Source organism: Saccostrea cucullata, unplaced genomic scaffold (assembly GCF_032062105.1).
Source record: "Saccostrea cucullata isolate Sc308-1 unplaced genomic scaffold, CSIRO_AGI_Scuc_v1 ctg1326, whole genome shotgun sequence".
Lineage (NCBI taxonomy): Eukaryota > Metazoa > Mollusca > Bivalvia > Ostreida > Ostreidae > Saccostrea > Saccostrea cuccullata.
Window position 1 is genome coordinate 318,097 of NW_026930693.1, and position 72,089 is coordinate 390,185.

The 72,089-nt window shown below is 32.3% G+C and overlaps 1 protein-coding gene across 2 annotated transcripts; it reads left to right on the forward strand.

The window, feature by feature from the left end:
• The first annotated feature begins 4,438 nt into the window (after positions 1-4,438).
• Positions 4,439-23,087, forward strand: LOC134229647 (solute carrier organic anion transporter family member 2A1-like). Of its 2 annotated transcripts, none has more exons than XM_062711415.1 (10): positions 4,439-4,503; positions 17,167-17,824; positions 18,831-18,917; positions 19,242-19,442; positions 19,767-19,931; positions 20,351-20,525; positions 20,887-21,037; positions 21,207-21,364; positions 21,545-21,609; positions 21,878-23,087. In XM_062711415.1, the coding sequence occupies exons 2-10, from the start codon at positions 17,185-17,187 to the stop codon at positions 22,204-22,206; spliced, it is 1,971 nt and encodes a 656-aa protein (XP_062567399.1). In that variant the 5' UTR covers positions 4,439-4,503; positions 17,167-17,184; the 3' UTR covers positions 22,207-23,087. The 2 variants fall into 2 exon arrangements, with proteins under 2 accessions (XP_062567399.1, XP_062567398.1); XM_062711414.1 differs by lacking the exon at positions 4,439-4,503 and adding an exon at positions 14,761-14,894.
• Positions 23,088-72,089: the final 49,002 nt, after the last annotated feature.

Sequence of the window (72,089 nt, forward strand, 5' to 3'; positions counted from 1 at the left end):
ATCAGTCATGAATAAAATACTAATTGAGGCGAACTTTGTGACCTTTCTCTGACCTTTGTATAACAAATCATTTATTGTTGCACATCTGAGAATAAACAAAAATATTACAAATTTCTGAAATGAAAAATTTTGCCTCTTTAATTTAATGAGACAATACAAATCTTGGGTATGATAATTAAGGAAACAGGAAATATATCAATCATATGATAAACATAATTATTCTCTTTAGACCTTAAAACATCAGAGGTGGGATCAAGTGCCATAAAGGAGTGAGCATCATCTGTAGAACCAACCCTTTGCTATTATTATTGGGAGAAAAACTGATAGAAATTAAAATATGTCATCAATTTAGTGTGTAAATAACAGAAGGCATTTGACTTAATGATAAATTATATATGCTGCCAAGGTCACTGTATTGTTCATAGAACTTACAAAATGATGACTGTTGATAATTTTGTTTTATCAACTTGTTTGTTTATAACTTCATTTTAGATATTGATATGCTAAAAGATGTACTCTTGCGTAAAAATAATTCTCTGTACAAATGAAGGAAATATCTTTGATAATACTGTAAAAACTCATCACATGTTACAGACAACTGACTGAAGCAGATTTGACGATATTCAGCGGACAACAAGTTGTTGATTGGTTGATTATATATATAATTATTTATTTGAATTTTTCAGTTTTGCGTTTCGCACACGGTTTACCACTAGATTTTCGACAGAAAAGCCTAAGAATAAGAAAAAAAAAGCAAAAATACATCCTGTTAATCTGGGCGTTTTTATTTAAAAAAAAACATTAAAAATATTTATTTTGAGATTACAGATTTTTTTCGTACTGAATTCTTTTGCGAACCTTCAGAAAAATAAAAAAAAAAATAAAGGAAAAAAGAAACGAAAAAAAAAAACTGTACAAAAAGGAGAATTTTAAATGTTTATGCATGCATTAAACCAAGAGATATACGCAGATATAATGCTTCTCCACGTACCAAAAATCTTTAAATAAATCTCAATGTACTACAAGGGACTTGATATTCACACCTTCTTGATGGAAGTGTTTAATGAATATTGAATAGACTCCACATTAACCTATACTGGAGGTAAGAATATTAAATTAACCACTTAACAAAGTGTGGTGATAAATGGTTGACACCTTTGGTTCTCAAATCAATCCCTATTTTCCCATTGTGACTGAACAAAGCACTTACAGGCATTTTCTTCAGACTCTTGCGTGAAGTAAAAAAATCTAAGCACCTACTTGACCATAACATTTCATCATTTAAAAAAAAAAGTTTTATAGTTCTCTGACGATATTTATAAAAATATAAAAAAAAATTAGTGAGACTGTACAGAGTAAGCCATGGTCAGGTAAACGGGTTATAATTGCTCTTTGCAGGGTAATCAGAGGATGGAAATATTAAAAAAAAAAATCACAGAATGGCTCATTATAAAGAGAGGATAAACATCTTCTTTAGACCAGTCACATCCGCCGCCAGCTGTTTGTCATAAGCGAGTAGTTGAAATAAGGGCAATGGAGTACAAATTAAAGAAATTGACAAACAATCGTCAGTAAACTTTACACCGAACGACAAAGTATACGCGTGCAAACAAGGTCAATGTATGAACTCAAAAAATGTAAATACGAGAATATTAATAAAATTGCACGATCAAAGTTTTTGTGAATAGTCTGTCTCGATAACGATTTTTTTTCATACGCAGAACATCTACTTTGCTATGGAATTAACAAGAAGACAAAAACTTACAGGGCATGTAATTATGGTTCATTGATACGTATACACAGGTGAGGAAAATAAATTATATAAAAATTGAAGTTATGAAATATTCTGTGAAGTTTATTTGTCTATAGTAATTTTTCTCTAGTTAAAAATCGGAGGTGAAATATACTGGTGTCCTTTATTTAGGGAATAACTGTCTTATTTTTCGATTTCGTGATGTGGTCAATGGATTTACTTGCGTGATAATTTGCATAAACACCGAAGGCGTTTATGCAAAAAATTATCACGATAGCCATTAGATTGATCATTGTCATAAAATTGAAAAATCTGACAGTTATTCCTTATATTTACATGCTTTGATTCCGCCGATCCACGTGCTCAAAGCCCTGCTTCTGTCTAGCTGTTTGTTCCGCCCTGCACGTGATTTTTTTAACCGCGCCTATCGATGAACCAGTACATTGATGAAGAAATAAAGTACATTAACTATCTGTAATTTTATCTCGGACAAAGACATTGGAAATGTAAATATTTCGACTTAAGTAAAATAAATCAAATAAAGAACATTAATTTTGAAACTTCTGTCAGTTTTATTAAAAAAATACATGAGCGTTTCTTTTTATATAGAAAACCATGTTTAACCGTTCTTAATAATTGTATTGACATGTTGAATTCTTTCGTAAACTGAAGGGTCGTGAAAGATTTCTAGAAATCTCACATATGTCATATTCTGAACATCTGAAGCCTGTCTTTCACCATCCCATTTATTCATGTGTAATGAATCATACTTTTTAAAATTAATATATGAGAACGTAAACTGCACGAAATCAACAGTAACTGTTATTTATCACAAAATATCATTCTGTGAAGAACGTAATTTGAATATGAATGTTGTTGCATTAAAAAATATCATCATCAAGTAACATCCATGTAACACAGTTGTGGATTTTCACTCAATAGCTGATTTCATCAGAATACATGGCTTTATTTAGATGGAATATTAGGCAATGTATAATGTACACAAACTCGACCTTTCCCACTGATAATTTTGTAAGGTATTCTCAATTTAAAATCTTAGTACAGTAAGATGTTGTTTCACAAAAAATCAACACACATTACCGAAAGTTCCTCGTGTAAAAATTGCTTTATATTTGGATATTTTACTTGAAAAGGATGTTAAGGCTTATCCCATAACCAGGCTCTATAATAAACATAACGAATTTAACTTTTCAATCGTCAACTTCCCTAACTTATGCAGCAATATACATGTACCTTAAGCATCATCATCTACCTACGGAGTTTATATATCTCAGTTGATTCGATACGCAAGAGCATGCTCTACGTATGAACAATTTCTAAAACGAGGTAAATCATTGATACACATGCTGATGAAACAAAAATATCAGCAGTCTCGTTTAAAGTCATGTTTCGTGAATTCTGTGGTCGATACAATGAACCTAATACAATTTATCATTGAGTCAAATGCTGACTGAGCTTTATCATACTTATTGTTATTCCTTTATTTACGCACTGAATTGACCATGGATTTTCCGTTATTTCCCAGCCATGACAAGAAGCATATGGCGGGTGTGGCTTTTCTTTCGTCAAATTTCCTGTTTTTTCGAATATCGAATTTTCGTTATCACCTGCAACTTGTGTTTATGATCATCAAACGTTTCGATACTCCGCGAGCAGGCTCCGAGTACGAGGCTACTCACGCAAAAGTTTACGCTAGAGGAAGTTCAGCAAACTTGTTAGTCCGTACTTAAGGAATAACTGTCTTATTTTTCGATTTCATTATATGATCAATCGATTGGCTTGCGTGATAATTTGCATACACGCCGAAGGTGTTTATGCATAAAATTATCACGCAAGCCAATCGATTGATAATCTTCATGAAATTGAAAAATAAGACAGTTATTCCTTATATTTACATGCTTTGATTCCGCCAATCCACGTGCTCCAAGCCCTGCTTCTGTCTAGCTGTTTGTCCCGCCCTGCACATGGTTTGTTTGGAACCGCGCCAATACATTGATGGAGAAATAAAGTACATTTACATTTGGTAATTTTATCTCGGACAAAGACATTGGAAATGTAAATATTAGCAAATGTAATCTATAGTAAAGGATTGATTTTGACTGATTTGTTTCAAACGAATTATTTGGTTTTTGTTTTAATTTGAGTACGGGATGTTCCGTCAACTTGATCTATAGATTAGGCTCAAGGTAGATGTGGCGGGTCATTAAAGGATGCTTACTCCAGCAAGACACCAGATCCCATCCCTGTAATATTCTAAGAGTCCCTGTTGATGCCCTGCTTACAGTTCTGTATTGATCATAGTTATGACCGGTCGGCAGGAGAAGCTTGCTCCTCCAATGCACCTGATCTCATCTCTGATGTTTTGGAGGTCCATGTTTGCTCTGCTTCTGTTCTTGATTGTTTTATGGATTTTTTTAAAATCTTGAATACTGTTCGTTATCTCCACGTTTCATTTTATTACTCTGTTTCAACGTTTGTATTATAGTGGACTTTTAATTTATATTTGAATGCTGTTCGTTTATCAATAGCCGTTCGTTATCTTCACCAGGGATTTACTTTACCATATTTTTTTTATTTATTGTCCTATTATTCAATCTTAGAAATCTCAAGGATGTATATCTAAATAAAGATAAAAATTGCCCGCATCAAACATGTCATTGTACCTCACAGTATACTATACACACAGAAACGTGTTGTCATAACCAGCACGCCGAGTCTCGGATTTCAAGGTTAGTAGCACGTGTAAGAAATTATATATCTGTTATAATACATTGTAAAATATATAAAAAATATAATATACATGTATAGGAATAATACTTTTCTTTCACAAAAGCGCAAGAGTTCATGTTAAGAAACAAGGTAACAGCCTTAGAATTTTTGTCGTAAAAATTAGTTACTAGATCTGGGATCCAAAGCGTTATTCTTCAAATTTAAAAAAAGCAAGCTATTCCAATTTTTTTCAAGAAACAATAAAATTTTAAGAAGAAAAGCTACAAAAATAAGACTTTAAGAAGAAAGCTACAAAAATAAGCTGTTTGGGAGATTTTTCCACAAATAAAAATTGTCAATATTTTTACATGAAGCATTAGAATTGAGGAATGAATGGAAAAAGATAACAAACTCGTGCTTAAACCATTTTCAAGCCGACAATTTCGATTGAGATTAACGGAGAGCTAAAATATACTGTACTTTTTGAGAAACGACGAAAAATACACGAAAGCCTTCATGTATCTGATCTGAAATAATGACAATAACGAGATTGTGTGTAAATATACACAATATAATAAGTTTTCTACATTCAAATTCAAATATTCACCAATTTTGAACTTCAATAATTTAACGTGTCTTTAACTTAACCGGGTAAAGTTTTATTTTTTAAATATTTTTGAAACCCTGAGAATTTTCAATTGTGTTATTTAGAGAAAATTAAGAACTATCTTTATTTAAGTAATAAAACAAATAGAAAGACCCTCTTAATTTTGTTACTCTGAACTTTAAAAAAAGCACCATAATTATATGGTTTTTATTAAGGAAACACTGAAAGCGTTTATGCATAAAATTATCACGCAAGCCAATCGATTGATCATCGTCATGAAATTGAAAAATAAGACATTTATTCCTTATATTTACATGCTTTGATTCCGCCAATCCACGTGCTCCAAGCCCTGCTTCTGTCTAGCTGTCTAGCTGTTTGTTCTTCCCTGCACGTGTTTTTTTTTGGAACCGCGCCAATACATTGAAGGGGAAATATTTACAGTGTCTTTGTCCGAGATAAAATTACAGATTGTAAATGTACTTTATTTCCCCATCATTGTTTTGGCGCGGTTCCAAAAAAACCACGTTCAGGGCGGAACAAACAGCTAGACAGAAGCAAAGCTTGGAGCACGTGGATTGGCGGAATCAAAGCATGTAAATATAAGGAATAACTGTCAGATTTTTTAATTTCATGACGATGATCAATCGATTGGCTTGCGTGATAATTTTATGCATAGACGCCTTCGGCGTTTATGCAAATTATCACGCAAGCCAATCGATTGATCACATCATGAAATCGAAAAATAAGACAGTTATTCCTTAAATAAAGTACATTTACAATTTGTAATTTTATCTCGGACAAAGACATTGGAAATGTAAATATTTAGGTTTACACCCTGGCTGATGTAATAATATCTTTTATTCTATTATTCCTCAAAATCCACGAACATATGTACATGTACTTTTATTTTTCAAAAGCGCAATACATGTATATGCAAAAAGTGGCATCCTTTATACATATAATTGATAACTAAATTTTGTTAAGGTCAGACAACACGTTCCTCAAATATCTGTTTTGTATCTATTGGTGTTATTTAAAAAATATTCATATTTGTTATTCTCTTCTGATTTCTACATTGTTTTCAAAATATTTTTAGATATAAGTACACCAAAAATTGTGATATAGGCCATTCAGAAGATTACCGATAAGGGTTTTATAAGAAATATGACCATATGGTATCGTGTCCAAATGCCTGGTAAGGTACCGAGTACCCTAATTTTTGTGAGGAAACTTGTTTAAGTACATATACTTTAATAACAAATTCTTAGGAAAAATTATATATTTTTGAGGAACGTGTCGTCTGACCTTAAAATAAGAAATCATCTTATCACATGTATTATTTTTTCTACATTCTGAATACGGGTATATCACATTTTACATCGTTTATATTTTATCATTATATATCTTATATACATCAAAAGTTTGTGACTATCAGTTTCCATCAACTTAACACAACCAAAGCAGTCTCACGATTAGATAATTCGTATGTGAAAGCTAAAGAACTATAATCTTTGTTTAAAAAATAAGTGTACTGAGAAAAATAGCAAAGAGGCCGCGTGGAATGTTAGTTTTCTGACTTGGATAAGCTGTACATTTTGGCCAAAGATAAACTTGGAGTAGATTGATAGAGACTGTACAATTTACAATCTGTAACAAAATCATGTTATCTAATATAACCATGTTAAAAAAGCTTGACAAGACAAGTATTATTTAATTAAACCGAGCCTAAAGGTACTCTAGCCGTGGTGAGAATTGAGTAGGCCTTGTAGCATTACGAGATACAGTTTAAGTAGGTCTTGTAGCATTACGTATAGATACAGTATCTGCAATGTAGTGGTAAGTGGAAGTAATGTACAGACATTTTTTCACAATCTAGGAATAAGAAATACGCTTTTCATCAAAACACTTTTGTACTTATTCAGACTATATTTAGAATGTACATGAAACAATATGGAGATAGCGAACAGTGTTCATGATCAAAAGTCCATAAAACAATACAAAAAGGAGCAGAGCAAACTCGGACCTCCAAAACATAAGAAATGGGATCAGGTGCCATGGATGAGTGAGCATCCCCTGCCGATTGGTCTTATACGCCGTGTGCTCCTTGTCTTGATCGGGAAATAAAAGAAATATATTAATAATTAAGCTGTAGTTGGATATGATTTTTATCCAACGAGTTGTGTGTTTTTACCCCCAAGCCTTGGCGAGGGCATAAAACAAACAATGAGTTGGATAAATATCATATCCAGCTACAAATCATGGGTACGAAAGCCCAGAAGGCTCATTCGAGATTCAAGTTTCGAAATACGAGATTCAAAATTCGAGTTTCGAGATTCAAGATCCAGATTAACCAATCAAAAGGCTCATTCGAGATTCGAGGTTCGAAATACGAGATTCGAAATTCGAGTTTCGAGATTCAAAATCCAGATTAACCAATCAAATGCGGGTTCAACATTTGATTACTCCCCTTTATTATGTTTTATCTATCAATAAATCGTTTAATATATTTATAACAAATGAGCCATATGATTAAATTACAACGCAAGAAAGAGTGTTATATATATTAGAAGGAAAGTTAAATAATCATTGGATTTTTTATCAGCAAGGTATACTTCAATTTATATTATGACTTCTTAAATATTAAATAGAATACATATATCAGAAATATATATATTTTTGTATTGTCTACTTTATATAAAGGGTTGTTGACATAATAATAAATTTATAAATAGTGACTAAAGATTAACAAAATCCCCACCCCTACCCGCCACACCTGCCAATTTTTCCCGAAACTGAAAATGTTACTTTAAAAACTTGAAAGGCAATGTAGCCTTGATAAATAAAAACTGAGTACATTTTAATCTTTGACCATAACGCTATGGTCATGCAGAGACTTAAATATAAAACCATAACGCTATAGTTCTGCAGCTAATTTAGACTAATCTACTGTTTGAAATCAGATAAAATGAATGCTGCATTTATTCCTATTTATATTTGCAATCTGTATTGTATATATATAATTGTTAATTAATTCAAGAAATCAAAGCCTTAGATGAAGATAAGTAATTGAAAACTTTATTTTTATATACTGAGTATTCCCTCTATTAGGAAAACGAACACGGTTTTTATTTATCAAGGCTATATTGCCTTTCAAGTTTTTAAAGTAACATTTTCAGTGTCGGGAAAAATTGGCAGGTGTGGCGGGTAGGGGTGAGGATTTTGTTAATCTTAAGTAACTATTTATAAATTTATTATTATATCAACAACCCTTTATATAAAGTAGACAATGCAAAAATATATATATTTCTGATATATGTATTCTATTTAATATTTAAGAAGTCATAATATAAATTGAAGTATATCTTGTTGATAAAAAATCCAATGATTATTTAACTTTCCTTCTAATAAATATATCACTCTTTCTTGCATTGTAATTTAATCAAATGACTCATTTGTTATAAATATATTAAACGATTTATTGATAGATAAAACATTATAAAGGGGAGTAATCAAATGTTGAACCCGCATTTGATTGGTTAAGGGGGATGTACGGCCACCTTTGGTGCAGTGAGAACAAAATGTAAACATTTCTTCAAATGGCTAAAATATATCATATTTTGATCAAATTTTAAGTCCTTATGATAAAGATACAATAAATATTCATAACTGAATGCATGTTGTGCATATATAATCTATACTTTTGCAGAAAAATGCTTTTGATATGCTCCTTAGAACTGCGCAGCTACAGAATTCAGCAGAGCCTTAAAAAATCCAAAAAAATATGCAAACTGTGCATCAATGTTCTCTCTACAACCATTTGTTGAGAAAATGTCTAAATTTTGCAATTTTAAATGATAATTTCAAGTTCAAAACAAGGTATCGTTGTCTTCAAAAAGAGTGTAAAGAACCATGAAAGTAGTTCATGGGTAGCAGCACGTGGTCTATTTTTAGCACAGAATTTTGTTTTCCAGACCTCTTCTTAATATGGAGGGACATAACAATCTTTAAATGTAGAAGAGAATTACAGTTGCAAAATATTTCAAATAGTATGAACACTTTTAAAAGAGGAAATGTGTTATAGTATGGCTTGAAGTAATATATTTAGTATTATTATCGAACAGTTGTTAAATAATGTACTTATTGATATCAAAGAAAAAAAATCTTAAACTCTTTGATTCCAGGTAAGGAAAAATGAGCACCATCAAAGTTAAGAAGTTTGCCACAGATAACTTATAATATATATCAAAATTTTAATTATCACCAATGAAACACAAAGAAATTAATCACATAAAATCGATATGAATGACCTTGATTTAGTACCTACTAGTACGAGGGGTGATCACAAAGTTCGCGAACTATCTCTATATCTACAAAACCACAATTCAGATTAGAAACAAATTTGGTGCACACATAACCAAACACAAGTTCTATAAAATAACATATGCTGAATAAAGTTTTGCTCATAATGACGTCATTATGCAGGTACTTGTGACGAAAAATGGTTGCCTCAGTAGAACTCGTTTAACAAACGACTAAAATATGTATGGTATATCTTAAAAATGCCTTTGAAGTAGCATAAAAGAATTTGTTCATAGTTTATTAAGACAAATGGCTTCCTACAAATTCAATCAATGATTGGATAGATCGTTTTAGTGAAGGAAGGCAGATGGTTAAATATGATACTTGTTATATTGCCCAGTGATATATTAGCAAGTTTGAAAAGGGATATGTGTTTTTAATTAAGCAATATCCTATCAAAGACCTCCAATTTACACTTTGAAAATCAAAGACCTCTAATTTACACTTTGAAAAATACTTGAATATTTCAACAATGATATACTGTAAATGTATTATATTTGGCGTGTACGATATTTGGCGGAAAATTGAATTATCAACAAGTTGGCGTAGATTTAATTTACATGTAGCACTTTTTGAATGTGCGTTACATAAACCTTTATACACAAAGCATTTAGCGATGTACTTGATTTAGCGGAGGCTGCTTTCCGCGAAAGGCGATAAAAAGAATACACAGCCAAATGTAATATACAATACTAATATATAATGTTACTTTTACAGTAACAATATAATAATATAATATAATATAATATAATATAATATAATAGTAATAATAATATATAATGTTACTTTTACAGTAACTATCAAATACCTAAGATATATCGTTTACTTTTTGATCCACCCTCGTATACTCTGTCAAATAAACATTTACAATTTTGATTTTAGCGGAGCAACATTTTAAAAGGAATGAAATCATTCAGAGTGGGTTAGGAGATTTAATGAATAAAAAAACTTTTTCTATTTGCCCTTTTTGTCAAAATTACAATTTTACAGAGTAAAGAAAAAAAAATCAACATTAATAAATATTTTATACCATCTTTAAAATGACGTTCGGTGGTCCTCCCAACTCAGGGAAAAATTATTGGGTCCGTATTTATAGGTGAGAAACATATTCGTTGACGGAAGAAAAAAAAACATGTAATGGGATGGCAAAAAAATTGAGTCGGGTCATTTCTAGGCAGTAGATCGGGAGAGAGGGCAACCAAATATTTTTATAGCAAATTGTCTTATAAGGATATTACATGTTCCATCATATACTTAGTAATGCAAATTTTTGAATCTTTGGCACTATTTTGAAAAACAAACATAGGATTTTTTCTAAATTTCAAAGAAACAGCTCAATATATTTTATCAAGCTTCGTATGTTCATTGAGCGAGAGCTTACAATGTTGTCAACATAATGAGACATGATACGTTTTTATGTCCAAACATTACTCCATACAATGTGTGGTTCATTGCAAACAATCTAGCTATTTATGTGAGGTGCCTGAAGGAAATCCTATAACTGCCTATTTTTTCTATCTAACTGCTAAACAAAATAGACACATGTACCAACTTTTCGAATGTAAGACATGTAATTACAATTTGTTTTTCATGCACCGCATATTGTTTAACATTTTCAAATTAAATGCTAAGCATCCTCCTTGCAGTGCCCCATTTGAAAATAACTTCTATCGCCACAGAAAAAAGACCCACCGTAATCACATATGTTTAGGACATGTTTTATCTTTTTTCTTGAGTTTTAAAGAAACCAACAAATCATCAAGACTTGTTCCATGAAAAATTAAATATAATCATTGTAATAAACGCATTTATCCACAGCAGATATATGCACATTCCAACCACGTGCTCAGTGGAATGATATTATCGAGGAAACTCGAGCTGTAAACAGAACAGTTTTTCCCGATTTGCTGAAGTGGGGTTAAAATAGCTTTTTTCAGTAATCAGACGATGCAATGCAACAAATAAAAGTAGTAAGTAATATAACCTAATGATAATTACTTAGTAATTTCTTGTCTTGATGTTATTATGGTCGCATTTATTCTAAAACCAATGTTATTCGTACTCTGTGTGACAGAGGAATGGCGGACGAAATAAACACATGGCCTCAGGAAGACACCCATATGGAAAATCAAATTTTCAAGAATTATGGATAATGACAAGAAAAAAGCGAAACAAATGGTTGTAGCCATATTATCAATGAATCAAACTAACACTATATTCAATGCATTTTTCATCTCGTGAATGCTGTAGCTGCGCAGTTCTAACATGATTAATTTCCTCCTAATTAAAACAAAATAAGCTTAATCATTAACTGATTTTGGTCTCTAACAGTAGGTAATTAGTGCATTGGCACTTTGAGTAACTTTGGGCTAGTTTAGTAGAGTATTAAGCGCATTCTTGGTATTTCTTATTTTACACCAACTAGAGCCAATATGGCTTGTACATCCCCCTTAATCCGGATTTTGAATCTCGAAACTCGAATTTCAAACCTCGTATTTCGAACCTCGAATCTCGAATGAGCCTTTTGATTGGTTAATCTGGATCTTGAATCTCGAAACTCGAATTTCGAATCTCGAATTTTGAATCTCGTATTTTGAAACTTGAATCTCGAATGAGCCTTCTGGGCTTTCGTACATGGGAGATCCTTTTTATTCCATATTTATTACTTCACAATCAATGTTTTACATAGTTTTTGTATATATATAGGACTCCACTTTATTTTACTTCTTGATGACTTTAAACTTTAAGTTTTCTATCATCAACTTCGCTTACTTATGCAGCAATATACCCTCATCACCTGCATACGGTGTGTATATATCTCAGTTGATTCGATACGCAAGAGCATGCTCTACATATGAGCAATTTCTAAAGCGATATAAATTGTTTACAAGCAAGTTGATGAAACAAAAATGTCAGCAGTTTCGTTTAAAGTCATCATTTCGTAAGTTCTATGGTCGATACAATGACCTTGTCAGCAAATACGATTTATCATTGGGTTAAGGTAGTACAAAACACCCCTGGATTCTATTTTTACTAATTTCTTAAAAAATACTGGAGAAAAAAAGAATAATATTACTACATTGACAACAATGAATGACCCCTGTAAGAAATATAACAAGTTTTGGCATGATTGCGTCATATTTTGTGAAAAAATCAGAGAATCCTATATGTTGGTCACTTGGGAGTTTACATTTTGGAATGTGTTTACGCTATCTAAGTGCAATAAACAAGCATGTAACAGTCTGATATAAAATGCAGTGTAGTAGAGGGCTGATATTTGGACACACATATAAGGAGTCTCTGTTCTTTGTTTACTATAAAGGTCAAGGTCATATCAAAAGTCAAAGGTCAAATATTGCGACGTCATCCACTGAATCTTTTATTTTTTTGCCTTTTAAATTTTTTCAATCGCCAAAATATCAGAAACTACCGATTCAATTTTCTTTATTATACCCCCGCTTGAAAAGTAGGGGGAGTATATAGTAATCGGTATTTCCGTCCGTCTGTCCGTCCGTCCGTCTGTTACGCTTTTTCTCTTATCCGCAACTCCTCTTATACTACTGAGTGAAATTTAATGAAACTTTCACAGAATCTTTATTACATATTGCCATTGTGCACCTCCTATTTTACTTTTTTATTTGATACATATTTTAGGTTTCCTATAGCAAAACATGGACATTGCCATTATATGTTTACCTATGACGTCACATATAGAAGCTTCTGGATAACATTTGATAGGACGAGTTATTCCTCTTTACACATTACCGTAAAACAATATATAGCAACACATGGACATTATGGGAGGCGGGGGGTATCATTTAGTGAGCTCATTGCTCACAGTACCTCTAGTTTTTATACATTTTATTCTGGGACCCATTTTAATCATTCTGTTAATTTTTTGCAAAAATTGAGTCATACATTTTTTCTTTAGAAAACTTTAATGTAGGATATTTACATGTGAATTTTCAATTTCGACGCTATGTATGTTCTATTTTTACTTAAAATTTTTCTCAAATGGTCCAGTATCAATATGACTTACTAAGTTAAAGTAACAAAAAGGTTATCTTTATCAAAATTATAACACAAACTTGCAATAGATCAACTGATAATTCTAAAATAAGGCTCATTCTCAAGTCGAGTTTCTGATTTCACAATCTTCTTACAGGGGTCTGATAGGCCATATTTCAGACAATGTGGGCAAAATCTGTGCGGATGAATTTCTTTCATATTATATATTAAGAGAGATTAAGTGTCTTAGAACAAAATATCAAAGTTTCAGAAAAATTGAATTTATTGTGTCCTATCTTAAATGCTGACTGACGTTTTTCATACTAATTGTTAGTCCGTTATCTATACACTGAATGGACATGATGGACGATCGACGGATTTTTCCGTTATTTCCCGATCATGATAAGGAGCACGCGTAGGGTGTGACCCGTCGACAGGAGATACTCACTTCCCCATGGCACCTGATCCCACCTGATGTTTCGGGGGTCCGTGTTTGCTCTACTCCTATTTTGTATTGTTTTATGGACTTTTGGTCTTGAATATTGTTCGTTATCTCCATATGTTTTCATTTTATAAAATGTTCATGGTTGTGCGCTATTCTACGCTCGCTCGGTTCTTGGAATGCCAAGTAAGGAACACTGTATATTAGGAAAATTTTGTGGAGAAAATGGATGATACACACATGGAATCTTCTGTGGATAACTTTGAATTAACATGTATATAATGTTTTTCTGAATCTTGAGAATATTTGTATATTGAAAATAAAAAGCTAGCGAGCAGAATCCTGTCTACGACACATGTGTTTGTGTTTGTTGATTATTTAGCTCTTAATTTATTATATTCGAACGAACAAAGTGGAGAAGAATATAAGTACTATTATCAATATGTGATGTGCTTAAACAGTGCTTTTCTCACTGTTAGCTGGTGTGCATTTATCTTTATGTGAAGACATGCGTTACAGTGACCTGGTAACTTGTATCTCCGTTCAGTCTATAGCCTTCCCGTTCCTGTTTTATAAACAGCCTAAATACGCAGGGGTTAGAAATTAGGTACAGTGATAAAAAGACGTATCATAATCATAAAAACAGATCAAAATAACATCCTTTGTCAACTAATTTCATAACAAGCTGAGACACCCATGGGTTATTGTAGGTTCATTCACATTTCATTACTACCTTTAAACAGCTGTTTAATACCTGTCCACAGGTAGGAGTCACGTGAATACAGGTGAGGACATTCAATGTTTGCAAACATTATTAAATTTATCTGAGTTTAAGAGAGTTTAAATGGTTAGATTTATTACCTGCGTGGAGAAAACGTGAGTCGTGGTCTTTTTCGTAACAGATTTTGTTTATATCGGAACAGCTGATTTTTTTTACGGAAAAAGTTAATGCATACATTTCAATGAGGAGGATATCTTAATATTACCATATACAGGTAAATCGATGCAATTTAATTTTCATTTGTGGTACGTAATCTAGTACACCTCATAGATTAAATGTACTTTTAACCCAGACGTGCTCAAAAATGAATTTAGTACCAAACTGTTCATTTCGAAAGCAGGCTAGGAAAGTAGGGGAGTGGGTGGGTGGGAGGGAGCCGGGGGTATTTTTACCGTCGATGAAAGGGGAGCTACTAGGTTAAATTTGTCTTAAAATTTCTTAATTTTATCAGAAAACGTAATGGTTTGAAATACAATTTAAGAAGACATAACTGAAGACGCGAAAACGCTATTTTGTTGGTTGCTTGTCATATAAGTTTCCTAAATATTGAAATCTAAAGCATTGGAAATCCAGAGGCTTCGAATTCCAGGCAGGCATTCCCCTCCCCCATTTGCTCTGCAGAGTTTTGTGGGCATACAACGTGTGGATTCGTGCAAAATCAAGGATGACTTAATTGTAGTAAATAGCTCACCTGACCAATGTGATCGAATTATGAAATATTTATAAGGTTTGCACGGTGAAATTAAGTTTGATGTAGTTAATATAATGTGTAGTCATAAACAACTAAGACTTGTCCTCTGTTTGTACAGTTTTACTTTAAATGTTGCCAATTTAACATTTTTATAAAAAATCAAAACAGACTTTGATCATAAACTTATTAATGTTTCTTTCCTTACTTTGAATTTATCCGCCATTTTGACATTCGAAATTCTCTGAAACTATCATGATACTAGATAAAATCTCGCGCAAGCGCAGAAAATTTTATTTATTGTTACCACTACCGACAGAAAGAATATTGTAGTTTCTACTGACAGTCTCATAATATGAGTGTAAAGATTTGAATCATCCGCCCCTTTTTATTTTGCATCATTTAATACCAATAAACGTATTCTATTGTTATAAACCGTGTCCATATTACAACATTATTTCAATGATACAAAATTCTCTCACAGAAAATTAACAGATAACATGCTGACCCCCACCCCCTCACCTTTTTTTTAAAAAAATGGCGGAATTGTTATAAAGTAAAGTGGATACTTAAATCAATAATGTCCGAGTGACATCACCCTTTAAAATATCATATAATTGGCATTATAAAATTCTAAAGATATAAAAGTATATCATTTAATATACTTGGAGTTCTCTATATGCATACTTTATATCTTTTCTTGCCAAAATTCACGGCAGTATCGAATAGTTAGGGCGTTTGTGTCTACTACAGAGATCTAATACCGGTATATCTTTCAAATATTTTCTCAAATACATATATCTTAAAGCTGCAGATCTGTAGCTCGCTGGGCTGACAATAAAAAAAAAAATGGAATGGATGACTGATCTGTCAACAGACATGTATTTACTGTAAACCAACTTTTATTCGCGTGCGAGAAATTTTCACGAAGTTCGCGAGAGTGTGGTAATCGCGAATATTTCATATCGCCGCGAACAAGTCCTTAAAGTGTCTTTGTCTATTAACAACAGAAAAAGGCTTGATCGCTTTTGTCAAAAAAATTAATCGTCGCGAACAAGTTTAATCTCGGTAAATAGCGAAATAAAGTCGTCGCGAATAAAAATTGGTTTACAGTATGTTAATGTATTTGGAGAGCTGCATGCAGTTCTGCTGCTTAGACAGCTTCCATTTATCGAATGAACTTCTGATGTATATTTTTTTGTCTTCTCTCCTAAGCGGATAATTAAAGACTCATAAAAAATCAACCCTCTTCCCACCTTGATCTTCCTTAAGATTATAGTACGTGTGAACTTCAGGAAAGAGATCCTTTTTCATCGAATAGAAGACTGTAGCCGCGTGTCTTTAAAGGGCGTTGAAACACTAATTTTCAGAAATACTTAAGGAATGAAGCTTATTTCAACTTATGTTATCCGATATAACTTAACTTGGGGCAGTTTACGCTTTATAAACCGCGAAGCGGTTTATAAATAAGCGTAAACTGCCCCAAGTTTTGTTATATCAGATAACATAAGTTGAAATAAGCTTCATTTCTTATAATTTAATTTCAAGGTAGACAATGAGACAATATTTCCTCCAGAAAAAGGCTTCAAAGTGAGCATTATTTTAAAAGTAACGTCAAGCGGAGTGATACGTTTTTGACGTAACTCATTGTGACGAAGGCAAGTTATGTTATACGAAATGGAAAAAACGTTTAACCAATCAAATGACGCGTTACAACTGAAATTAAATTATATGTATATAGTTATGCTAACTTATAAAATTTTTTTTTATCAATATCACCTCTTTCTATTTATTTCAGTACTTTGTTGCCGTTGCGATGTCTACAGATACTGATGAGCAGTGCGGGGTGGGCTGTTTCAGACCCACCTTCCTGCAGCGCTGCGCGAGGGTCGGGGTTTTTGTAGCCCTCTACAGCCCTGCCTCTCTCTGTACCTCAGCCATCTCTGTCTACATGTCTTCTCAAATCACCACCCTGGAGAAGCAGTTCGGCTTCACCAGCACACAAAGCGGCTTCCTCATGAGCTGTAACGACATCGGGTTTCTTCTGACGACGATCTTCGTCGCCCACCTTGCTAGAACAGTCCACATTCCTAGATCTCTTTTCATTTCCACCTTTTTATTCGGGATATCGGGGATCTTCTGTTCCCTGGCCTACTTCCTGGCACCTGACAATCAGGAAGAACAAACTATTGCTTCTTCCAATTCCTCCTCCGAGAAGACTGCTTTGTTTCAAAGTTTTCTCCATCAATTGTGCTCTCAGAGGAACAACACACCCTCAGAAAGCTGTGATCCCAAAATGGTTAAGATTGGAGCGCCGACAGAATTCACTACAGTGGCTATTGTTATTATTGCCGTGGGGATGATAGTGCAGGGGTTCGGGAAGGCCCCAAGACAGCCCTATATCATCACTTACATAGACGACAATGTACCCAAACGGAAGACCGCCTGTTTCATAGGTAAAGAGATTGTTATTACTCTGGTTTGTGTAAGACAAAATTTTCCAGACTTTCTATATCACTAATTCGTGGTCATTATATAAAAATGCTACATGATATGATTTTGAAAATGTTTAGATAAATAGATTCTAGTACTTCTGGCTCTAAGTGGATTTTATTTGCTCAATTTTTTTTTTCTACAAGGGTTTTTTTTTTTTTTAAATTCTTAGCCACGATGAAAGAGACTGTTATCATTGGCTCGGAAGAGTACTTTGCACTAAAATTGTAGTACAATGTATGTCTATAGAAGATATCTAGAACAAGATGTTCAAACGTCTTTATTGGGTACTGATGTCCTGAACTATTCTGATATCCAGGTAGTATTTAGAGAAACTATAAACAAATAAATTGAATTTTTTCAGCTTAAAACATTGCCTGGTTACAAGTAGGAAAGGGTACGAATTTTGAAAAATTATAGGCATGTGCATGCGGCATGTGGAATTATTTGGGTTTTGTTTTTAGCTATTTACACACACCTTTTGTGACTATAATCACGCTTGTTTGTTCGTTGTACTAATTTGGGAAGTTTTGTTGTCTTCAATCTGTAAATTAATTCGTATGTTTTTATGTTCTGTCGTACAGACACTTGTTTCTGCATTATAATTCAACATCTCCATCGACAAATCATACCACAAACTCTTACTCCGAGTTATAATGGAGTCCCCTTGTCCAATATATATATACCGGTACATGTAACACTTCATGGATTTTCCAGTCGACGATGAGAGTTTAAAAACTTTTTTTTGAAAATAAAATTAAGATATGCATGTCATGTGTTGTTCTGTAGATAAATTCCCTACACATTCTCTTTAAAAAAAGTGTAAATTACAGCAATTTTTTGGATGGGGTTGCTCTCTCTGTATATGTAATATTGAGTTAGATTCATCTTTCTCACACTATGGGTAAAAAATTATGACAGAAACAAGTACCAGTTTTCTGAGCTTATTAAGAGTTTCCTCTGTTTTAGGTATTATCATGGCGGTGGGAATCTTCGGACCCGGGCTGGGCTTTGGCCTCGGGGCTCTTTTTAGTCAAATGCATGTCACCCTGCAAGGTAAGAGTAAAATAATTTTTTTTTAAATGTTTAAAATTCGGTTTAACATTTACAAATTGATCTTTTTTTTACTAAGACGAATAATGCTGAAATTTTCATAAGTCGCATCGATTGATCATTATGTTTCTTCGGATTGATAAATACTTATACAAGTATACTACAAACAACAAAGGTCAATAACGAAAACACAAAAATATCTAAAAAAAAATATATATTCCTATTAATTGGCTGAAAATGAAAAGTTAAGCTATCATAGTAATAAGTTCCATTCTTGTTGTTTTGATACTCATCCTAACCATCATGGTTCGCTCTGTCGGTTTGTAGAGGTTCGGATCAGCGTCCGGGACCCCCGCTGGATTGGGGCGTGGTGGCTTGGCTTCATCGTATTCGGAGCGCTAGCTGTTATCGTGTCCATTCCTTTAATGTGTTTCCCGAAGAGGATGCCGGGAAGGAAAAAGGGGGCGTTATCAAAGAAAGCTGAGGCAGAGTCATCTTCAAATAATGGAATTAAGGAAGGCACCAAGGGTATAATGTACTTGAATTACAGATTTCTATTCTCCGCCATTATTGTATAATGTAGTTTTATATAGCTTACAGATTTTACATGAATTACTGATGGTCACCATAGCATTAGTTTTGTTTCTTCCAGATTCTTTTTTACCGAAGGAAACTCTTTGCTACCATAGCACAACGTACACTAAAATTTATTATTTCCAAATCATCATATGTTTTTTAAAAAATGTGACTGCGAGAATAAAGAATGATGTTGTTAAAGCGAGAAAACAACATGTATATGTTTGATTTTTTCATGTGATCATGTTGATATTTTGTATTTTTTTTATTATTCAGACCTGATACAGAAGATAATCCGGATTCTGTCTAACGCCCGGTTTACGCTGAATCTATTGGGCACGTGCCTGGTTCTATTTTTAGTCGGGGGCTTTATCGCCTTTACACCAAAATACTTGGAGACTCAGTTTTTTGTGCCAGCATACTACGCCAATGCTTTACTAGGTATGTACCAGAATACTTTTTTTTACAGAAATATTCACATTTAAAATAATAAGAAAAGTTGATTCAGATGTAATTTTTTTCTCGTTCTTGTACACATTCTAAACATCTGTTGAAAACTTTACACCAATGTCTTTCTTTTTTTTATGCACATATTTTTTTTTTATCTTACATTATACGGACCCGTAGGAGGGAATGGATACTATTTGAAAAGCCATATAATTTTTGAGAAGCAAAATATCTCATCACACATATACATGTACATGTGGCTCGTCTATAGAGCAGCACACATTTCCAGACTATATATATATTTGGGGTTGTCTCCCGTTTCCTATGAGCCTGTTATATATGTATAATCTCGCAAAAATTAAAATTTTGTGGACCTTAATGCTACTTGAGCTGTTTTCTCCCCTTTCTGTCAGGTGTGACGATCCTGGTGTCCACGAGTTGTGGGACGTTAGTGGGGGGTCTCCTTACCACCTATAAGAAGCTCCACCCCTACACATGTATCAAGCTGGTGGGCGCCATTAATCTCTTCTCCATCATCGTCCACGGTCTTGGATTCGTTCTGGGATGTCAGAACCCTACCATCGTTGGGTACTTGTATACCTCATTATCAAATTAATTCAATTATACACCATTACGCGATCTGTATACATACCTGACCAGGTACTTTGTAATTTTATATGCATGCATGTTTTTTTGTGCATGTGGCAACAAAATTATCTTCTGGGTAGTTGGGGATCAATTGGGCATTTCTTTATTTTTTTTAAATCGATTTCTGGAAAAAGCTAGTGTTTGACTTTACAGCAAAAGTTGTGGGAAAAGCATTTCAATAAAAAAAAATCCATATTAAAAATGATTATAACAGCATAGAACTATACTTAGAAACGGGGACGCATTCTACAAGACGTTATATTTTGTTTGATTAACTGATACAGAAATTATTATGTTGAAGGCTGGATAATTCAATGAGCAATTCCACTTGCTTGGACGCCTGTAACTGTGACAGTGCGGAATACCTTCCCGTCTGCGGTTCGGATAATAGGAATTACCTGACGCCCTGTCATGCCGGATGTGGACAGAGTATTCAAGGACCAGAGGGTTTTGTAGGTCTTTTCAAGAAAAAAAATCTACAAAGATTTCAACACAAAATCATATTAAATTTTATGCAAAATATTAATGTTTGAGTTTTTTTCGTTATGAAACTCATTTTATTCGGAAGAAAATCGAAAAAAAATATTTCAATGGGGAATGTTCTATCAACTATCATTTTAGACGTACTCCAACTGCACGTGTATCGAGGGGGGAGGGACGGCCACCCCCGGGCTGTGTAAGACGGATTGTGAGATGTTCTGGCCTTTCCTGATCGTCAACACCGTGTCCTCGTTAATCGTTTCCATCTGCATCGTCCCCAGTATTATGTTCAGTGTCAGGTTAGCTTATCTACCTACTAGCCTCTTTTGTGTGATACAATGTAGTCAGTCTGCTTAAAAAATAAGAAAATATCCAATATATGTCTTTAAATTTCACTCTCGAAAATAAAGATATGACATTGTTTTTTTTTCTTTTTTGTAAAATTTGAGAATAAAAGTTTTGTTCTTCACTGAATACAGGTGCGTGTCAGACGAAGATAAATCGGTGGCTGTTGGCGTATCCTCCCTCTTCCAGACAACTTTTGGTATGTACCTGTACCTCGTGACTAATTCGGCAAAAAGGAAATGTTGTGTGGCTAAAATAAGGCATATTTAGATAATCTTTGAGGACGTTGAAGTATAAATAATCAACAAATATCGTAGGTTATAAAAAGTAAAAGGAAAAAAACAGTGCGCTTCATTTATCATGAATTTTTATTCATTAAACGAGATGGTTCATCGAAAACTCTTTAAGAAGGAATACAAGCATATTTAATTTGTTTTATTTTTAAATTGTTCACCATTTATTTTAAGGCTGGATGATCGGACCGGTTATAACTGGTAAAATTATAGACACGTGCTGCAATCTCTGGAGCTCGAGTTGTTATGGAAAGGGCGCATGCGCATTATACGACATAGAGGACTTCCGCTTTAAAAAGTACTCTGTGGAAATCATCGCTAAATGTATAGTAGTTTTGTTTTATGGGGTTGTTATATGGATTTCTAGAAACAGAACGGACTGGAGTACAGACGATGAAGAGAAAAATGACCTCCCGGAGAAAGAGGAACTCATGGTCGGATCAGAGAAAACTAAACTGAAATTCGAGATTAGTGATCCGATCGTGAAAAACAGAAAATCTTAAGTCTTAGATAATTTAGCGTGTATAAAAAACCTTATCCAGCCATAACTCAAGATTTTTGGATTTCGTTGCAAAACCATGTACAAAAGGAAAAGGTACACAATCATTTTAGCGGTATTGTGCTAAGTTTACCAACGAGACTCGAGAAATGGCGGAACTAGCAGGGAAGAAGAAAATGGAATGATACAGATAAATGTTACACGAAGTCTCGTTTTATAGAAACAAGCTAATTCTGACTGCATATGAAATTATTACGTATATATATATATTTAAACAAAGAAGTATTTAGAAAGAGCAAGAAAGTTCTCTAAACTGTTATATGTAAATGAATATATATAACGTTTGTTTTAATTCTAAGCATTGGCTTATTCTGACCTGACAGAAAAATTTGAGTTGAGGAGTACATGTTGTACAGCCTTAGAGAAATTCCCAAGCAAGCCAAAAAAGGGAAGGGCTCCTTTAACTTATTTTGGAAGAGGAAAAATATAATAAACTTACTTTCCATATTCTGACAAATGGAATGATCTTTGTTTTCTTCTATAAGTATATCATGTATATGTCAGAAAAATAATTTGGGGCGGGGTAAAATGGGAGTTATACTGATTAAAGGGTTAAGAATGTTACACACAGGGAATAAAAAAAACTTATGTTTTAGCAAACATATTTTTCAATGATCATGACGAAAAATATATGTATATTTTATTAAAGTTTTACAAGTTTTACTGTGTCATATATAGAAACTTTGTATGATACTACATCAAGCACAGATTAGATATGTTCATGTACTCGTATTTTTCGTACTTGAAAGGAATTACTTTCACAGAAGTTATGCATAGGAAATTATTTTATAAAGTGTTCTTTTGATATACCAAAGACTATTTTTGTTGAACAAACAAGTGAATAAAAGTATAAAATAAATTGCTCTCTTTCAGTCTTTTTTCTAGATTTTCACACATGATATATGTTGTGAAATCCTGGACAGATTGAGTATTTTATCTTGGAGAAGAAATGACAAAAAGATTGATAAGCAGAGGTCTTGATTTCAGTAATACAGTATCACAGTTTAGATGAAATATATGGAGATAACGAACAGTATTCAAGATCAAAAGTCCATAAAACAATACAAAATAAGAGCAGAGCAAACAGGGACCTCCGAAACATCAAAAACATCAGGTGCCAAGGAGGAGTGAGCATCCTCTTCCAGCTGATCACATCCGCCGTGTGCTCTTTGTCGGGAAATAAGGGGATAATCCGTTGATAATGATCTAACAATTGGTATGAAAATGTCAGACAGCATTTGACCTAAATAATGATAAATTGTATTTGATGACAAGGTCATTGTATCGATTATAAATTTTTAAAAAATAATGACTTTATAGAAGATTGCTGAAATTCTTGTTTCATCAATTTGTTTGTCAATAATTTACCTCGTTTGAAAAATTGTTTATACGTAGAGCATGCTCTTACGTATCGAATTCACTAAGATATATAAACTCGGTATGCAGGCGATGGAGATATATATATATATATATATATATATATATATATATATATATATATATATATATATATATATATATATATATATATATATATATATATATATTGCTACATTTGTAAAGGGAAGTTGACGATTGATTTCAAAGTTAAAGTCATCACGTTTATCATAAAGCTTGGTGTAAGATTACCATTAGGCCAAAATAAAAAATAACTTTGTTTCCCCTAACGCGACCGACCCAATATTAAATCGCACCGACTGAAAAGATTTTTTTAAATAAGATGATTCAATTTTTTTTTTATTGTCAACCAAGTTCTATAAAATACAATTTCATCAAAATCAGTTTTTATCAGAACGGCCAACATTGTTCTACTGTGATTTTCAAGCATTTGATGGAAACAAAATAGCGCCCAGATGTGATTATAGAGAAGTAGTTCCTCATAAAACAACTGCATTGAACGTCTCAATTTTATGCCTTTAGCTAACTAGACTTCTTTACTCTTGAAACAATTTGATAATAAAATTTACCATGACTAATTAAGAGTGTTTGGGAGGTGTCTTGGTTTCTCCATGTGAGTAAATACAAGTAGATTTTCGAAAGGGACGGTAAACGAACAAACACATCTGTTGAATTTCAGGTACGTAATTCCTGGAAAGGTCTGCCTCATGAGCAGATGAGGAGCCCATGTAGTGAACATTACATTCAATTTCACTGCATTTTATTTAATTTGAGTTTTGATCTAATAAACCTTTCATCTATGTTCCTCTATTTACTATATGCCATTATGGAATCATAGGCACTGTTGTAAATATGTCTGCAGATTCATCCTAATAAATATTATTCAGTTGTACTTTTTCATGCCTTTATTTACGGGTTAAACTTTGTGACTATGACATTGTTTTATATAGCATTTTATTATTTGTAGATTCGGTTTGGTTCATTTAAATATTGTTTAAATACTCTTTCCAAATTAGTTTTGAAATCATAATTTAGCATCCCAAGACATCCAGTGTAATTTTCTTTAATTAGTCCCTTGAAGATTGGTTGTTTCTATGCTTTTAATCCCTTCGAGATTTGTTGAGACGACATTTGAAGATTTCCCCCATTGCTCCAAATTTAGACGTACTATACACTTTTTGCCATAAAGCAGTGGGGGTCTTTTTTTGAGCCAACGTAATCTGCGACACTGGACATATGTTTTTATGGTCCCTTTTGAAGGACAGTTTTCAACGTTCCTCATTGGTATTAGCCACTTATGTCTTAACACCAAGGCAAAATGTTCTAGAACCACTGCAAATCTCATGGCCCTCAAAAAAGTACATTGTAGGCTAATTGTAGGTTCGAAAAAATATACTCGGATGTCCAGTCTTTGCGTATTTGAGAATCTTCTCTTTTTATTCTATTTCTATAAATGTACTCTGGCGTGAGATATTTCATAAGTTCATCTTAATTACAGTTTGAATTAATTAATCATGAATTTTGCTTTTAAACGTCATATGTATGATAGCATTTTGTTCACAAATCACTTTCTTTGTACTTTTCTTATTTATAAATGTAATTTTCCATTAAATTTAAGAATGTATTTTGAAAGATGCTGTCAGAAAATAAAAATCTTTACCTACCTACAGATCCAACTTGAGAATTTAGGGTCGGGTTAGGGAAAAGGGGAAAAGATATTTTTAATTCCGGCCTTAACGTCTTTTAAAGTTAATAAAAGTTATACAAATGAAAGTTAAAAGTGGAATATATAAATATGAAACAGACTCTATGTTATCCTTTATCTCAAGCTCACCATATCGACATAAGAATGGAAATTACCATTGTTTATTTATTTGACAATACGCCGTCGATATACCGGTATCTAAATGTCGAACTGAAGTCCACATGAAGTACTAGTGCTTTCTTTGTTTCATGTAGAACATTTTGGACAAATTCTGCTTCAAATGAATACAAAAAAGGTCTGCTTCTAACGGGGCGCAATTGGTACCCAAGGGAATTCCAATAGATTGTTTAAAGACCTGGTCTTCAAAAACTACGTAGATATTGCCAATCAAGAACTCAAGCATCTTTTTGATGTCAACTTCAGAGTCCTTGTGTGTGCAATCGGAATGTGTTTTTAACAAAATAATTTTTCAAATACCAAATGAAAAGGTCAGTAAATTTACCAGTTCCATCTTTATTGACACAAGCAGCTGTCAATGATATAAAAAAAAGCCTGGACTTTAATTTATCGTGGGAATGGTGGTGTATAAAGTTGAAAAGTCGTAAATAAGATGTTGATTTGGTAAAATATTGTGATTTTAAATTGTCCAAGAGTTCCTTGGAGTTTCTATATATCCACATGTGATTTACACCACGCCACGTCTTGAATACTGTGAAATCACTAATGTTCGTGGGGGTGTAATATTTGTGGAAATCAAGGTATGAAGAAACCTCCGAATTTATGTCTACCACAAAATGCATTTTATTTTCCATATATTATTACTGAATAATTCTTCAACCACGAAATAAAATCGCCATGAACCAATATATTTTCCGCCAACCACGATAATTTGACCCTTCCAAAATATGTGATTTTACAGTATATTGTTGCACAGTGCTCTTGACGTTTCTCCTTTACAACAATCTCAACATGAAGATTTAAACAATATTACATTTGTCCAATATTAGTAAACTAAAAAACACAAATGCTTTTAAGGAATGGTTTTAAATCTGAAAAAAAATTCACTGATATTTCCATCGCACACCTTAAATGTGCCACATATATACAGCTAGGACCGGTCGAAAGGGGATGCTTACTGGTCCTTGCCCCCCGATCCTACCTGTGAAGTTTTGGAGGGTTCATGTTTGCTCTCTTCACGATTTGTTTTATTTCCTGGGTTTATGAATTTAACCTCTTTTTGTTTTCTTTACTTTTTACATCGTTCCATTTAACTATGTGATACATAAACAATCTAAGTTTAATTCTAACACGTCATTTGATTGGATAAAGAATTTATGCTATATCGTATAACATACGTTGCCAACGTAACAATTAATTACGTCAGTTGTGTGATACATGATTATTTTTTTGTGATGTTTCTAACGTGACAAATCTGATTATATGCATGAGTGGTAAAGATTGTTTTCAAATAGAGGTAATAATTTTATAGGTCCTAAAAACAAAATGGCAATTATTACTAAAATTATAAATATTTTGTGTTTAATGCTTTTTCCATCAATTTTAAGCGTTACACTCTAAACGCAATCACCGTGGTTTCAATAATATCAGAATAAATAATGAAATGTAACTATGTTCTAGATATTGATCTGGGGATTTTTAAAGATAAATTTTGCATGAGGGTGTTGTATGCCTCCGGATCAATAGATTCAGTGTGAATATTGCTGTTATCCTGTCTGTTTGTCTGTTTGTCTTTTTGTCTGTTTGCTTTTTTGAACTTTGTTGCCGCCGGGTTTTTCACAAAAACATCTTATTCAACATGTGAGCTGAAAGAGCATACAATTTGAGATGAATTGCGAGTTATGTAATTTGTGAATTTACTTTTTTAAAAAAAAAGTCAAAAAGTTAGAACTCAATAAAAGCCGAATTAACGTTAATCTGTGATTCTTCCCCAGTGAGATGTGTGCCAAGCAATTAATGTCAGCAGGTTTGAGGAAGGGAATTTAAAATTTACTGGGTTTAAATTATAGGTAGAATACTAATTATTTAGATGCTTTGCCCCCCCCCCCCCCGGTTTTTTAAAGTTTTTGTAAAGTTTTTTTTTATATTATATATCGGGAAACTATTGATAAATGATTTATCTAAACATCTTACATACATTGACATTACAAAACAAGATAATCTAGTGTATGCACTGTTCAGACACTTGTATTTACTAAAATATCTTTTGGCGCTAAATATAGTGTAAAGCTCTCTGAAGAGTCTCTTTATTTCGGATATTTTCGCGTGACTTTGCAGAATTCATCTGATATATTATTTTTTCTTATCTAAAACATTTTTTTATATTTAATACAATTACATAAGTAGCATTTTTTTCGTTACAGTAACAGGCGATTTCCTCCCATTTTTAAAGTGCACTTTAGATGGAAATTATTGGATGATAGGAATTCCAGCTAAGACGAACTGAGAAATAGTAACACCATATAATATAGTTGTCAAATTTATATATTTCATTATAACAAAATGGATAGAATCCCTCGTTTGTCAGAAGCTGTTTATGTGGGATTATCTCAAGAAGTCGGAACCTGTACCGAAGTCTCGTTCAGACGGGAAATCACAGACATTAAAGAGGTTGTAACAAGGTCAGTATGCATCAGAAAAGGACTTAATTTAATGAAGAGTGGAAGTGAGCGTGAGGGATTTAGACTGAGAACGTCAGATGTCGATTTCATGTTATGGCCGCTAAATCATAAAGTAATCTGTGAGTTCCCTCAAACAATGTTCTACCTTTCGCAAAAATACACCTTGATTTTAATGGAGCCTGAGGAAGTTCCGCCTGGATTCACTAGACTTAGGCTGTTAACAAAGTCCCATAATGAGGTCGTGAGATCTTCCTGTGTAAATGTGAATAACCAACTATACATCTTCAGCTCCTTATACAGAGGGAAGAATTTGCAGCTTTTAAGAAAAAATTCAATTAATCCTCTTCTTGCATCGTCTATTGAACATGGACCTTGTGCTACTTACAAAACCATTAATCAAGACGAAGTTGATATAGCAACATGTTTGCAATGTCCACATTGGCCATCCATAGCATCACTATGGTTACATAGATGCGTGAAAAAGAAATGGCCTGATCAAAGCGTCTTAACTGATATCTTGAATAAAGGATGTCATGTTGTTCCAATAAGTAGTGGCCCGTCTTGTTCTGATAAGAACAGCGAATGGAGAATTTCATTTTCGGTGGCAGAGCAGAAACTTGTATATTCCATGAATCATTGTCAGTTTTTGTGCTACGGTCTTTTAAAGATTTTCATGAAAGAGGTTGTCAATTCGAAAAGCAACAATACAATACTTTGTTCATATTTCATGAAAACGATTTTATTTTGGGCCATACAAAATGAGGGATCATTAAATTGGACACCATGTACAATTCTCGTTTGTTTTTGGAAGTGTTTCAGAATATTAATCCACTTGGTGCACAAAGCTGAATGTCCAAACTTTTTTATTCCTCAGAACAATATGTTTAGGTTAAAGGTTTCTGGTGCAGCACAATCACAATTGTTTAGTCAATTGTATGATTTGTATTGTATGGGGATGTCTTGTCTTCTATTGAGTCCTTCTCTCGGGCCTTATTTAAACCAAGCCATCATCCACAAAACACCATCGATTAGAACAGATGAGAGTAGAATCATCTCTAGCCATTTACTAAGTAATCGGTACTTCACAGCAACAGATGGATTACACGTTGATGTAGATGATTTGATCGACTTCATATCGTATGTTCGAGAAATTGAAAAATTACTCACATCATCACTGACTTCTTTTCAGGTAGTTGCTATACAGAGCATAACATCAAAATTGTTGGTCAATACGGCATTTTTTATGCAGAAATATCTTTGCACATGTATTAATATTTCAAACAAAGATATATCGTATCTGAATCACATTTCTGTTAATCTGCTTAGGTTAGTATCTAAAATAGGATATGTATCTGATATTCTATATATATGTACATATCTCTATAGGTCCGGTAGATATCATCAATCACTGAGATATCTACAGAAAGCATTAGAGAAAGTTAGTTTTTCTTATATTTTGTTTTCTGACAGAGGCAGACGTGTCATTGAAGGACTGTCACTTAGTGATAAAATGAGAAAAGTTGTACGAACTGCCATTAAGTTACACCGTGGTAACACGTACCTTGAAGAACTGATGCTAGAACAGACCGTCAGTCCGATAGGTGCGTTGTTTGTTCATCCTGAAGTGATGCTATTCATGTTATTAACATTGAATCACAACAGACTGGGAGATACAATCAGGTCTCAGCAATGTCTACAGGGCCTACAGAGTCTTCTTCGTCATAATGTTGGGGATCCTCTTCTTATAAAGTATAGAGACCTATCCTGGCAGATTCTGGGAATCTGTCAACAAATCTGCGGGGATTACCTCGGTGCTTTTCATTCCTTTCAATGTTCACTTCAACAATATCCTCACAGTAGAATTACAAGAGCAACAATTATCAGATTGTGTATTCTTCTTGAGAGTGCATGTAACAATGTGTAACCATGTACAAAGGTAACAAGATTTTGCATTTTAATATCTAGTATTTATCATGTTTATATATTATTTAATAATTATGGATTCATTGCCTATCTGAGAAAAGATTTTCATTGAAACTAGTGTGAGAAAGACGAATTGCTACATGACTAGATAATAGAATTTGCCGGTTGTTTATTGTTTTACATTTAGTATGAGTATAGCATTGTATTTTCATGATCTCTGATGCTTGATCTTTTCTGCATATCAAGGACGCAATGCTGTATAGAGTTGTTTTATATCTATGTTATAATATGATAAAGTTTGTGTCTTTACGATTTTAAGTATGTTTTTAGGTAGAATTGTCAGTCCCAGTCTAATATTAAAATGTTTCCGTTAATAAACATGGTTATGTGTAACCTTTTTGCTAAATTGAAAGGGATATAAAACAGTTTTAGGCATAACTAAAATATTACAACAGTAAAGTCATAACATGCACTGAAGTGTTTAGAACTCATCAAGCTCAATTTATGTAATCATTTTTCTATACAATTTTTTTTCTTGTATATTTGTGTTACGCATTTTTCTTTTTTATATTTGTTTTTGTTGTACGCTTCACATTTTTTTTACACATAGTTATATTGTGTGTACTACGGACATATGATAAATAATAATCATTCGTTTCAATTTCACTAGTATTATTGTGAATGGTAGAGATTGCTATTGTTACCTTCTTAGAGATGACATATGGAAGCCATGCATGAAGTCCAATCCAAATATCATTTTGATTTTTCATTCTGAAGTATAAGATCATTTACTGCTTTAGAGGATTGAAATAAAAAAAAATTAAATACGTTTAAAATCTTAAATACTAAGATGTTTATAGGAAATATCCTGAATATCAATTCCTAAATTGAATTTCTATTTGAGATTTTAGTTTTGTCATCTAAGCAATGTTAAAAGAATCCAAAGTTTCAAAATTAAAACGTTCTGTAAGTTTTAAATTTTAAATTTGAACACAATTGAAGCTATGAATTACATTAAATAAATAAAATATCAAATGTGAAAAATTATAAAAGTTTTTCCAGCATTCATAGAATAAGCAAAGTTTTTCTTCTGCTTTTAAGGCTGCTGTATTGTATTTATCTGGCGAAAAATTACGTCAGTATGCATGTATATTGATATGGAATAACATGTAGTACTTTTCATTGACATATATATAAAATTGAATTTTGATATAATTAAATACAATTAAATTAATTTACGAGTCAGTTCAATAGAAACTTGACATAGAGCTAGAGCAAATCAAGCCGAGGATCATTTCTAAATCTCAGTTAATCCAGTCGTCTACAAGCCTCGATACGTGTATGTCAACACTAGTAACCCAATACCCTGCATTGAACCTGCATATTATATTTGTATTTTCCCCCCTAATAAGCAAATAAACCCTAAAAAGCAAATAAACAAAGGCCTCTTTCCACATTCTTTACAATGTATCCACAGGTAAAATCTTCCAGAATTACCAATTTTTTAAAAAAATATTTTTTTCCGTTCTACATATGACTAAAATCAGCCCATTTCATTTTCAATAATCCCCCCAAAAAAGGGAGATAAAAACCGATTTTAAAACTGTCAATATCTTATACGGGCCGACATCCTGATCACCAGTACTCTCCTGTATTTCACGTTGGGGTATAATTATGGAATGCAACTCTATTCAAGCTACTTATCTGGGGACTTTTTAAAAAAAAAAAACTGATTTCAAAATGATTGTCTTTTTCAACATCTGACCTGTCAGTGCATACGATTTGACACGAATTACTAGTAATGCATTTATGTGAGATTACTTATACATACGTATTATATATTTTGTAGTTTTTTACGAGGGCTGTTCAATAAATAATGTCATGAACTGTATGACATACAATTCAGATAGCATATGACATTAAGCTTGACTTTCTCTAATAATTTAATCTGTAATGAATTTATAACACTTTAAGTGACCACTTTTCATCACATAGTTTATTGTGAGAAGCTGGAAAACAAGGGCTATTCCAGACACTGCATGATTATGCATGATTGACATAAAGACACATAGCAAATTTGATAGACATCATTTCGGGGGTAGTTAACACTGTTTGTAAGAAACGTTTGACGGTAAAAAAGCTTAGTACTCATAGGTCACCCTATATTTTGAAAAAAATTAATGAAAACGACAGCGTGAACGAATGTCTTAACAATTATTTTTAAAATATCAGTAATTGTAGTTATCCACGTTTGTCTGATATTCAAACAGGTAATGGAACTTGAATCTACTGCTTAAAACCCTCAAAACAAAATTTACCATAAGATGTACTTGATAAAAACAGCGAAGGTCTGACAAGAGCAAAGAATTGCAGGAGCACAGAGACAGATATATATGCAATTTTCTTAAATATTAGTGGTATTGTTGTTCGTATTCGGGGAGACAGTTTAATTTCTGGAGGAGGCTAGAAAGCAAATTCTTTGCAAAAAAATCGAAAGGTTTACTAGAGGAAGGACCGAGAATCAGGAATCAACTACACTAAATTTAAAAAAAAATTGGAAAAAAAAATACTTTAAATTTCTTCATGACAGCGTCCAAGCCCGCATGCCCGGAAGAGTAAAGGGGTTTTCGAGATAAACAGAAAGTTAATGTTTTTTCACATTAAACTTGTTTCTATTTCCAAACTTGAAAAAAAAAACCACCTTTAACGAGGCCCGATCTAGTTGAAAATTACGAAAACGGAATGATAAAAAATTTTAATTCTTGGAAATATACTTGTATGATTTATGCTTAGAAAAATTAAAATGAAATTTTGTTACCTTGCCTTTATTGTAGTGAAATGGGGGCACTGTCAAGATATGGACCATTTTTCGTGTTTTTATACACAATTACATACTAAAACTCTTCAATAAACAAAGAAATTTACAAATTAAAAAAAATACATGATGAAAGTCTTTGTTTTTAACATATATCATGCAATTTTCATTCTTCTTATAAAAAATGAAAAGAAAATTGGAGGTAGCCTTTATTGCAGTGAAAAGGGGGCATGTCAAAACACAAAATTTGGATTTATTCTGTCCAACTACGTATTTTATAGGTCACAATGGGTTTACATAACACCAACAAATGACCGCAATACTGTATAAGTTTCTAAAAAATAAATAATTCTTACATTATGAAATAATTTTCTCGCCATGCTTGATTTTTCTCTTAACACGCGACGCTGTTTTTCGTGGAAAAAAGGGGTAGAAGGAGGAGGGGGGAGGGGGGGGGAGTAAAGGCGACAAAATTGCGATTTTTACTAATATCATATAATATATAGAAAAATATAATATTTGGGGGATTCAATTTAAATGATTTATAGACTTGTTTTATTTTTTAAAACTGAAAAAAAAAATCCATGCATATTTAAGTCCACATTAAAAAGAGTGTGTATAAACACTTCAACATGTTCAAAGAGAAAGACTAAAATCGTTTACTTCTAGTCGCAGTGTTTGTTTGTTTAAACTCATAAATTGAAATAAAACAGGATAAAATTAATAAATCTGTACCAAAAAATTGATCCCTCAAAATTAATTAGGTTCCAAAGTTGTTTATTAATTTAAATATTTAAAAGAATAATAATAATGTTTTCAATGCATAATCTGTAGAGTACCAGGTAAGCAAGATCAGCGAAACATTTAGCGCAATTTGACGTCATTTTAATTGTGACGTTATTGTGTTCAATTGTGACAGCAGTCAAGGGTATTGTGACGTGCCTGAGTCGATGCTGCGTTAAAACGTATGCGCAGATCAAGCAGATCGGACCTCGTTAAGAAGGACGAAACAAGTCCAGGAAATCATTGGATCTGTCACTTTCCAGTATACTAAGGGTCATACCCAAAAATGAGTTCTAAAACAATCAGAAATTGGATAAAAAATGTTACGGATATGTGTTTTAATTAAAAGAGATTAATAAGTTAAATCATGAAGACTACAGATCATTGAAAAGCGTCATTTGCTTCTTTCCGAGCACCAAGGACATTATTTAATGAACAGCCCTCGTATTTCGAAGGACACTGTTGATAAGTGATTTTTACATATTCTACATATATAGATATTACATAAGATAATATCTAGTGTGTGCACTGTTCAGACCCTTGTACCTACTTAAATATCCTTTGGTATAAAACAGCCCCTTATCTGATATACTTACATTTCTTATTATATATGTTTTTTGAAATACAGTACAGTATCAAATAAGTCGCTTTTTCTGTTACTGAAAGAGGCGATTTCCCTTTATTCTTATAGTGCAGCATAGATGAAAATTATTGGATGATAGAAATTCCAAAAAAGACAAGCTGAGTAAGTGTATAAAATATAGGAGTCACAATACATGTATTATATTACAATATAACAAAATGGATAGAATCCCTCGTTTGTCAGAAGCTGTTTATGTGGGATTATGTCATGAAGTAGAGACTTGTACGGAAGTCAGTTTTTTAGACGAGAAATCGCAGACATTGAAGAGATTGTAACAAGGTCAGCATGCATCAGAGGAACACTTTATATAATGAAGAGTGGTAGTTTTCGTGAGGGATTTAGACTAAAAACATCAGATATCGATTTCATGTCATGGCCGCGAGATCATAAAGTAATCTGTGAGTTCCCTCAAACCATTTTCTATTGTCCTCAAAAACACACCTTGATTCTGATGGAGCCCGAGGAAGTTCCGCCTGGATTCACTAGACTTAAGCTATTAACACAGTCACATGATGAGATTGCGAGATCTTCCTGTGTGAATGTTAATAATCAACTGTACATCTTCAGCTCCTTATACAGAGGGAAGAATTTGCAGCTTTGAAGAAAACCTTCAATTTATCTCTTCTACCATTGTCTATTGAACACGGACCTTGTGCTTCTTACAAATCCAGTGTTCTACGAGAAGTTCATCTAGCAGCATGTTTGCAATGTCCTCATTGGTCATCAATAGCATCACCATGGATACATAGATGCGTGAAAAAGAAGTGGCCTGATCAAAGCGTATTAACTGATATCTTAAATAAAGGATGTCATGTTGTTCCAATTAGTAGTATCCCGTCTTGTCCTGATAAGAACAGCGAATGGAGAATTTCATTTTTCAATGGCAGAGCTGAAACTTGTATATTCCATGAATAATTGTCAGTTTTTTGCTATGGCCTCTTAAAGATTTTCATGAAAGAGGTTGTCAATTCGAAAAGCAGCAATCCAATACTTTGTTCATATTTCATGAAAACGATTTTATTTTGGGCCATACGAAATGAAGGATCATTAAATTGGACACCCCGTACAATTTCAGTTTGTTTTTGGAAGTGTTTCAGAATATTAATCCACTGGGTGCAAAGAGCTGAATGTCCAAACTTTTTTATTCCTCAGAACAATATGTTTAGGTTAAAAGTTTCTGGTCTAGCACAATCACAATTGTTTAGTCAATTGTATGAATTGTATTGCATGGGGATATCTTGTCTCCTATTGAGTCCTTCTCTCGGGCCTTATTTTAGCCAAGCCATCATCCACAAAACACTATCCATTAGCACAGATGAGAGAAGCATCATCTCTAGCCATTTACTACATATCTGGAGCTTTACAGAAACAGCTAGATTACGCGTTCATGTAAATGATTTGACCGACTTCATATTGTACGTTCGTAAAATTGAAAAGCTACTTGAATCAACACTGACTCCTTTTCAGGTAGTTGCTATACAGAACATAACTTCAGAATTGCTGGTCAATACTGCATTTTATTTGCAGAAATATCTATACACATGCACTTCCAACAAAGATATATCATATTTGAATCACATTTCCATTAACCTGCTACGGTTAGTTTCTAAAAAAGGATATGTATCTGATATGCTTAACCTATGTATATATCTCTATAGGTCCGGTAGATATCATCAATCACTGAGATATCTAGAGAAAGCAATAAAGAAACTTAATGTTTCTTATATTTTGTTTTTTTGATATTACCATAAACGACAGGGGCAGACGTATGACTGGAGGACTGTCACTTAGTGATAAAATGAGAAAAGTTTTAACAACTGCCGTAAGGTTACACCGCGGTAAAACTTACCTAGAAGAACTGATACTAGAACAGACGGTCAGTCCGATGTCATATTTGTCGGTCCATTCTAAAGTGATGATACTTATGTTATTAACATTAAATTACCACAGACTGGGAGATACAATCAGTTCACAGCAATCTCTAGAGGACCTCCAAAGTCTTCTTTGTCTTAATGTTTTGGATCCTGTTTTTATATACTATAGAGACATATCCTGGCAGATACTGGGAATTTGTCAACAAATCTGCGGGGATTACGTTGGTGCTTTTCATTCTTTTCAGTGTTCACTACAACAATATTCTAACAATAGAATTACAAGAGCAACAATTATCAGATTATGTATTCTTCTCGAGAGTGCTATTAACACTGCTTAAATTTGTGCAATGTCAACGGCATTCTACATTTTAATATCAAGCAGTTATTTTTTTATTTTACAATTATGGTTCTATGCCTGTCTGAGAAAAGATTTTCATCGAAACTTGATTGAGAAAGACGAATTAAGTACCACGCTGACTAAAATTTGCCAGTCGTCTACTTTTTAACATTCAGTATATGTATGAGTATAGCATTGTATTTGCACGATTTGTGATGTTTGAACAACTTTACCTTTAAATTTTTATTTTTGTTTTTGTTGTACGCTTCACATTTTTTACACAAAGATATACTGTGTGTACTACGGACATATGATAAATAATACTCATGCGTTTTAATTTCATTATGTTTTATTGTGAATTGTAAAGATTGCACTTGTTACTTCTAAGAGATGACAAATATACTGAAAGGAAAAAAAACGCATAATAGCATAATAGCGAAATATATTAAACTATGTGGCCGAAAATTATGAAAATTGGTCAAATGTGTATTTTGATTACTGTGCACTAAAATCGCTGGTCAAAATTACTCAACCATGAAATGTATGGCGTCACGTAGGGGAAGTGCTAAAAAGTCAAATATACGTGCATGTTGGTGATGACAATTTTGTGATCACATTTTGTAGAGCCAAGAGATGCATTAGAGTTACAGACATCGTTTTCCGGTATTTGCAGTCAGTAAAAATTTCTTGCAATTATGGTATTGCTTACGGAGCTACATGGGGTCTAGTAATTGAGTTGCATAACTGAATAAAAAGGCAACAACATGTTGCTGTGCAGTTTGTTTTTAACTTTTCAACCAAAAAAGTTTTTTTCGGTTGTTAGAGAGTAACTTAAAATGTTTCCAACCAATCATGACGGTGACGTTGGCGCGTAACAACGTCACATCAAGAGAGTGCTTTTCATCATGCCACCTCGGTTATTGTCAAGTCATTATTACTGAAACCGATATTTTTACAGCAGATAATCATACTCATATTTTCACCCTAGTACTGACAGAAACTCTCTGCTCTAATTTGGACCGCAAGCTTGGCAACTTTACGTCAATTTTACTCTCACACGCACACGTACGCACCGTATGCGTTACGTTTTTAGCATGTTCACGATGGGAAAATGTTTGTCGAGACTTCTTTACAACATTCACGTGTACCGAATAAGCTACATTCGGTCAATTCTATCCTAAATTCTATCCTAAATCAAAAATTCGTGGAATTCATTTGGCGGGGGATTTGTTGGCTTTAGAATAATACATCTACACTCAACCATTAAGACTACCGTTGGAAGGATTGAACGATAATCATATGAGAAAGATAAATACTCATTGCACAAGAAAATCAAGACTGATTTACTGATGCGCAAGGGACATGCTGAGAATTTTTATTTTAATTTGGAGGGGTATCGACATATCAATTTCAATAACTCCGGAATTGTCAGTCAAAGTCACACAAGATGTCGGTTACTTGTTGTTGAAAGTGAATTAAATTGTTTGATAACAATACTGGAAAACACATTGGAAATAAAAGTTTTAATTTTATTCAAAAGTTTATTATGCGTTTCTTTTTCTTTTGGATATGTAAGCCATGCATGAAGTCCAATCCAATTATCATTTTGTTTCTACATGATGAAGTATAAGATTATTTACTGCTTTAAATGAATTGAAATAAAAAAAAATTGAGCTCCAAAATTCGAATTTATTACTTAAACGCGTTTAAAATTCTAAATATTAAGATGTTTACAGAAATATCCTGAATTGCAAAATTCCTGAATTGATTTTCTATTTTGAGGCTTTAGTTTCGTCATCTGAGCAATGTTATGAGAATCTGAAGTTTCAAAACTAAATCGTTCTGTAAGTTTTAAATTTTAAACTTGAAAACAATTGAGGCTATAAATTACTTTAGATAAATAAAAAATCAAATTTTAAAACTTAAGTTTTTCAGCATTCATAGAATAATCCAAGTTTTTTCCTGCTTTTTAGGCCGCTGTTTTGCATTTATCTGGGAAAAAATACGTCAATATACGTATAATGATATTGAACAACATGTAGTACTTATCATAGAATATGTATAAAATTGAATTTTGATATAGTAAAATACAATTAAATTAATTTTTGAGTCAGTTCACTAGAAACTTGACACAGAGCTAGAGCAAATCAAGCTGAGGATCATTTCTAAATCTCAGTAAATCCAGTCATCTACAAGCCTCGATGTTTGCCAACACTAGTAACCCCATATATACCCTGCATTGAGCCCGCATATTATACATGTACATTCCCCACTAGAGAAGCAAATCAACAAAGGTCTCTTTCCACACTCTTTAAAATGTATCCACAGGTAAAATCACCCAGAATTACTAATTTTTTAAAAATTCCTTTTTTTCCGTTCTACATATGACTAAAATCAGCCCATTTCATTTTCAATACATTTCCAAAAAAGCGAGAAATCAATTTTTAAACTATCAATATCTTAAACGGGCATACATCCTGATCACCTATACTTTCTTTCATTTCACGTTGGGGTATAATAATGAATTGTAACTTTTTTTCAATTTACTTATCTTAGGATTTTTTAAAAATGATTTTACATGATTGTCTTTTTCAACATCTGACCTGTCAGTACATACGATTTGACACGAATTACTAGGTAAACATTTCTGTGATTTCACTTATACGTTTTATATATTTTATAGATTTTTATACCTAAGGAAACTGTTGATAAATGATTTTTACATATTCTACATATATAGATATTACATAACAAGATAATATCTAGTGTGTGCGCTGTTCAGACCCTTGTACCTAATAAATATCCTTTGGTGCTAAATATAGTATAAAACTACCCCTTATCTGATATACTTGCATTTCTTATTAAGTAGGATCTTTGAAATTCAGAACAGTATCAAATAAGTAGCTTTATCTTTTACTGAAAGAGGCGATTTCCCTTTATTTTTTTAGTGCACTATAGATGGAAATTATTGGATGATAGGAATTCCCCCCCCCCAAAAAAAAAGACAAAGTGAAAAAATGTATAAAATATAAGTGTCACAATAACATATTTCAATATAACAAAATGGATAGCATCCCTCGTTTGTCAGAAGCTGTTTATGTGGGATTATGTCAAAAAGTAGGGACTCGTACCGAAGTCAGTTTCCGACGAGAAATCGCAGACATTAAGGAGGTTGTAACAAGGTCAAAATTCCTCAGAGACGGACTTTATATAATGAAGAGTGGAAGTGAGCGTGAGGGATTTAGATTGAAAACATCAGATGTCGATTATATGTTATGGTTAACAAATCATAAAGTAATCTGTGAGTTCCCTCAGACCATGTTCTACCGTCCATACAAACACTCTTTGATTTTGATGGAGCCCGAGCCCGAAGAAGTTCCGCCTGGATTCACTAGACTAAGGCTATTAACACAGTCAGATAATAAGGTCGTGAGATCTTCCTGTGTAAATGTGAATAATCAACTATACATCTATAGCTCCTTATACAGAGAGAAGAATATGCAGCTTTTTAGGAGCAATCTTCCTTTTCTAGAATCGTCCACAGAACACGGACCTTGTACTTCTTACAAAATGGATGATGGTGAAGTTGATTTTGCATTTTGTTTGCAGTCTCCTCATTGGCCATCCATAGCATCACCATGGATACATAGATGTGTGCAAAAGAAATGGCCTGATCGAGGCGTCTTAACTGATATTTTAAATGGATGTCATGTTGTTCCAATTAGTAGTGTCCCGTCTTGTCCTGATAAGAACGGCGAATGGAGAATTTCATTTTCTATAGCAGAGCAGAAACTTGTATATTCCATGAATCATTGTCAGTTTTTGTGCTACGGTCTTTTAAAGATTTTCATGAAAGAGGTTGTCAATTCGAAAAGCAACAATACAATACTTTGTTCATATTATATGAAAACAATTTTATTTTGGGCCATACAAAATGAAGGATAATTAATTTGGACACCAGGTACAATTCTCGTTTGTTTTTGGAAGTGCTTTAAAAATTTAATCCACTTGGTTAGAAAAGGTGAATGTCCAAACTTTTGTATTCCTGAAAACAATATGTTTAGGTTAAAAGTGTTTGGTCAAGCACAATCACAATTGTTTAGTCAATTGTATGATTTGTATTGCTTGGGAATACCTTGTCTCCTACGGAGTCCTTCTCTCAGACCTTATTTTAGGCACCATCATCCCATAAAACACTATTGATTAGAACAGATGAAAGAGGCATCATCTCTAGCCATTTATTACATAAGCGGCTTTTTACAGAAACAGCTAGATTACGCGTTCATGTAGATGATTTGACCGACTTCACATTGTATATTCGAAGAATTGAAAGATTACTTAAATGAACACTGAACCCCTTTCAGGTAGTTCCTGTGCATAGCATGACATCGGAAGTGTTGGTCAAAACTGCATTTTTCATGCAAACGTATCAATGCACATGCACTAATCTTTCCAACAGATATCTATGGTATCTGAATCACATTTCCGTTAAACTGCTTCGGTTAGTTTCTAAAATAGGTTATTTATCTGATATTCTTTACCTATGTATATATTTCTACAGGTCTGGTAGATATCATCAATCACTGAGATATCTACAGAAAGCAACAAAGAACGTTCTTGTTTCTGCCATTTTATATATTGATGCTTTCACGAACGACAGGGGCAGACCTGCCATTGGAGGACTGTCATTCAAAATGAGAAAGGTTCTATCTGTCGTTAAGTTACACTGTGGTAATACTTACCTAGAAGAACTGATACTAGAACAGACCGTCAGTCCGATGCCAGTGTTGTCTGTCGATCCTGTAGTGATGATACACATGTTAGTAACATTAAATTTCCACAGACTGGGAGATACAGTCAGGTCACAGCAATCTCTACAGAACCTCCAGAGTCTTCTTTGTCATGATGTTAGAAATCCTGTTCTTATACACTGTAAAGACATATCCTGGCATATACTGGGAATCTGTGAACAAATCTGCGGGGATTACCTCGGTGCTTACCATTCCTTTCAATGTTCACTACGACAATATCCTAAGAATAGAATTACAAGAGCAACAAGTATAAGACTAGGCATTCTCGAGAGTGCTATTAACAACGTGTAAATTTGCACAACGGCAACAACATTTTGCATTTTAATATCTAGTATAATTATGGATCCATTGCCTATCTTAGAAAAGACTTTCATCGAAACTAGTTTGAGAAAGACGAATTACTATGCTGACTAGTGATTTGCTAGTCGTTTCCTTTTTTGCATTCAATATATATGAGTATAGCATTGTATTTTCAAAATTTGTGATGTTTGAACATCTTTACTGAAATCCTAGGAGACATTGTTATATAGAGTTGTCTCCATATCTATATTGTAATATTATAAAGTGTGTTTCTCTACGATTAAAAGAATGTTATTAGGTTGAATGGTCAGTCCCTGTCTAATATTTAAAAAAACCAATGATTTTTTCTCATTTTCTGACGATTTTTTGATTTAAAATATTTATGTTGTTCTTGTTCATGTGAAACATAATTTGTGCAAAATCTTATGCATGAAAAGAAGAAAACACTTGCTGTGGCATTCAACTCGACATTTAGCTATTTCGACGACGTATTCTCAATTAACAATGGCAATTTCCATTCCTACATCGATGCGATATATCCTGGTGAGCTTGAGATAAAAGAGACTATAGAGTCTGACACATCTGTTTCATACTTGGATATTTTACTTGATAAAGACGTTAATGGTAATTAAACAACCAAGCTATATGATAAACGTGATGACTTTAACTTTTCTATCATCAACTTCCCTTACTTATGCAGCAATATACCTTCATCATCTGCATATGGAATTTATTTATCTCAGTTGATTCAATACGCAAGAGCATTCTCTGCGTAGGAACATTTTCTAAAACGAGGTATATTATTGACAAACAAGTTGATGAAACAAGTATGTCAGCTGTCTTCTTTAAAGTCATCATTTCGCTAGTTCTATTTTCAATGCAATGACCTTGTCAGCCAATACAATTTATCATTGAATCAAATGCTGACTGACATATTTCATACCAATTGTTAGTTCATTATTCCGTTATTTTCCGATCATGACAAGAAACACACGGCCGGTGTGACCGGTCAGCAGGGGATGCTCACTCCTCCATGGCACCTGATCCCACCTCTGATGCTTTGGAGGTTCCTGTTTGCTCTGTTCCTATTCTGTATTATTTATGGACTTTTGATCTGGAATACTGTTCGTAATCTCCACATGTTTCATTCATAAACATTGGTATGTGTAGCCCTTTTGCTAAATTGAAACTGATATGAAAAGGAATTAAGGCTTAAGTAAAATATTACAAGACTAAAGCCGTTACATGTACTAATGTGCTTTAGAACTCATCAAGCTCACTTGATGTAGGCATTTTTCTATTCATTTGTTTTCGTGTATATTTGTCTTATGCACTTTTTCTTTTTAAGTTCTTTTTGTTGTTGTTGTTGTACGTTGTGCATTTTTAATACATATAGATATTTTGTGTACGACGGACTTTTGCTAAATAATGCTTATGCGTATAATTCGTTTTCATTATATAGAATTGTGCATTGTAAAGATTGCAAAAGTGACCTTCTAAGAGAAGACATATATACATGTAAGCAATGTTTGAAGTCAAATCCAAATATTATAATGATTTCACGTAATTGAATATAAGAGTATATATTGCTTTAGAAGAAAGAAATTTGAAATAAAATTGAGCTCTAAAATCCCAAATGGTAGTAAAAGTAAGATCATATTAAGTAAAATGTTTGCGGTTAAGGTATTCAATGTAAAATGAAGGGATTTCGAACGATTTTCAAAAAATTTAAACTAGTTAAAAACACATAGCTAGATAACGATAAAACCAAAATGAACCAAATTCACAAGACTGATAACATGTAAGAATACCGTCATTTTGCACATTAAAACTTTTTGAAGAGTTATCTGCCCTTGATGAAAAGAAGAAAATTTTGATTTCTCAAAATTTCTGCGATGCGATAAATAATTCATTTGATTATTAGTTTGATAAAGAGGGGGATTTTTTCACGAAGAGATTTGTTTGAAATTCAAATTAATTTTTAGCATATCTTTTAAAAACATGCGCTACCCATAGACTTCAATGTAAAATTCAAGGTGAAATTAATCGGACAATAATCAAAATTTTGTAAATTCTTTTGATGGAGCATTTTTATTTGATAATGCCTTTAAAATGCTACCTTTATTAAAAAATATCGGGCCACTAATTTATTAGGTACAAAATATGGTCGTTATACATTGAATACCTAAAGAAGGGGCGGAGGGAGCAAGGCGACCGAGCCCCCTTCTTAACCGCTTAAATTTTACTTAATATGATCTAACTTACTTAAAACCTATCGCGCTTTTTCATTTTCTAATCAGTCAGCCCGCGGAGTTACTGCATAGACATAAAATCATAATAATTAAGTGTTCAACTGAATAGAAAATTTAGCAGCTGCTGATTGGAGTAAAAAGCGGGTTAGGTTCAAAGAATTTTTTGAACACGTTTAAAATCTTAACAAGTAAGATGTTGGATTTCAATTTTGAGGTATTAGTTTTGTGTGAAATTTAAAAATAGACTTTAAAATGTTTCCTTACTTCAAAGTAGTTTTTTTTCGATTCAAAGCTACTTGCGTTAAAACCTAAAGAAAATTTGAGTTTGCAGATTTTCACATCTAAAATGTATATTTACTAAAGCATTGAATTCTAATTTGGATATCTTCAGTCCTATAACACATCTGGCCGTGTCGAAAAATTGAATAACACGCATAAGTGCAGAGTGATAATTTGTTGGCACGGTCAGGTGTGTTATAGGACAAACGACATCCGTAAATGCATTGTAGGAATTCAATTCTTTTATTTACATTCTTTATTTTTCTCTCTTAATAAATGTTTATTTCTTTTTTTCTTTATTACAAATTTAGCACTTTCCAGAACTGGAGTGAATTTCTAAAATTTCTAACAAATTTCATAAAGATCAATTTTCAAAATGTAAATATATATTATCAATTTCATCAAAGTATGTGTTAGGTTCAGATTCCATAGTGTCCCTAAATTAAGTTTTCAAAGAAAAATAAGAATAATATTTTTTTATTTTATATCTTCATATTTATGTACAGTTTCAGTTTATTGTTTTTACCAGAGGAAAATCCCTGAACACATCTTAGAACTCGCACAGAAATATATCTTTTTAGGTGTTTATATTTTATAAGTAGGAAGAACTAGAAAAAAAAACGAGTAAATGAAATCTAAATTAAGCTAAAAGAAAGTGATGAAATAAGGAAATATAATGTAATATATTCCACATATGTTTTAGTATATCGTATAAGATATTACATGCATGTTCCATATGTAAACAAATGGAAAATTCAGTAATGTTCGTGGCTTGTTGGTATACAGGGGATGCAATAAACTCCACATTGTATAGTAAAAACTATAACATGTTCATGTTATTTATATCTATAATTATTTATACAGACAAACATTTACTCAATTTTAATTGATTTGATCACACAGCAAAATAAATAAATAAATAAAAAGAATAAATAATTAAATTCATTACTTTAAATAAACTTCGGAGGCATAGAAAATAAGGACCTACAAAAACGTCAGGCTTGAGTTTTACTAACCTATCTTAAGATAAGATAATTTTTTAAACATACGAAATTTTTGTGTTCATACTTAAGATACAAATTGTCTGTTTTACTAAGGCGATCGTAACTTTTCATCGTAATCTTAAGCCAGATGTGGGATCAAGTGACATTGAGAAACACAAGCACCGAACTCGCTAGAATTTTTGACCTCTTAAGTATCAGGAATAAGAAAAGTTTGATACTGTAACAGATCCAAAATATTTTGAATGTTTACATTCTCTAATACATTTCATAACCAATCTAAGTATAAACAAGAATACATAAGTACAAAGTCAAGCTATTTATATCCAGGAGATTTAAAGTTCCTGCTATGTGACGCCACGGTCAATACAAACACTAAACTATTCACGACACTTTTTTCTGATGCCGGCTTTGTCGAGGGGATACTTCGTTACGTTGGTTGAACCTTGAAAAGTCTCGTAAACCCAATAGAGTGGGCTCGATATTTTAAATAAAAATCCATGTGTGTTCAGGATTAATATTTTGATATAATGTGTAGAATGATAATATCAATGAAATAGCATGAACACCCCTGATGCGACCCGGCATTTTTTTCTCATTAAAGACGTAACAAAAATGTTAGGCATAAGTACCCTTTGCAGTTTTTAGCATGACGTGACTAAAATCTCCAGAAATTAAAATAGAAAATCTGTTTCGAAAGTTTGAAAATATTGGAAGTTAAAATTAAGATAAAATAATTTTCAATATATAAAAACAAATAGATTTTTTTCCCTCAAAATTATGATACATGTAGAAAATTAAAAATGATTTTAAAACTTAAATAAAGACAACAGATGAAGATTTTTAAATTTAGATTTTAGAATATTGAAGAAAAAAAAATCAAGGTTCATTTTGGAAATTCATGTTGTTATTTGTTGTTACACAGATTAGTAACTATGCGTTGTTTCCTATGCCTGTAATTGTGTGAAATTAAAGGATTGCATACTACATATTGGTTAAGTGTTATGTTGTCTATGTTCTGTGTTGCAATTTATAGTTCTGATTCGTAAATGTCTAGAGTTTAAAACACATATATTTAGTTTAAATTTCTCAAAATCAAATATTGTAATAAAAAACGAGCTCCAAAATCTCAAACTTAAGATTTCTTGAGACATTAACATTTCTAAATCTTAAGCTGTTTACTGGAAGCAAACTGAATTGCTAAATTCTAAAATTAATTTATTTTGCATTTGATATTTTGAGTTTTTCATCCGTGTATGCACTATTAAGAAGAACTACTAAATTTCAAAACTAAAACGTTTTTGAAGGTTAGATCTTGAATTAGTGAAGGATTCTATAATTTAACTTAAAATATCGGTATCAAATTTAAGAAATTGTGGAATTTTCAGGCGAGAAAAAATAAAAAAAAAATTAAATATAGTAACGCTATTTTAGTTGTATATGTTTTTATAATTAATTTGCATGATAACTGTTACACTGTATGTGTTTTGTTAAGGAGGTGAACTTGTTTCTGATCCATTTAATTGTCAATAATGTACTAGTTTATTCAACAAAGATTTAGATATCTATATTGTATTTATCTGAAAAATCTCAATCAGCTTATGCCGAAAAAATTCAATATTATTTGACCCAATAATCAATTAAAACATAAAGAGTAGTTTTAAAAATTCCGTTTAGCTAAACTGAAAGAAAATAGCACATTAATTTTATGACTCAACTGTGCCTTCAAAATTTAATGTTTACAAAAAGACATTTGTAAAGTTAAGAGATAAGAAAATATGTTCAAATCAACCTCATATTGTCCACCCCTGTACTCTAAGTAGATCCACCACTTATACTTATTTGATCAATCATTTGTGTCATTCATAAAAATCTCAATGAAATGGATCAGTCTAAACGATTAATATTTATTCCCTGTTTGGAAAAGGCATTTAAATACCCTGTTTGCTGACGTCACAGTTCTGTGTGTACTGTATATTATTAAACATACAAAGTTCCTATGCCGGCGTAGTCGAGGGGATACTTCGGTGAAAGCACGTAAAATTAAGTAACTATGACTTGATAACGTCACGTCGTGGGTTCGAACCCCACAGAATCCCCTGATGCAATCCGGTATTATTTTCTCAATATAAAGGAGAATGAATTAACTTAATGAACACAACATATACAAAGATATAAGATTAAATTCATGTTACACAAAGTAACGTTCTGATGTGACCAAAAGATTTCAAGAAATCCAGTAATATTTGACCCGGGCAGGGATGGGGTAATTGAAAAAATATAATTCTACTAATCCCCAAACTATCTTAACGTTAATGTTTTCTTTTATTTAATTAATAATTTGTTTAAATTTTTCTTATCCCTTTTTCAAATGTAGGTATAAGGTATAATAAACGTATAGTGATTAATTTTACATGCATCTACATTACCATAGAAAATACCAAAAAATAAAAATTAAACCAGTTTAAACAAATCAAACTAATCTTAATCCTTGGGCCGAGCTGTCTTCGGTATGGGCCGAGGTGTCAATGATTTTGAGCCGACCTGTCAGGACCGAGGTGTCAACCAGCACGGGCCGAGGTGTCGTTGGGCCGAGAAGTCTACCAGGTATAGGGTGAGAGAAAAAAAAGTATGAATTTCAATTGCAAATAATAATAACATTTTTCACCAAAATGATTTTAATATACCAATTTTTAACTTTATAATGTTAAGGAAACAACAAATATTGAAAATTTTTCAGAGACAAACATCTGCATCTTTTCATATATTTAAAGTATTTAAATATTACATGATGTATTTAAGTATGCATATATTTAAAGTCATTTTGTAAAGGAAATGAATACCGGTAGTTGTTTTTGAAGTAAAAATTTCTAGTATTGATATAAAAGTTGAAAAAATTCCATGATATTTTGTTTATAATTTGAAATGACGTAAGATGAAAGGTCACATTCAACCTGACCCATTTCCATTTATCAGGAAGACAGAACATAGCAAAATCAAATTTTATTCACATTGAACAAAAATAGTTCATAATTTCAAATCTTAATGAATATATCCATTAATCAATCCCATAGCTAATATTCACAAAATTTAAATAAAATTAAATCCTATATTTTCTTTAAAAAAAAAAGGTTTGATAATTTTTGTAGATCATACTATTGAAGAGTATTTCAAATCTTAATGAATATATCCATTAATCAATCCCATAGCTAATATTCACAAAATTTAAATAAAATTAAATCCTATATTTTCTTTAAAAAAAAGGTTTGATAATTTTTGTAGATCATACTATTGAAGAGTATTGATCAATTTGTTTTGTTTTGATATTTCCTTTTATCAATTGTGTTTTTCATTGCAAGTTATCTTACATGTATGCATGCGTAATAAGCTATGATATAAATGTAATCAACATATTTTTAAAATATCATATGTTTACTCCTTCATCATGTGGGTATTAAATATTTTGGTGTTGAATATGGTATGTTATTGACCAGAAAAATATCGAGCTCGAAGCGATGCAGTTAAACATTGATAGTGGTGTGAAAATCCTCTCTACATGCAGTTGTAAAATATTTTTTTATGTATATATACATGTATGTACATTTACACTATATGTACCTCTGACGATTCATTAGACATTGTATATACTATATGTTCCTCATGTACCATGTTGTATGATTTGAGCGAAAAAAACTGATTCTGATTCGTAAAACATGGGATAAGAAATTCCTTTGGCTATGATTTTTATCCAACTCATTATGTGTTTTAATCCCCTTGCCAAGGCTCGGTTGAAAAACCCACAACTTATTAGCTTGTTTGATAAAAACTATACATATCGAACTATACCTCATGAGAGATACTCTGTTTAGGTAGACTTGTATTAAAAACATAAAGTTTCAATAAAACCAATTCGAAAAATTAATACAGTACAACATTTTAAAATGATATCTAATACAAGCAAACCAAGTACCTGTCTTCAGATATACCACTGCATGTAAACACTTACCAGCTATTCACATCTTAAAAATTTAAATACACAATACTCTGACGTCACGATCAATACATACTATACATTTCTAACAACAGGATTTTCTCGTACCGGCTTAGTCGAGGGGATACTTCGTTTCAATGGTTGAAATTTATGTCTCGCAAACTTAAAGTTAGGGGGTTCGAATCCCTCGGCATCCCCTGATGCGATCCGGTATTTTTTTTTTTTGTTTTACTTGTTACAGGATGAGTGATTAGTTATTTGTTAAGCTCCTTTAGAACAATTTACTTGCAAGACAGAGGTAAAATATATACATGTCTATGATGGTCTATTTCTATCTTTAACATAATACACATATTCTGCTCTCATAAAGATTTTTTGATTGAATATTTTCTTTTCAGGCTCAAGTTTAATTTTTAAATTTCAGAATGTTATTGTTTTGAAGATAAATTTCTACCGGTACAATTTTTGTTTGACGTTATCAAGTCATTGTAATGTTAGTTTAAGAGTATTGAATTGTATTTATACTATTTTGTTATGTTATAAAAGAATTGGTTTTGAAGTTTAATTTGTTTAGTAAAAATAAGCTAAACACTAGATACACAGTAATGAACGTCTGACAGTTTCATCCTTATCTTAGTGAATGTAGTGAGAGAAATGATTGAGGCATACTTTTTTGTTTCTAAAATATTTGTTAACCTTACTTTCATTTTTTTCTGATTTAATCAAGACAGTTTCTATCTTTGTTTAAATACAACGTGTTACTTATGAAAGGATTATTTAATAAATAAGACCGCCTTTTATTTTTAAAATTGAAAGCAGAATTAATCATCTGAATTGTTTAATAAATTTCTGAGAAAAATTTATTGTAAAAAGTAGTTATAACTATTTCTTTATATTACTAACTGTTTTCATGATCCCGTAATCGATGATTCAGGGGTATATTAGTTTTCCTATATAAAACTTTAACCTTGCCCATTACTTTTGACTAGATGGGACTATGGCTTTTATATTTCACAGGTATATTCCTTGTGACAAGCCTTTATTTGGGTACCACCAAATTTGACATCTTGATCATAAATTTTCGCCTACCTTTACAAAAAATACCTTTAATAATTTTGAATGAAAACATGGAAATGATTTTGCAGATTTGAAAACACAAGCAGATATGACAAGTACTTCTGTCTTATTTTTCCATCAGTACAATATCGTTTTGTTTGTTGTAAAAAGGCATTCAAATCTATTCTTGCTATCTATTTTTTTCTGTTACAAGACAAATTTTATCAACATCTAAAATATTAAAAATTAGGACAAACAACAAGAGAGAAACAAGACGCCCATGGACCACATAGCTCATCTGAATAGCTTTGACCATGCTGTTCTTCAGATTTCCACCTTTTTAAAACTTTTTGTGACCCCACCCTACTCCACCAGACATTATTTGGACATTTTAAAAACTACACTACTCAACAATACTTTAACATAAGTTTCTGCTATTCTGGCCCAGTTGTTCCCAAGAAGAAGAATTTTTTTAACATTTCAATGTATAGAATTTGAGTTCACTATTGAGGCCCTGCCCTACCCTTGGGGGTCATGATTTGAATGATTTAGAATCTACACTACCCCATGATGCTTTTCTGGCCTAGTGGTTCTTGAGAATATTTTTTAATGACCCAACTATATTTTTGTCTTTTCTTGATTATTTCCCCTTGTGAGGGGACTTTGCCTTCTCTTTTTAAAATTAAAACTTCCCTATACCCAAGGATGCTTTGTACCAAGTTTGGTTCAACCTACCTATGCAGTGGTTTTTGAGAAGAAGTTGAAAATGTGAAAAGTTTACAAATGGACGGACAGATGAACGGACAAAATGTGATGAGAAAAGCTCACTCGAACCTTCGGCTCAGGTGAGCTAAAAAGTTACACTGGATTAGGGTAGCTTCAAGTCTGTCACAGACATATTTAAAGGAGAAAGTTAAAAAATACAAAAATATGAGATCTGATTTTTTTTATTAACCTGTTTAATAATTTAATAAAGTTATCAATTTATAATTAATTAAAATACATAACTTCTCAATAACCAACAGAATTGAGCCAGAATAGTACAACATTCTTGTACCATCCTTACAACTTACTTAGACAATAATTGATAATCTACTGTTTAATGAATTCATGAAATAGTTACATAGTCGACTTCAACAAGAATTTCAGGTGAATTTCTATTTTTAACCATGTTAACACTGTTTTGAAATTACACACACAAAAACCCCCAAAACATAAATATCCATAGTTTTTTCTGTTATCTTCAAATAGAAAGTCTATAAATAATGGAAAGTGTCTGTTTCAGATTTGTAAGATAATTCTCAGATGATATTGTAGTCCTTCTGGTTAGTTAAGAATAGCCAATAGGGCTAAAATTATGTTGTATGAGATTCTGCATTACATGTATTGTAATAAGTAATCAGAAAATCAGCATAGCCATTTTCTGACGTTTAGTAGAATATTTTGAAAAAGTGATAACCGGAACAATGGGATATCCATGAAACTACTAGCCAACAAGCATATAAAACAAATTTGCGAAGTTCGTTCTACGTACTTATAACTAAATTTTCCTATATAAAAACCAACAAAAAGGCTGATCAAAGTTTCCATTATTTATAGCTGTATATATCTTCTGCCTATTACTTGATGGCAGAATCTATCTGCAGTAAACATAAAAAACGTTATCAATATAATTCATGATCATTATTTGATTAAAAATAGCTTTTTCCTTCGGTATTAAACTTTTGAACTGACTTCGATGTTGATAAATTGCACCTCAAGGGAAATAGAATAGCATTTTTAATAATTTATTATAACCCCTCGAGATATGCAGATTTTTTACAACCTTGAACCCATTCCGGAGCGTGGAGACTGAATCAAATCAGGTCCCATGTTAAAGTAGACATTGTCACGAAAAAATCACATTGCCTCAGGGCCGCAAGTAGGCAAATTTTTAAGTCTAAATTTACAGTTTCCACTGACATGCAAGTGTTGGCAACTCAATATGAGTAATAAGAAACATTTCGATACTTATTTTTTTATTATAAAATTCCAGCAAATAAGTGTAAAATAGATATGTGAAATTATGATTTATGGTGTATAATATTTGATGTGAAAAGGATAGTTAGTTCAGAAATCACTGTCTAGTTAGTATATAGTATGCCAGGGCATCCACGATGGTGGGAAACATGGGATAATTTGCATAACAGGCGAATTATCAAGAAATCAACTCCGTTAATTTCCAAAGAGTTATCATAGAGAAAATAATTACACATGGAAATATATACACATATTGCCAGTTATCCTAACCTATGGGCAGGGGATGATCACTCGTCCAGGCACCTGATCCACCTATTTTTTTTCTTGGGGGGGATAAAAATGTATACCTGTTCCCTATTCATGTTGTTTAAAAGAACTTTACGCTTCAATACTGTTCGTTATATTAATATTTCATTTAAAAAAACCAGACCGTACATTTTAAACAAAACAGAAGTGAACAAAATACACAGAGTTGTGTAGATCTGTGTTGTCAATACGAGGAGGAATGGGATCACACGTTTTATTTAAGATAGTCTGATTTAAAATCCACGCCCTAATCCAAGTAGATCCACAAACTAAACATAGTATTTTTAGTCAGCCATGTTTGTCATTACAAGTCAATCGCTTCATCTCGGGTCTTTTCGTCAGAGGTCGGAAAAACAACCTCGAATGTATTAACATCATCGGATGTTAAAAATTTAGACATCTTCCTGTTTATTCAAATATAGGATAGACGGAGATGGAAGTTCCTTTTATGGTATAATTTAGGAAATATCATTACATTGAATAAAGTTGAACTCCATATTCCACAGATGAAAGGTCTCCATGCATTTATTTCAAAGATCGTGAAAAGAGGGAGTTGTAATGGCGTCTTCTTAGTACATTCAAGGTCGTTTTTTCGCTAGTCGGAAAGGCCCGAAAAGTTGCGATTGATTACAATCAGGACCTTATACTACAGTAAAATGTTACAGTCATTTTTTTACATTACAATAAAAGGCTTATCTCCTATGTTGTCGACTCTTGTATATCAAGAGGATTAATCACATACATGTATAATCATAATGCAATACTTTTTGATCAGTTGTTTATGCAATTAATTAGCATGCAATAGGGTGATAAAAGTGTCCGGAACAATCAATATATATATATATATATATATATATATATATATATATATATATATATATATATATATATATATATATATATATATATATATATATATATATATATATATATATATATATATATATATATATATATTTCCTGTTCAAGTACAAATATTGTCCTCTGACGTCACATTTTTGTATATACTGTATATTATTTAATGCATAGAGTTGGCAAGCCGGCTTAGTCGAGGGGATGCTTTGTTTCAAAGGTTGAAAATTGAGTTTGTGACACTTAATCAAGTGGGTTCGAATCCCACAGAATCCTCTGATGCGATCCGGCTTTTTTTTTTCAAAATAAATTTTACTGTATGTAAAATTCATTTCTGCTTAGCTGATGTAAAATAAACTATTGATAAATTTGTAAATATAAGCAAAAATGAATATGGTCTCTGCTGTTGTTTGTTTGTTTTTGAACATATTTTATTGACAAACACGTCAGAGGGATTGGACACAAGCTCTTTAAACTTAGATAGTCCTCTTCCATAAATAAAATATAAAAAGCCATACAATATTTACAAAGATTTACAATTTTGCAATAATATACAAGAACGCAGAACAAAAAAAAACCTATCAGTGCCAAAAATATCAATTAATATTCTGTTGATTATAACGACGACAATAACCATAAAAACATAGTTTCAAAAGAGGTAGTAAATACAAATAATTGTTAGTTGAAACGACCAGTATTCTGAAAAAAATTTTTAAACAATACCAAATATTCTTTCATTTTCTTGCATTATATTAAATATGTATCTTTGCATTTATGCATTTAAACAAAATTTAATTTTGAAACATCTTAAAACATAAGCATATCTTATAGCATTTGCTTATAAAAAACAATGCATTGCTCACTTTCATGTTTTCCTTACAATTGTGTATTTGTTGTTTGTAAATAAATTAACTCTCTGAATTACTCTGTTTACTAAGTACTTGATAAAAAACATGGGCTTTACTTACATAAAATATATATCGAGATAACGAACTTTGTTAAAGCTTAAAATACAAATCAGAAAAACGGCAAACATATGGGCCTCTTAAAGATCAGAAAAGGGATCAGGTGTCATAGAGGTAGAATTATCCTCTGCCAATCAGTCGTCTAGTTAGACGATAAAAATCGGGAGCGAAGAAAACACGGACTTTCAAATCATCAAAGGTGGGATCAGGTACATGAAGAAGGAAGATTCCCTTACCCGGCTAGCCACACCCTCTGCATGTTCCTTGTTATGATCGAGATAACTTGAAAATACGTAGACAATGCTGTGTGTGTAACGGCTTATTTATTATTATAAAACGCCAATCAATATTTATATTTATCTCGAAAGAATAAGCAATTCCGAATGACAGTATTTGCAGTTACCTACTGTTATTTAAATTCACCTATCTCTTTAAACTATTGTAAAAATTAATGGTAAAGAGATTCAAATAAACCATTGATTGATTGAGTGTCATGGTTTTATTTTGTTTGAGATAGGGTATTTACATAATAAAACAATGGTATGAAAACAAAGGACAATGATGATCAAGTATTACTGTAAGTGGCAATGAGTAAGCGCAGATCCTCAGTCTGGCATTTGGCACATACGGTTGGCAGAAACGGAGCCATATGGTGCTGACAATTTAATTTAGTTTTTTTATATAATTTAACTTGAAGGTTGTATTCACTAAAAAGGTGTATTATATAAAAACTATAACTGTGAGTCTTTATAAATGATTTATTTTTATTAGCATGCCTTTTTCTTTAAAGTTGACGATAAAAAATTAAAGGTAGTGTAAAACATATGTCAGATTCTGTACCTGTTATTCTGTTCAGTTGTTTATTAGTCTTTTATGCATCATCATCGTAGTTTGTATGCAGAATCTAAAGAATAAATTTAGCTTCATATGAATACAAAAAAAGTAATTAATTCTCTTAACTTACCGAGGGCTGATAACCGATTTAGAGAACAGTTCAAATAAAAAACTATCAATTATGTGAAAATATTTAATAATTATGAAGCTGAACTCTTGAATCAATGATATCCTGTTAACATAGTTTGCTTGGATTAGATAATGTAAAAAAAACTATGCTCTACTATTAAAAGAAGTCCTTTAAACAATGCAAAAAAGGAGCAGAGCAAATAAAGACCTCAGAAACATCAGAGGTGGGATCAGTTGACATGAAGGAGTAAGCACCCCCTGAGGACCGGTCACACCCGCCATGTGCTCCTTGTCATGATTGGGAAATAGCGAAAACATTTTTGTTTATTTACAATTTAAAAAATTCATTTCTCCATAGATAATCATGCTGTTCACGTCTGTTCATTTATTCCTTTCACAGTAACACTCCCAGAGAATCAACAACCCTGAAACCAAGCTTCAGACAAACTACAGTAGTTGGTTACTCAGGAATTTAACAATCTTGTTTAAATATCTATGATTGTTTATTCCGAAAATTATCTTGAAAAAAATTTTATTCACTGAAAATGAAATATAACGTAATCTTCAGCAATTGGAGGTATTAAGATAAATGTTCCAAATTTGATATAAAGAGCACGATAACTGTAGCAAGATACTGTCGTAGAAAAAAATGCTTTATCTGCAAATGCAGATATCATTTTTTCTCGTTTAAAAAGATTTGTATTTCATTGAAGCTAAAGAAACAAAAGGAATAACTCATATATTTTAAGTGAAAATATCGATGATTGTGCATTAAAGTGGAAAGGTTTTCATGAAAACTGGTTGTTGCTACAATGGTGTGTATTTTGTATATCGCTTAACCATTTCGAGTTTTTAAGAATATAACATCGGCTATTTATAACCTTTTTAAAATTCGAAATTATCTTTTAATTACCTGCAACATCAATAAAGTCAATTAAGTACAACTAGGAGACTTATTGTTCACAGAACAATAAGAGGTCTTTCCACCTTCTTTGAATTTTAAATTTGTTTTATATCTGACCCCTAAAAAATAAATTCCATGAAAAAGAAACCAGAACTCTCTTAAAGAGCAAAGAAAAAAATGAAAATTAAAAAAAAAAAGACCTTGACCTTTGACCTTGAAAAATATTCAAGGTCAAAGGTCAAGGGTCACAATGCAGTTGTCCCCATGCTTCTATGACTTATAGTTTTCAAGTTATAAGGTTAAATAGTAATTACAAAAAAATTAAAGGGCAGTAACTCATATAAGGGGTCATCAGATCCATTTGCACTTATACAGTGAAGTTAGGCCTAAAGACCCTTAAGACATTAGTGAAGGTTTGGTGTCTCTACAGTCTACGATTTCGGAGGAGTAGCGATAACAAGGTTTTCCACACAAGGGGCAATAACTTTTAAAAGGGTTAATCTTAGGGGACAAGAGTCAAACCTTTGAAACAGTTTTAAGAGTACATATTAATGATGCATAGACATTAAGTATATGTTAAAAGACAAAAGAGATATAAAAATAGCTAAATTTCTTATTTTTGGAATGACCTTGACCTTTGACCTTTACATGAATTTGAAAGTCAAAGGCCAATGAATCATATGCAGTTGGTCCCATGTCTCTACAACTTATTGTTTTGAAAATTTTTAATTATTTGTTAAATTCAAAAAGTTTCAGGGGCAATAACTCATTTAAGGGAGCACCGAATGCTTTCGCAATGAATAGATTGAAGAGTCCCCTTCATTAGTCGAAGACATTGGTGAAGGTTTCATACCTCTACGGTTTACGGTTTCAGTAGCGATAACAAGCATTTCTTGCGAAAGGGGCAATAACTTCGAAAGGGGTCAAGGTTCATTTACGCAGGGTGAACTGCAATAATCATTTAAAGAGTACATTCTTATGGACTATAAATCTTTTCGATAAATCTTCAAACAAAAAAACATGCGGCGGAAAAATAATAAAAACTAGGAGACTTATTGTTCATAGAACAATAAGAGGTCTTTCCACCTTTTTAAATTTCTTATAGTTTTATATTTTACACTCTAAATTTAATTTTAAGGGAAATGGCTTGAAAAAAAAATGAAAATGTAAAAAAAAAAATTTTTTTTTTTTGAAATGACCTTGACCTTTGACCTTGAAAAAATTTTCAAGGTCAAAGGTCAAGGGACACATTGCAATTAACCCCATGCTTCTACCATTTATAGTTTTCAAGATATAAGGTTTAATAGTAAGTATAAAGAAGTTAAAGGGCAATAACTCATATAAGGGGTCATTAGATCCTTTAGTACTTATACAATGAAGGTGTGCCTAAAGACCCTTAAGACATAAGTGAAGGTTTCATGCCTCTACGGTCTACAGTTTTGATGTAGTAGTGATAACAATGTTTTTCGTATAAGGGGCAATAACTTTTGATAGAGTCTATCTTGGGGAACAAGAATGAAATCTTTGAAATAGTTTTAAGTGTACATATTAATGATGCAAAGACTGATTGCATATGTTAAAAGACAAAGGATATATAAAAAGAGCTTAATTTCTCATTTTTGCAATGACCTTGACCTTTGACCTTGACAAAATATTCAAGGTCAAAGGTCATGGGTCACAATGCAGTTGGCCCCATGCTTCTACCATTTATAGTTTTCAAGATACAAGGTTTAATAGTAAGTATAAAAAAGTAAAGGGCAATAACTCATACAAGGGGTCATCAGATTCTTTTGCACCTATACAGTGAAGTTAGGTCTAAAGACCCTTAAGACATTAGTGAAGGTTTGGTGTCTCTAGGGTCTACAGTTTGGGAGGAGTAGCGATAACAAGGTTTTTCGCACAAGGGGCAATAACTTTTAAATGGGTTCATGTTAGGGGACAAGAATAAAATCTTTGAAACAGTTTTAAAAGTACATATTAATGATGCATAGACATTAAGTATATGTTAAAAGACAAAAGAGATACAAAAAGAGCTAAATTTCTCAGTTTTGGAATGACCTTGACCTTTGACCTTTCCATAAATTTCAAGACCAAAGATCAATGAATCTTATGCATTTGGTCCCATGTCTCTACGTCTTCTCGTTTTGAAAATATTTAATTATTTGTAAAATTCTAAAACTTCCAGGGGCAATAACTTATTGAAGGGGTCAATGAATACTTTCGCAATGAATCAATGAAGTGTCTACTAAATTAGTCGAAGACATTAGTGAAGGTTTCATTTCTCTACGGTTTATGGTTTCGGAGGAGTAGCGATAACAAGCTTTTTTGCAAAAGGGGTAATAACTCCGAAAGGGGTCATAGTTTATATATGCAGGGTCAACTGCGAAAATCTTTTACGGAGTACATTCTTATGAATTGAAAATCTTTACGATAAATCTTGAAACTCAAAATCACACGGCGGAAAAATAATAAAAAACTAGTAGACTTATTGTTCACAGAACAATAAGAGGTCTTTCCACCTTCCACCGCGATAACAAGGTTTTCCGCACAAAGGGCGATAACTTTTAATAGGGTCAATCTTACGGAATACGAATTGAATCTTTCAAATAGTTTGAAGAGTAGATATTAATGATGCTAAGACAGTTTCTTTATGTTAAGAGCCAAAAAAGATATAAAAAGAGCTGAATTTCTCAATTTTGGAATGACCTTGACCTTTAACCTTTACATGAATTTTAACCTCAAAGGTAAATAAATCTTATGCAGTTGGTCCCATGTCTCTATCACTTCTCGTTTTGAAAATTTTTAATTATTTCTTAAATTTAAGAAGTTTCAGGGGCAATAACTCATTGAAGAAGTCAACGAAGACTTTTGCAATGAATAGATTCCAGAATCCTCTCAACTAGTCGAAGACTTTAGTGAAGGTTTCATATTTGTACAGTTTATGGTTTCGCAATAGAAGCGATAACAAGGTTTTCCGCACAAAGGGCGATAACTTTTAATAGAGTCAATCTTAGGGAATACAAATTGAATCTTTAAAATAGTTTTAAGAGTACATATTAATGATGTTAAGCCAGTTTGTATATGTTAAGGGACAAAAAAAAAATACATAAAGAGCTCAATTTCTCAATTTTGGAATGACCTTGACCTTTAACCTTTACATGAATTTTAAGCTCAAAGCTCAATGAATCTTATGCAGTTGTTCCCATGTCTCTATCACTTCTTCTTTTGAAAATTTTTAATAATTTCTAAAATTCAAAAAGTTTCAGGGGCAATAACTCATTGAAGGAGTCACCGAATACTTTCGCAATGAATAGATTCCATCATTATATTAAATAGTCCTCTCAATTAGTCCAAGACTTTAGTGAAGGTTTCATATTTCTACGGTTTACGGTTTCGAAGGAGTAGCGATAACAAGCATTTCTTGCGAAAGGGGCAATGACTCTTTAATAGGGTCAATCTTACGGAATACGAATTGATTCTTTAATATAGTTTTAAGAGTACATATTATTGATGCTTAGACAGTTTGTATATGTAAAGAGACAAAAAAGATAAAAAATGAGCTTAATTTCTCAGTTTTGGAATGACTTTGACCTTTGACCTTTACATGAATTTAAAGGTCAATGGTCAATGAATCTTATGCAGTTAGTCCCATGTCTCTACGACTTGTTGTTTTGATAATTTTTAATTAAAAGTAAAATTCAAAAAGTTTCAGGGGCAATAACTCATTGAAGGGGTCAGCGAATGCTTTCGCAATGAATAGATTGAAGAGTCCCCTTAATTAGTCGAAGACATTGGTGAAGGTTTCATACCTCTACGGTTTACGGTTTCAGAGGAGTAGCGATAACAAGGTTTTTCGCACAAGGGGCAATAACTTTTAAAGGGATTAATGTTAGGGGACAAGAATGAAACCTTTGAAATAGTTTTAAGAGTACAATGATGCATAGACATTAAGTATATGTTAAAAGACAAAGGAGCTTAATTTCTCAGTTTTGGAATGACCTTGAGCTTTGACCTTTACATGAATTTGAAGGTCAAAGGTCAATGAATCTTATGCAGTTGGTTCCATGTCTCTACAACTTGTCGTTTGAAAATTTTATAATTATTTGTAAAATTTAAAAAGTTTCAGGGGCAATAACTCATGGAAGGGGTCTTCGGATCCTTTTGCAATGAATAGATTGAAAGGTCCTCTCAAGTAGTCGAAGACTTTGGTGAAGGTTTTATACCTCTACGGTTTACGGTTTCAGAGGAGTAGCGATAACAAACTTTTTTGCAAAAGGGGTAATAACTCCGAAAGGGGTCATAGTTCATATACTCAGGGTCAACTGCGAAAATCTTTTACGGAGTACATTCTTATGAACTTAAAATCTTTTCGATAAATCTTGAAACAAAAAATCACACGGCGGAAAAATAATAAAAATAAAAAGGAAAAAAAGAAACAGAAGGAAATCAATAGGTCTTTCCACAGTAGGGTGGAAAGACCTAATAATAATAAAAAGGACAAAAAGAAAAAGAAGGAAACCAATAGGTCTTTCCACAGAAAGGTGGAAAGACCTAAAAACTAGGAGACTTATTGTTCACAGAACAATAAGAGGTCTTTCCACCTTTTTAAATTTTTTAGTTTTATATTTCATTCTCTAACTTAATTTTAAGGAAAATGGCTTAAAAAAAGAAAATGAAAATTAAATTTTTTTGTGTGAAATGACCTTGACCTTTGACCTTGATCAGATCTTCAAGGTCAAAGGTCAAGGGTCACAATGCAATTGACCCCATGCCTCTACGACTTTTAGTTCTATAGTTATAAGTTTAAATATTAAGTGTAAAGAAGTTAAAGGGCAATAACTCATATAAGGGGTCATTTGATCCTTTAGTACTTATACAATGAAGGTGTGCCAAAAGATCCCTAAGACATTAGTGAAGGTTTCATGCCTCTACGGTCTACGATTTTGAAGTAGTAGCGATAACAATGATTTTCACAGAAGGGGCAATAACTTTTTATAGGGTCAATCTTGGGGAACAAGAATGAAATCTTTGAAATAGATTGCAGAGTACATATTAATGATGCAAAGATTGGTTGCATATGTTAAAAGACAAAAGATATATAAAAAGAGCTTAATTTCTCATTTTTGGAATGACCTTGACCTTTGACCTTGACAAAATATTCAAGATCAAAGGTCAAGAGTCACAATGCAATTGACCCCATGCTTCTACCATTTATAGTTTTCAAGATACAAGGTTTAATAGTAAGTATAAAGAAGTTAAAGGGCAATAACTCATATAAGGGGTCATCAGAATCTTTTGCACTTATATTATGAAGTTAGGTCTAAAGACCCTTAAGACATTAGTAAAGGTTTGGTGTCTCTAGGGTGTACGGTTTCGGAGGAGTAGCGATAACAAGGTTTTTCGCACAAGGGGCAATAACTTTTAAAAGGTTTAATTTTAGGGGACAAGAATGAAATCTTTGAAACAGTTTAAAGAGTACATATTAATGATGCATAGACATTAAGTATATGTTGAAAAACAAAAGAGATACAAAAAGAGCTAATTTCCTCATATTTGGAATGACCTTGACCTTTGACCTTTACATGAATTTTAAGGTCAAAGGTCAATGGATCTTATGCAGTTGGTCCCATGTCTCTACGACTTCTTGTTTTGAAAATTTTTAATAATTTGTAAAATTCAAAATCTTCCAGGGGCAATAACTCATTGATGGGGTCAACGAATGCTTTCACAATGAATCAATGCAGTGTCTACTAAATTAGTCAAAGACATTAGTGAAGGTTTCATTTCTCTACGGTTTACGGTTTCTGAGGAGTAGCGATAACAAGCTTTTTTGCGAAAGGGGTAATAACTCCGAAAGGGGTCATAGTTCATATACGCAGGGTCAACTGCGAAAATCTTTTACGGAGTACATTCTTATGAACTTAAAATCTTTTCGATAAATCTTGAAACTCAAAATCACACGGCGGAAAAATAATAAAAAATAATAAAAAAAAAAAACAGAAGAAAATCAATAGGTCTTTCCACAGAAAGGTGGAAAGACCTAATAAAAAAGAATAATAATAAACAGAAGAATATCAATAGGTCTTTCCACAGAAAGGTGGAAAGACCTAATTAGGGATATGATGATAGCATGTTACACAATTTCGATTATAAATATTAATGATCGTTCTCTTCATTGTAATTATGGGCTTAACAATAGGTCTCTCCACGGATAAATCTAAACCCAATATCGGTAACATATGACACAATACACATGATTGTGTGCTGCAGCACGGGTCTTCGTCGATAGTGTTTTTTTATCAGCAATGTTACAAAAGCCTTTATTTATCTTTATGTTCTTTTGGGATAGGAAATCTTTAGGAAGTAATTATAATTTAATTAAAAATGATAAGTTAACTTTAAAATAATGTTTGTCATTTTTGACATAGGCTGAAAAATTAATCAGTGTTGTTTTTCAGAAACAAAGAGTCAATATCAATTTCTAATTTTTCAAAATCAATTTATATGCATAAAATATAATTGGTTTTACAATAGATTTTAAAAGTATTGCGCCGGACCATTTTTTGCCAGTAAGTCGGTAGAGGTTAACCAATATTTTTTAAAAGACGGTCTAGCTATCTATGATCCATTTTTAGTTAGAAAAAAATGACACTTAAACCATATGAGAATATTTTTTAAAAAACACAGTTACAGCATTGCTCAAAAATGGATACAATCTAATCAACCATACTGTGTATAAGTTAATGAACATTAATAATCGGAAGCAGGGTATACAAGGACCACTAAAGCACTAGAGGTGGGATCAGGTACCATGGAGGAGTGAGCATCCCCTTCTTACTGGTGAAATATTAGTGAAACAAAATAAGCTGATAAAAGACTACTTCACTTAAATTTCTCTTACACTGTGGTTCACATTTGTCAGTTCAATACTTTAAATATAAAATATGTGGAGAAAGGCAGGCGGTGCTATTTATTCATGTATTTCACTGTACCGTTAGTCTAAAAAATTTTGCTGTAGACAATTTTTTTCGGAAATTTCGGAGTTTATTGTATTCACAAACAAAGCAGTGGCCATTTGCAAAACTTTGAAACGTAAAAATTAGCATTTTGATCCGAATTCTCAAAATAAAATCGACGTAAAAATATCCAGATTTACGGTATTAATTGCCTTTTCATTTTGATATCCTTTCCTTTATAAACAATTCATTGTCTGTCTAAAGTGATAAAAACCACTAAAAACGGTAATACAGCGTTAGAATTCAGGCTTTAGTGACTGTTTATTGTGTCTGATGGATTCACAGCAGGTAATTTTTATAAAACATAACATTAAATGTGAATACACTGTAATTAATTTGAGTTCCTGATTATATAGTTTGTGGATGTTAATCAATTTTACTGACAATCTTTGTAAATTAAAAATGGTCTTCTTTTTCAATTCTAGAAACACGACCTTGCATGAAGCTTTTTTTCTCTAAAGTAAAATGATGACTTTAAAAGACTTTGACTGCGTATATTAGTATTCTTTTGGGCAATTTGAAATCACAAGACTTTACAAAAATCAACAGCTTAAAAACTTACGACTTTTCAACTTTATACACAACAATTCCACACGACAAATTAAAATCCAGACTTTTTGAAATCATTGACAGCTGCTTCTTCAATAAAAATGGAACTCGAAAATTTACTTACATCGTCATTGGTCATTTGCAAAATTATTTTGTTAAACCAGATTCTGTTGCACACCTAAGTTCTCTGAAGTTGACATTGAGAAGATGCTTGAGTTTTTTATTGACAATATCTATGTGGTTTTTGGAGACCAGGTAATCGAACAATCTATTGGAATTCCCATGGGTACAAATTACGCTCCGTTATTAGCAGACTAATTTTTATATTTATATGAAGCAGAACATAATTTCCATTCCTACGTCGATACGATATATCCTGGTGAGCTTGAGATAAAAGGTACCACAGAGTCTGATACTTCTGTTTCATACTTGGGATTTATATTTGAAAAAGACGTTAATGGTAATCTAACAACCAAGCTATATTATAAACATGACGACTTTAACTTTTCTATCGTCAACTTCCCTTACTTATGCCGCAATATACCTTTATCACCTGCATATGGAGTATATATATCTCAGTTGAATCGATACGCAAGAGCATGCTCTACGTATGAACAATTTCTAAAACGAGGTAAACTATTGACGAGCAAGTTGATGAAATAAGAATATCAGCAGTCTCATTTAAAGTCATCATTTCGTAAGTTCTATGGTCGATACTATGACCAATACAATTTATCCTTGAGTCAAATGCTGACTGATGTTTTTAAAACCAATTGTTAGTCCATTATTGATACACTGAATTGACGACGGATTTTCCCGTCATTTCTTGATCATGACAAGGAGCACACCGCGAGTGTGACCGGTCAGCAGGGGATGCTCACTCCTCCATGGCACCTGATCCCACCTGTGATGTTTCGGGAATCCGTGTTTGCTCTGCTCTTATTTTGTATTGTTTTATGGACTTTGATATTGAATACTGTTCGTTATCTCCATATCCTTCCCTTAATTACGGATTTGAATCTGAGACAAATTAAGTCCCGTAATTGCCTCGATCATTAAAAATGACCGGGGGTCCTGACTTGAACAAACTTGAATCTACACTACATTAACTTTTAAAGAAAATTTTCATCTGTGTGTTTTGAAAAAAAAGGTATAGACAGAAAGAAGACGGACATACTTGTTTAATTGATATTTAAGTTACTTGGAAGCCAGTACAGGTGGGATCAGGTGCCATAGAGGAGTGAACATCCCCTGCCGACCGGCCACACCCTCCACGCGTGTACCCCTTATCATGATCGGGAAATATCGGAAAAATCCGTCGACAATTCGATCAGTAAATAATGGCCAAACAAGTAGTATGAAAATAATTCAATCGGCATTTGATTTAATGATAGATTGTATTTGCTGACAAGGTCATTGAATCGACTATAGAACTTACCAAATGATGACTTAAAACGAGAATGCTGATATTTTTGTTTCATTGACTTGTTTGTCAATTACTTACCTTGTTTTGGAAATTGTTCGATAAATACGTAGAGCATGCTCTGGCGTATTGAAGCAACTGAGATATATACTCCTTATGCAGCTTTGTTGTTAGATAACCATTAACGTCTTTTTCTAATAAAATATCCAAATATCTTAGAATTTGAAGCATGTCATCTGTAGTTTTATCAATTTTACCTTCGCCGTTTTATGCTTTACTACTTGAAACGCGTTAATGAAAACTTTTTAGAAAGTCCAGCAATGTATCTACTCTAGTATTCTGAAAAAATTCATGAAAGGTATCGTGAGTGCCTATTATATAGGACAAATATTTGCAGCTCTCCATCGCAAATACTTTAATCATGTTAGCTTGCATGTACGTACTACGGTAGCGACTCCGCAAGATCCACGTGTTTTTAGGATTTATTCAACTATACCACATTAATCGGGGCTTTAATTTGATAGACGTATCATTCACATTTTCTTATTTCTGCTAAACTATTGTAATAAGCATAGATCTAAATTGAAGAGATCATAAAATCAGCATAGCCAATTTCTGACGTATAGTAAAATATTTTGAAAAGTAATAATCGGAACAATGGGATATCCATCAAAGTATACTAATCAACAAGCATATAACAAATTTGTTAAGTTCGTTTTACATACTCATCATTAAATTTTCAATATACAAACCAACAAGAAGGCAGATCAAAGTTTCCATTATTTATAGCTGTATATATCTTCTGCCTATTGCTTGATGGCAGAATCCTCCTGGAGTGAACATAAAAAAACGTTATCAATATAATTCATGATCATTATTTGATTGAAAATATAGCTTTTTCCTTCGGTATTGAACTTTTGAACTCACTTCGTTGTTAATAAATTGCACCTCAAGGGAAATAGTATAGAATATTTAGTAATTTATTATAACCCCTCGAGATATGCAGATTTTTTACAACCTTGAACCCATTCCGGAGCATGGAGACTGAATCAAATGAGGTACGTCCATGCTAAAGTAGACATTGTCACGAAAAAATCACATTGCCTCAGGGCCGCAAGTAGGCTAATTTTTAAGTCTAAATGTACAGTTTCCACTGACATGAAAGTGTTGGCAACTCAATATGAGTAATAATTAAGAAATATTTCGATACTTATTTTTTTTATTATCAAATTCCAGCAAATAAGTGTAAAATAGATATGTGAAATAATGATTTATGGTGTGTAATATTTGAGGTGAAAAGGATAGTTAGTTCAGGAATCACTGTCTAGTTAGTATATAGTATGCCAGGGCATCCACGATGGTGGGAAACATGGGATAATTTGCATAACGGGCAAATTATCAAGAAATCATCTCCGCTAACTTTAAATTGCAAAAGAGTTATCACAGAGAAAAAAATTAGAGATGGATATAGATACAAATATTGCCTGTTATGATCCTAACCGATCGGCGGGGGGAGGGGGGAGGGGGGTTAAAATGTATACTTGTTTGCTCTGTTCCTTATTGGTGTTGTTTAAACGAAGTTTACGCTTTAATATTGTTCGTTATATCAATATTTCATTAAAAAAACAAATATCGTTCATAATGATTTTAAACAATACAGAAGTAAACAAAATACGTTGAGTTGTGAAGATCTGTGTTTTCAACAGCTGTTCAATACAAGGAGGTATGGGATCACACGCGTTTTATTTATAGTAGTCTGATTTACAATCCACACCCTAATCCAAGTAGATCCACCTCCTAAATATAATATTTATTTAGTCAGTAATGTCTCATTGTTTGTCATTACAAGTATGACCTTGTACTACAGCAAACTGTTATGTACAGTCATTATTTGACATTATAATACAAGGTTTTATCTCCGGTGTTGTGATGTAGTCGACTCTTGTACATCAAGAGAATTAATCATATATTTTTAACAAAACATTTTGCTTTTTGATCAGTCGTTTATGCAATTAATAAGCATGCGATATGGTGATAAAAGTACCCGGAAGAATCAATATATATATATATATATATATATATCTCCTGTTCAAGTACAGGTATTTAAATATTGTCCTCTGACGTCACACTTCTGTATAAACTGTATATTCTTTCACTCTCCGAGTTGGCAAGCCGGCTTAGTCGAGGGGATACTTCGTTTCAAAGGTTGAAAATTGAGTTTTGGGTACTTAATTAAGTGGGTTCGAATCCCACAGCATCCTCTGATGCGATCCGGGTTTTTTATTTTCAAAATAAAACTTACAGTATGTAAAATTGATTTCTGCTTAGTTGATGTAATTAAACTACATTGATATTTTTTTAATATTTGAAAATATACATTGTACATGGAAGCAAGATTGAATATGAAATTGGTCTGCTAAGTTTATATAGATATTTAATGAATTATGTAGTTTAAATTTTAAACAACATAATAAAATTATATTTTGTAAATAAAAGCAAAGCATAAGTCATATTTAAATAAGGAATATGACTCATCCTGTAATAAGAACTGAAGGTATTGACTTACTATAAATCTTAAACATAATGCCCTCAGTTAATATGTATGTGAATCTTTACATCGACCTTTTAATTTGAAATACATGTAATTACCTAAATTAAGTACAATCTTGCATATTTACTTTAAGATAACTCTGGAAGGACTATAATTTAGAGAGCAAAGTCCATCATTAACGGCGGGGTTTGATTATTAACTATTACAGTAAATCTCAAGTCCTTGTGTTGTCCAAGAAATATGGATTATTTTTTTTTTGGTAAAATTACAAAATTTACTTTTGTTTGAAATAAAGTATATGCTACAAAAACATTTCACAATCATTCATTTATTATAACATTTTGTCAAATTAATATGCCTAATAACAATAAATTAAATTAACAATAAAGAATGCATACAAGAATCATTTAAACTACATATTATGATTTGTTCAAAAATAATTCATTGTACCTCAATTGTTTTCTGCAGCAAAAAATTGTAGTATTTATAAAACAAGATGTTTAGCATTTGTACATTTAAACAAATTTGATTTTGAAACATCTTAAAACATAAGTATATTTTATTGCATTTGCTTATAAAAACAAAGCAATGCCCACTTTCACGTTTCCAAACAATTGTTTGTTGTTTGTAAATAAATTAACTCTCTGAATTACTCTGTTCACTAAGTACTTGCTAAATACCATGGGCTTAACTTACATGAAATATATATGGAGATAACGAACAGTGTACATGTTCAAGCTTAAAATACAAATCAGGAACCCTCTTAAAAATCAGAAAATGGATCAAGTGTCATGGATGAAGAAGCTTGCTCTACCAATCGGTTACACGTACCCGCCGTCCAATTAAACAATACAAAGAAAACAGGGATATCTAAATCAACAAAGGTGGGATCAGGTGCATGATGGTCTAAGATTCCCTTACCCGACTAGTAACATCCACTGTGAGGTCCTCGTTATGATCGGGCAAACTCGAAAATCCGTAGACAATACGGACATAATAATTTATATAAAAAGTCAATCAATATTTTAATTTAATTTTGTTTTGTTTTTTGTTTTAATTTAATTTTAAGGTTGTATTCACTTAAAAGGACATTTTTTTAAAGACTATAATTGTGACTCTTTGTACATGTAACCTTTTTTTTTTAATCAGCAAGCCTTTTTTAAAAGTCGACGATGAAAAGAACACTGAAGAAGGTATCACGTCAGGTGACGTGTTACCATTAACGTTGCTTTAGTAAAAAGTTCAATCCTGTAATAAATGTGTCAGATACTGTACCTGTTATTCTAAGTTTACTTGGATAAATCGAGTTAACATATGAATAGAAGATACAATTTTTCAATTGTTTATTAGTTTTTTATATATCAACTTCATATGAAGAATCTAAAGAATAAATTTAGCTTCATATGAATACAGAATAGGATAATTACTCTCAGTATCAATCAAAACATTATAATGTATCAAAACAAAATAAAGGTTTACATAACCTCTGAACAATTATCAGGGCTCAATAAGTTAGTGAACTGTCATTTTGCATTAAATTAAACAGTAATCAATTCTCTTCATTTGCCGAGGGCTGCTGACCGATTAAGAGAACCGTACAAATAGAACATCATCAATTCTGTGTAAATATTTAATAATTATGACGTTGAACTCTTAAATCAATGATATCCTGTTTACATAGTTTGCTTGGATACGATTATGTTAAAAAAATAAAAGAGTATAGAGTCCATTAAACAATATAAAATAGGAGCAGAGCAAATACGGACCTCAGAAACATCAGAGGTGGGATGAGGTGTCATGAAAGAGTGAGCATCCCCTGCCGACCGGTCACACCCGCCGTTTGCTCCTTGTCATGATCGGGAAATAACGGACGGAAGAAACATCCTTGTTTATTTATATAATGAAATATACACTTTCATTATGCTGTTCACGTTTGTTCAATCATAATTCTTTTCCCAATAACATGCTCTGAGTAGGATCAAGCCTGAAAACAAGATTCAGACAAACTACAGTAGTTGATTACACAGGAATTTAACAATCTTGTTTAAAGATCTACGATTGTGGATTCTGAAAATAATCTGGAAAAGATTTATCATTCACTGAAAATGAAATAAAACGTTACCTTGAGCAATTTGAAGTATTAAGATAAATGTTTCCCATTTGAGAGCATGAGAACTGTAGCAAGAAACTGTCGCAGAAAAAATATACTGCAATGTCATTTATCTAAACACAATTGTCTTCTTGTTAAAAGCTATGATTTTCATTAAAGCTAAAGGAACAAAATAAATACTAGTGACTTGTACATTTTAAGTGTTATTATAAATTATATTGATTTGTGAAAACTGGTTGTTGTCACGATGGTATGTATCTATTTATCGCAAAACCATTTTGAGTTTTTGAGAATTATTACAACGGCTACCCTTTTTAAAATTCGAAATTATCTTTTTAATTACCTGCAACGTCAATAAAGTCAATAAAGTACAATTAGTGATATGATGGTAGCATGTTAAACAATTTCGATTATAAATATTAATGATCGTTCTCTGCATTGTAATTAAGGGCTTAACAATATTCCTCTCCACGGATAAATCTAACTCAATAGCGGAAACATATGTTCATTATTAGAAACACAATACACATGTATGTTGCAGCAATTGGGTTTTCGTCAATATAGTTTTTTTCAGCAATGTTACAAAAGCCTTTATTTATCTAAACGTTTTGTTGAGATAGGAAATCTTTAGGAAGTAATTATAATTTAATTAAAAAATGATAAGGTAACTTTAAAATAATATTTGTCATCTTCGACATAGGCTGAACGTTGTTATTCGAAATCAGTTGTTATTTTTTAGAACAAAGATTCAATATATTTATCAATTAATTTCTATTTTTTTTTCAAAATCAATTTTTAAAGCATAAATTATAATTGGTTTTAAAATAGATGTAAAAAGTATTGATTCTTGCCATTTTTAGCCAGTAGGTCGGGAGAGGGCAATCAAATTCTTTTTTTGAAAAGACGGTTTATGATCCATTTTTAGTTAGAGGAAAAATGACACTTAAACAATATGAGAATAGTTCAAAACCAACGGTTACAGCTCAAAATATGGATACAATCTAATCAACCATACTGTCTATAAGTTAATGAAGATTGAAAATCGGAAGCAGAGCAAACAACGACCTCTAAAACACTAGAGATGAGATCAAGTACCATGGAGGAGAGGGTATCCCCTCCTTACTGGTAAAACCCGTCTCGGCTCTTTGTCACGATCGAAAAATAATGGAAATTCGATGACAAATTAGTGTGTATATAATGGCTAAACAATTAGTATGAAAAAAAGTCAGTCAGCACTTGACTCATTGATAAATAGTATTTGCTGACAGGATCTTCGTATTGACCATAGAACTTGCAAAATGAAATTTTAAACGAGACAGTTAATTTTCTTGTTTCATCAACGTGTGCACGGGTTAACATCTTATCAGACAGTTAATATACTGTTATTTTTTCCAAGTTGTTCTTTGTCCTATCAAACGCACACGGAACTTCATCATGTCATCATATACAAGATATAATGATTCATGATAAAATGTAAGATGTAAATAAATAAGTGAAAAGTTTTCAAAAAGTGTTTTATTCGTCAACTAAACGAACGTAAGCTTGCATTATTTTCAAATTAACTAAGGGAGAAAGCTAAAATAATCATTCAATGCTTCTCAATCCGAATGAATTTTTGTGAATTAAAGTACGAGGGGTGTTAGAAAAGTTCGCGGACAAGTTCTATTGTGAGCGCGCTATTTCCACAAAACCGGTCAAACTTTCCAGATAAAATCTTTACCTTTTTTCCAATAAATATACAAGAATTTGGTGCTTTTGGGTGATTATTAAAAAAATATACAGCATTTTTATTTTGATAAAACTTGCTTCATGGAGCATGCTACATTTTGGCACGTTTACATCACAAAGACTCTTTATTAAAATTAAAAATTGCACAATTGTAGCGCAAAGAGATTTATGATATTTTACCTGCCGCTAAAGAATGCAGGAAACGTCACTGGGAGAAATTTTGAACTAAATTGGATGGTATGTGACTGTTTTATAGCCGTTTATAAATGATCAATGCGTAAAAAGACAGCCAAAAATCGGAACGTCATTGAGCGTCATGGAGCACTGCACTACGTAAAAATTATGTGTGCAGACAGGAAAATGTCTAAAAAGAGATTAAAATGTTCAAGATGCTGCCGGGAATTTCCTACACATACAAAGAACAAGTTTTCAAATGGTTATAGCGCCATAAGAATGGAAGGGGGGACATTTTGAATGATTAACTCCATCGATACTTCAATACCCCTTATCGCATGGACGTTGCGTTGCGCCTATATGGTTTTGCATAGTTTCCATACCTGATCGATTAACTGCATAGACTTTTTTTTTTATTTTTTAAGATCTCAATAATATACGAATCAGTACAAAAGACATT

Excerpts from the sequence above, each read along its gene's own strand:
- LOC134229647 (XM_062711415.1), top strand. The coding sequence starts at position 17,185 with ATGTCTACAGATACTGATGAGCAGTGCGGGGTGGGCTGTTTCAGACCC. Across the intron at positions 17,825-18,830 it reads GAAGACCGCCTGTTTCATAG|GTATTATCATGGCGGTGGGA; the intron begins GTAAAGAGATTG and ends CCTCTGTTTTAG. Across the intron at positions 20,526-20,886 it reads CAGAACCCTACCATCGTTGG|GCTGGATAATTCAATGAGCA; the intron begins GTACTTGTATAC and ends ATTATGTTGAAG.